At 40.2% G+C, this 72,089-nt stretch overlaps 1 long non-coding RNA gene across 1 annotated transcript; it reads right to left on the reverse strand.

The window, feature by feature from the left end:
• Nucleotides 1-32,024: 32,024 nt before the first annotated feature.
• LOC308340405 lies at nucleotides 32,025-36,134 on the reverse strand. Its single transcript, XR_013966591.1, has 3 exons — nucleotides 35,807-36,134; nucleotides 33,717-33,822; nucleotides 32,025-32,797 (listed from the first exon to the last, which is right to left on the reverse strand). It is a non-coding gene; the product is annotated as an uncharacterized lncRNA (long non-coding RNA).
• Nucleotides 36,135-72,089: the final 35,955 nt, after the last annotated feature.

Consider the following 72,089-nt stretch of genomic DNA (forward strand, 5'->3'; position numbering starts at 1 on the left):
GGAGAGAGATCAGAAAGAGATCCCCAGGAAGTAGAGGAAGGGCTTCAAGGAGAGAGTGATCATGCCATCCCACGTTGCTGGTGAGTGAAGGAAGATGATTTTAACATTATCACTTCTTTGAGAGACTCCAAGGTGGACACTACTCTAGGATTCCTGCAAACTGTCAGGTTTCCCAGACCACACTGCAGGGACCTTGTGACTGGAATAATTTTCCAGTATCCAAAAACATATATTCTGCAGCATGCTGGTAGCTTCAGCTGGACAATAAGCACCCATTGGTGAGTTAGAGCGGCTTATCTGACTCCAGCCCTACATCAAACACAGTAAAAGCAGGGGTAGATTGGCTGTTAATCTTTCCACTGCAATTTGGCTCACTGCCACAATACCTACCAAATGAAAAATAAATGGTGTGGTATTAAGGATTGTCAACTAATATATAATCCCAAAGGGTTAATTCTGCACTAAGCCTACTTGAATTTTTTCTTTTTTTCTTTTTTCTTTTTTTCCAGAATGTAACTAAACCATAAAGAACAAAGAGGCATGTTCATGGAGAACTCTTGCTGACCCCAAAGGAAAAAATGCCCCGACCATTCTGCCTTCCCACAGGCAGGGGAAGGGAGGAAGACTGCCCATGAGATGGAGAACAGCTCTCTTCAGTGTCCTGGACTAACACTCAGTGACTGACACTGGTGGTGGTTAAACTGAATGAATCAAGGCAGGTGGAGAAGTTCCCACTAGCCATTGTTCTGTGCCTTTATGAGACCACTGACTGATAGAGCGGGGCTAGGCTGGGGTGTGGTAAATGGGCTGCATTCTGCCGATGTGTTGTGAGGCATCCGTCGATAGGCCCCAGGCAGCTTAGGGTCACTGTTCTGGGCAAATGGCCAAAACTGAAAGACATTCAACTGATGCAGAGGGCCACAGACAGAGTCGGCAGGCGGCCTGAGGGCAAATACAGACGTCACGGCATCGGGTCAGAGAGAGTGTAGAGACAAGGAGGCCATAGGGCACACACGCTATGCGGTCCGGCCCTCCAAGGGTCACCAAGGGGATGGACGGGCAGGCCGGAGGGCAGGCGGCAACAGCAGGAAGTCAGCTCAACAGACCCAGGTGTGGAGGTCAAGCACAAGGCCCTCAGGAAATTTCAGAGCATACTAAGGGACTGGGATTCTACAAGAACAAGACTGTATGTAGTAAACGGAAACACATGCCCTTGTCAAGGAGGTGACCGCTGTAGCAGTTTCCTGACCCCGCTTTCTGGTCTTTTCTATGCTGCGAGTGGTGTCAAATGCTAGTTCCAGATGGCCTCCTCTGAAGCCTGCAGGTGGGAACCAGCAAGTGGCAGCCAGCCGAGGTGGGGTGTGCAACAGCTGAGCAGAGGCAGCACGTCTCCCGACCTAGCATATCTATGCAGGAGGTAGAGCCCTGGTGAGGGATGCTTGGGTGCTGCCAGCCCAACCCCTGATTCCTGCCTCTCCTTTCTTGCCTGTACTATGATTATTGATGCCATTCTATGACCATTAAGTTATTGGAATGCCTACTGAACCGTACAATGTACTTTGTTCTTTGTATTCATTGTCTCACTTAATATTCTAAAAATGAGGTAGATGCTCTTATTATTACTTTACACACAGAGAAACCTGAGTCAAAGACTGTGAGATCCTTGCCCAAAGTGACACAATTGGTAAAAGACAGGGCCAGGATTAGAACTCCATTTGCATAGTCCAGACCAGGACTAGCTTCATGAAGGCATACATGGCTTCATATTCTACTGTCACCGTCTCAAAAATTTGAATACCTTTTTTACAAAAAGCCTCCATCTTCAATTTGGCATGCAGGGGACAGGCTGGTGCTGGCTCTATGTTGTTTAACACACTGCCCTCCCACCACCACCTACTCCCATTTATTTATGCAATTGTGGAGACTTGATTTTCCAAGGCAATTCAAAACCATTTCATATAGTGTTGAATTTTTCCTGAAGTAAAATGGGAGAAGATATTGGCTGGAGCCAGGAGGGGGTGACTGCAGTTTCCCATAAGCAGTCTGGAAAGTTAAAGGTGCTGCATAAGTGGAAAAAATTATGAATATAATCTTCACCAAAGGTTTTTGCACTTCACAATGTGTTTACCTGACATCTCTACCAATGTTTAAAAATTAAAGGCATTCAGCCAATCCCAGATGCTTTGCTTACATGACTGGGAAAGAATTTTGGCTTAAACAAGAAAGCTAATGCATCTAAGATTCCTATCAAAATGGCTATGGTTTCCTCTCTTTTTTTCTCCATGTTGGACCACCTCCTCATCCCCCCAGTGTAAAACCCTCAAGGTCAGAGCTAATCCTTCTCCCGGCTAGCCCTGGCCCCAAGAAGGAACATTAATTTGCTGACCCGGGCCACCCTGTCATGCAGACATCCTCTGCCTTTCTCCCACACCACTGTTTATCAGAACTCAGATGAAGCAAGGACACAGAACCGTGTATATGAAATTAAGTATGACTCTAGGAGCAGGGTCACTTGAGAGCTGCAAGCTAACTTTTCATCTTCTTTATCAAGTTGGTTAAGAGTGTTAACTTCAGCAATTCTTGCTCAAACCAAAATATTTATTGTCTAGGAAGTAAGTCAGTGGCCACAGGCATGGCAACACAGCAGAACACAGCTTCTTAACATGGAATGCTATGGCTTCTTAGCACTGGCATCTGTATCTGTTCCATGTTGACAAGAGTCCAACAAAACACCTCTCCCTGCCTAAACTCCCTAAAAGCAGGTTGGTGCTCAGCCTTCCTTCACTTACCTTACTGTCTCCCAAAATATTCAGGGGGACATCCTAATTCATTCAACACTTCAGACCAGGAACATTTGTTAACTGCTGAGTCAGCTCTTACAGAAAATCGGGATATTCCTCTCTCATGACCAAGACACCAGTATGGACTAAGCAAGGACTAGAGGAAATGGGTATTAAGTCATGAAGCTACTGATTTAAACAAAAACAAAAACAAAAACAAAATCGCCTCTGACTGCTGTTGTAACATAGTATTCTTATTGTAGGAAGGATTCCATATGAAGTATCCGCATTCTACTCCTGTCCACATACACAATGAAGCAGAAGTTAGAGGCAATTATTGATCTAATTAGTGACATAAATTTATTCACCTAAATGACCCCGAGGCAGGGAAAGGGACATCGTGTTAAGAAAGAAGTAGTATCTCTTCTATATTAGTCAGCTAATCCTGAGTTTATTCCTCTCATTTGCTTTGTTCATTTTTTTTTATTTAGCCATTTTTAATAGACTTAATTTTTTAGAGCAGTTTTAGATTTACAGAAAAATTAAGATGGTTCAGGAAGTTCTCATCTAATCACCACACATAGTTGCCCCTATTTTTCACATCTCACATGGGCGTGATGCACTCATTACAATTAATGAACCAATACTGATATATATTATAACTGACTAAAGTCCATGCTTTATTCAGACTGCCTTAGTTTTACCAAACGTCCTTTCTCTATTCCAGGAACTCAGCCAGGAAACCACATTACATTTAATCTTGGGCTCCTCTGGGCTATGAACGCTTCTCAGACTTCCCTTGCTTTTGATGACCTTAACAGTTTTGGGGAGTACTGGTCAGGTATTTTGTAGGATGTCTTGCTATTGGAATTTGTCTAATTTTTTTTTTCATGATCAGACTAGAGTTATGGGTTTCAGGGAGGAAGATTACAGAGATAAAGTGCCGTTTTCATCATACCACATGAAAGGTGCACACTGTCAACATGGTTTATCACAGTTAACATTGACCTTGATGACCTGGCTAAAGTAGTGTTTGGCAGGTTTTTCTACTGTAAAGTTACTCTGCTGTCCCCCTCCCTTTCCATACCATACTCCGGAAGGAAGTCTATGAAAAGCCCATGGTTAAAGAGTGGTGAGTTATGCCCCCTACTCCTTCACGACAGAGTATCGACATAAATTCTTACACTCAGGAGAGTTGTTGCTTTTCCCCCATTAGGTATTTAATTTATTTATTTATATCAAGTTCTTGGATATTTATCATAACTTTGAGGTGCAATCTAACACTACCTTAATGATTTTTTTGGTCAAATTATTCCAGCTTCTGGCCTCTGGGAGCTCTTTCAGTTGCTTCTGGCACCCCTCTGACATACTCCAACTCTGTGTGTGTGTGTGTGTGTGTGTGTGTGTGTGTGTGTGTGTTAGCCCTTCCTTATTTTCAGGCTCCATAAGAGGCTTCAGGATCATCTTGTGTGTGTCCTGCCCCAGTCATAGAATCAGTCATCTTTCCAAGGAGCTGTGGTTCCTTTTATTAGAGAATAATATTAGAAATCAACATCTGGGTGCTAGGAGTACCTGTTGTTACGGGGCTATTTTTTCTTTATGCCTTCTTAGTTTACAGAGCAAATAAATGTGTATATATTAATCTGTGTATACACACATATTTATAAATATTTCTTTTTGGAACCCTCTGTAACTATATTAGCCATTTTCTATCCAGTAACTATATTAGCCATTTGCTATCCAGTTTCCTGGGTACTGAAGCATCCAGACCTAATGCAAGGGAGACAGAAAGGCTAAAAGTCATGAAGCTGCCTTCCTAGTATAGTATTGGTGCTCATGCTGTAGGGATGAAAAGGATGATGCTGGGACATGGTGGTAATTATTTCTTTAGCACTTCCTATGTGACAAGTGTTATCTCATTTAACTCTAGGAGAAAGGCATTATAATTAATGCCATTCAGCCAATGATAAGTGAGTTTCAGAAGCTGAATAATGTGCGTGGAGCCCTACAATGGAAACGTGGCTGGTGTAACTTTAGACTACATCTGCCTGATCCCTCACCATTACTCACCTTAACTGTTATTTGGTATTGAGAAAGGCAGAGCTTCCAATATCCAAGTTACTCCTGAAGAAGGCAGGGCTATGAATAAGTCATGGGGATGAAAGGTACAGAGCAGGGAATCTAGTCAATGATATTCTAATAGCATCATATGGTGACAGCTGGTAGCTACGCTTGTGGTAGGCACAGCATAACATATAGACTTGTCAAACCACTAGGTTGTACACCTGAAATTAATGTAGCATTGTGTGTCAAGTATACTTCCAAAGAAAAAAAAGTGGCATAAGAAAAGAAGGAAAGGTTTTATTTTTTTTATTTCTAAGAAAAATAACAATCATTTAAGGGAGGCCTGTTGGCTACAGTTAGGTTAAAAAACAATTGTTCTTGGAGAACAAGAAACAGGATAAAGACAGGAGTCTCTTCCCCACAAAACTGGTTCACCCTGATCAAATGCCTCTATAAAATGTTTGAGCTAAACCATATCCATCTTTCATAATGAGGGGAAATGGGCAAATAAATCAGTTGGGAGTCTGCAGCCCAGGCCTCAGAGGTGATGTGTCAGCCCGGTCTCTCCCTCCTCTGCTTGCTGGGATTTATGATCCCATCACTCATCATGTGTCCCTTCAGTGGAATTCTGGGTAGGATCAAGTAAAGCCACTGAGGGTAAGAACTACAGTCCTGCTACTTCCTCTCCACTTTATTAGAACAAAACAAGGAAACATCAGCAGAGGAATGAAAAATCCAATCAACCTCGTCAGTGCTTAGTGGTATAAGGGGATAAAGCCTTCAAAAAATATTTGCTATTTTGGATTTTGCTTTTACCTGGAAGTGTGTGGCTTCCCACAGACCCCTTCAGAAAGACTAGCATTACTCTCTTCTTCAACTAAATGTGTTAGTTGGTGAATTCACAAGGATTGGGTTTGAGCTCAGTCACTCTGAACAGCCATAAGTAGAAGGAAGAATATAAAACACTTTTAGAATGCAGACTATAAACCTAGGTGCAAGGAATGTATATTCACTAATAAAACCAGTTTCGGCTGGCTAAGCATGTGCCTCCTTTGTGATTAATAAAAGCAGAAATGCAATCTCTCTGCCTGTATAGTATAGAGCTCCCTATGTAGAAGGAAGGCTTGCAGGTTTCAAACTTGCTTCACATTTATTTATATGGATTTTAAGCCCTAACACATTCCCCACCCCTTAGAAAAGAATTTAAGATGGATATAACTCTCATAATTCCTGTCTGAGGCCACCATGATAAAGCAGGCCTGCTTACCTCGACAAGTGAATTCTTACCACACAGGGCAGCTATAAGAAATATATGTGTAGAGCTTTGTGTATTAATCATATACAAATGTTTAGTAATTTAAATTACCACTTATTTTAAGTTAGCATGTTCTTAACCTCAGTGTAATATAAGAAAAGGATTCTAAGAATTATGGGAAAGTGATGTTCTCTTGATAAGGGAAGCAACTGAATGACTGGAGAAAGTAGACAAATTAAATGCTTCACCATTTGAACACAAACCAAACCAGGGACACCCAATAAAGTTCCCAAACACTATTTGGGTCAAATAGTTTAGATTTGTTTCCCTTCCTCCCTCTGTCCTTCCCTTTCTTCCCTATCTGATTCCTTCCTTCCTTCCTTCCTTCCTTCCTTCCTTCCTTCCTTCTTTTAATTTTCATGCAGTCGTAATTAATGCAACAGACCATAAAGCAAGTTCAGGGTCAGGAATTTAGCTAAGCATGTTCAAGGGCAGAAATGTAGACATAAGTTATGCCACACCTTCTAACTTGACTGACCCTAATTTAATAAGGCCCCATAGTCACATCCTCCCATGCACTCAACTTGCAGTTGCCTACTTTAAGAGACAAGGCAATTAGTGATAGGGAAGAGTGAGGGAATTATTGCATTCCAAACACATACGGGGAAGAGGAGAGGTCTTCCACCCCAGAATGTGGCCAGACAGAGGGGTGCCCACCAGGGTGAAAAAATGAAAACTGGTCATGATTTATAGGCTCACAGTAAACTAATTTGAAAAGTTAAGGCATGTCATCCCCCCCCCCCCCAAAAAAGCCTTGTATTGCCTCATCTTTTAAGGTAAGATGGGAATCTTAGGAGAGACGTTTCTGGCAGTTTCCACTGAACTAAATCATAAGGTGTTTCATAATTCTGTGTCAGTCAGTTGTGCAACTGAGCAGGTTTTATTTTCCTTGAACACATAAAGCATCTAACTCTGCCCTCTGATACCTCTGATGTCTGCTTTGCAGCTAGCATCAGAAACTAAGGGTACAGTTGGACCCTAGAATCCTAAAATGGCTGGTAGTTGGACTTCTCAAGAAGAACTCGGGTCAAGTGTCTTCTTCAGATTACAGATTTCAATATTCTGGTCTGAGATGTCTTTTTCCAGATTCTTTCATTCATGTCAACATATTCTGAAATATCAATGCTCTAAGGGAATGCCAATTGCATCGCTAAAATGGCATAGGGCTTTACTTGGCTCTCTTACAGTTACATATTTGTTAACAATGTTCAGGGCCATATGGATCGACTGACTGGATGATGTTGGTTCATTTCCCAGGTATGAGAGAAAGAAGTTACCTGTTGCTATTTCTATTATATTATAACCTACATGTAGTTTCTCATCCCTCCCCTTCTGTGCACTGCTGAAAGGAAGGCTTTGCATTGGAGTCCGTCCTTTGGCTTTGCATCAGAACTGGCTCAGGATCTTCATGTTCCCTTCCCACCCCTGGATGAAGCCATAGACCCCTCCTTCCCGCACAGGAAACTCTCTCCTAGTGTCTGCTTCTTGATTAGCCAAACCTGATGACCATTATAGACCTTTTGGTTCAGGTCAGGTAATTTGTTTTTGGTTTGCCTCTTTGGAGCTTAAGCACAGTCACCAGTTGTCATTTGCTCCACATTCCAAGGCTCTAAGCCAGTCTTTCTCCACTCATATGTCTAGCACCGGCTTCCTGTCTCCCAGGATGAGTCAGAGATTTTACAGAAGCATGGTCACAAATGACAGATATCTCTGCAACATGTTCAAGCAGAACAGGGAATATATTACTAGTATAATCCACAGTTAGAACCCCAACTAGTGGAAAGACAAAGTGTTGCGGGGCCCGGGATCAACTGTGACCTGGAATTGCAAGTTCAACCTCTTTCCATCTCTTGTTTCTGATTGCTCAAGATGTCAACTTCATTTTCTTTTATACTGTTCCTCTATTTTATAGGGAATATGGCAGCACATAGCATGTGAGTTTTATATCTTATGGCTTCTGCCACTAAATGGGACTTTTTTCAACCCTATAGACCCCAAATTCAGAAATCCTTGTGAAATGATTCATTGGTATAACCAAATTTTGCACCACGCATGCAGCTTAGTCACAGAGGAGGAAAGAGAGCCCAAGGTAGAAGAGAAATTCATATTAATGATCATAATGTAGACATATTTTTGCCCCACAGCAGAGCTAATATATTAAAACTAGTTCTTTATTCCTAGGGGGAAAAAAATCCAGAAGCATCTGATGAAATCAGCCAAACTCAGAAAGGTATAGTCATTTAAGAAGCCTTCCTATTTTCCAGGCGGAAAGTCTTCACCTCCTAATACTTGTTTCATAAAATAATAATCTTTACCCTATAGCTAGGACATACAGAGTTTTTGAAGTCTGCACAGAAGTTGGAAATTATTACTAGAGGTAAAATTTCAATTTGGGTTCTTAAAATGGTACATAAAATATCTCTGGGTAACCATATATAAGAAAACAAGTTGTGATGAATTGTACTTATCCCAAGTGTTTGGATAGAAAAAGACCAAAATGCAACTGAAAGAAGGTTAAACAAAAAAAGGGGGGAAATTTATTATTATTTTTTTAAATAATGGAGTGCTTTGTGAAACTCAAGACCAGGAATGTGTGTGTGTCTCCTTGGTATATGGTGGCTTCCATCATAGCCATGTGGATGGGAAAGAGGGGAAATACAGTGTGGACAATATCACGGGTGACCACTATACCAGCTAACTAGTCTTTATGAAGCACCTTTTTTATGTGCAGGGCATTTTACCTCTCAACTTTTCAGGCTTGTCAATCTACATGTTCTATCACAACACTTAAATGGATTAACTCTTTTAAAATTAAATTTGGTGTACCACTAAAAAATATACTGATACATATTAAGTTTGATTTGCAGCTCACTCTGCTATCATGAAACAAAATGGTAAGTAATAAAAATGTTGAATGAGCACATCTATTCCCACAAATTTTAGTAATTATCAATTATATTCAGTAAAAGGAGAGGTCTAGAGTTCACAAAAATATGTAGTATTCAATAATGGAGTTGTACCCACATAATATGGAGAAAATGGTTGCATCATTTTAAGTCAACTTAGGCTATGTTGAGGAGAAAATCTCTGGGGATCTCCCCAGTCATAAGACTTAAGTAAGTTCATGTTCATGTTCTCCAATGAGAACAGTCAGGACACCATTTCCTGAGTAGAGCCCTGCCCTCACTGCCTCCAGATCTTGGCTCAAATTGTTGCCTCAGTCTAAAATATCCTTTTTTCCCCCCACCTGCTTACGTCTTTAGCTTGCCTTCAAAGTTCAATCTACATTCTATCTCCTCTGAGAAGCCCACAACCCTCAAATTCTCCAGAGTAAAGTATTCTTTTGCTTATACTTGTTTAACAAGATTATTGTACATGTCTTGAGATTCTGTTTTTTAGTCTTTTCAGAGTCAACCTTGTATCATTGTGTGTGTGTGTGTGTGTGAGAGAGAGAGAGAGAGATTATACATAGATGATAGATAGATAGGCAGACAGATGGATGATAATCTCTGCTAGATTTTGAGCTCTTGGATATAACTGTCATAACTTTTTTTTTTCCTATCTATTTCTTCAGTCATTAACTAAGTATTTCTGAGTGTCCATATGCACTGTTAGCCATTATGGAAATGGTAAGACAAATTAAACTGTATTTTATTCTCTAAGAATTTACAAAATTTACAATGTAGGGAATAAAAGGTAGAAAATAAATCTAGTACAAAGTAAACATAAGTGAAATAAAGAGGTAAAAATGAAAAGCATGAGAGTTCTGAAAAGACAAGAGATGATTTCCACATTGAGAGAGAGAGAGTGAGCAGAGAAGGAGAGAAGGGAAGAACTAGGAAAGACTTTGTGGAACAAGACAGGTTTTGAAATTTTCTACTGATGATGGGCAGGATGTGGATGTGTAGATGTGTACACTTCCACCTAAAGGAAGCAGCATTAGTAAAGCATAAGTAAAGACATAACCAGGGGGGATGAGGGACTCAGAAGGACCATATGATGCTACAAAGAAACAGTAAGAAACTGTTGGAACAGTAGCTTAGAAACCAGTGTCATTCTGAACAGTATCTTCTCATTAATCTGGACCCACCAAAGAGGTGGGCAAAAGTAGAAAAGGCTCTGTGTGTGTGTTGGAGGAGCTCCATCAGCATGCATCAAGAGTATAAGCAAGGAATGATGAGGTCCAAGCCTATGGCAGAGATAATGGCCCTGTAGGTCTTACACAGAAACTTGTCAAGGCTTGGCTGGTAGTTGCACACAGAAGACCAGGGAGAAGAGGGAAATGGTCCTCAAAAGCAAGGGGGATGGTGGTGTCATTGACTAAAGCAAGGAACATATGAGAATTAAACAGATTGAATGGGGGTAAAACATTATTCCCAGGGGAATTGCCAAGTAAATGTTTTTCTCTTTACATCTGCTTCCCAATTCAGCATCTGACAATGTCATACAAAAAAAAAAAGTTAATAAGTGTTTACTGAATTGATATTAATTTTATAATAAACATTAAAACTCTCTGGTGACAGTGGTTGGAAATAAAATATTCCAGAGACATCCTTGAAACTTAAGCTTGTCATTAAGGTAGACAACCAGGCCATTTTGTAGACTATCTCCTGGTCCCACGTCCAGTTACCATCACGGAATATTCTCATCACTTGGAAAGTGACTATCATTCACTAGGTGGTTACTACAGGTAAAGCATTTAGGCATTTTATAAACTATATCTCACAACATCGCCCCAACTCTATTTCACTGAAGAGGTGACAGGGTTTGGTTACCTAAAAGCTTTCAAAGAGTAGGTAACAGCAATCCTGCCCCAAGCAATGTTTTAAGCCCTTCATAAATATTGAAACTTTTACTCATCACTCCCGGGGCAAGTATTACTATCATCGCCATTCGAGGAATTAGAAAACATGGACACAGGAAGTTAAGCAGTTAGAGCAAGGTCACACGCAAGCAAAAGTCAGATCCAGGACTTGAACCCAAGCTGGTGGGTGCTGGAATCCATGAGCTTACTCAGCCTCTGCAGACTTCAGTGGCATAGTGTGGATGGGAATCAAGTCTCTCTGGTGCCAGTGCTCATGTTTTCCCTTTCAGATTTTGCTCAGAGAAAACGTTGCTGAAGCTTCCCTCTAAGAATGAAAGAAAAATGACTATTGGATAACTGGCCCAGGATCAAACAGAAATTAATAGTGATGTCTATAATTCATGATTCCTAACACTCAGTTTAGGTTCATGTTGCCCTGCTACCAAAGAGTTAATGGTGAACAAGCTAAAATCATTATGTATTTTAGGAATGTCTTTCAAAAAATATAGGTGTGTGTTTTAGTTATTTATAATGAAGGAAACATTGCACTTAAAAATCTTTGGGGCAGAGGTGAATACTTGATAAATATTATTAGTGATTTTCTGTGGTTTTTACAAATCAAACTTTTATGAAAAATTTCTTTTAAAAAAAGGTAATTTTACTTACCCACATTTAGATTTCTAGGTGTAGTATATTATCGTGAATCCCCCAATCATCCCTTAGAATCACTACAATATAGGGTTTTATTGTAGCTGTCTTTTGAGGTTGCAAATTGTTAACATCTGTCTCTTAGTATTTTTTTATAATACTCTAAATACTTTAATCTCTGGTTATCCTGCTAATAACTATAATTTTCTAGTCAGCTGCTATCTCTCAAGGTAGTTTAAAGGTCATTTTTTTTTTGCAATACATAAAGAATCTTGTGAAGAAAGTGGACATGATTTATTTTTTAGTAAGTTGAAGTCATGTTTGGATTTGGTTTTGTATCCAAGAAGGGAAAGTCTCTGTCTAACAATTTTGCTTCAATCTCTTATTTAGTCCCAGCATGATTAATCTGGTCTATTTCATTACAATTTACTTCTGTTACCTGGTGTTACTCTGAATAGATAAGGAAAACAGATATTATTTTCAGAAACATAATTAAAAGATACATTTATATTGTACTTTTCATGTTCAAAGTTTTGGTTAATCCATATGTTATCCCTATGAGATAAAAGCATGCTGCATTTTCCCCTAGGGAGACATGCTCCTGAAAACTCTCTTAATCAAGATTTGGAGAATTACATCCACTTCATTTTCTGCAGCACCACAGTGGCTGCAGAAATTATAAAACGTGAATAGATTTGTGTAAAATGCACACATTCTCATTTACTGAAGGTGCTGATCAAAATATAAGAGAAGCATACACATAAGCTATAGTGAACATATGGTGGGTTAGTTGGATTTTGTTTGTTTGTTTTGCCTTGTCTTCATCCATTACTTTCTTGTGGCAAGGGAAAAAGCCTGGGTTTCCTTTGTCTAAAATTTATCTTCACTCAAGAGTTTACCTGCATGACCATTAGATAGCTATAGTGATCCCTCCAGGGACAAACATGGGACCCACTCTTGGCCAATGAGATGCAAAATTGGGAGCCTGCAAGAGTTCTTTGGAAAGGGCTATGCATCTTATTTCCAGTTTATTGCTCATCAGATACAATATCAATATGGACCTGGCCATATCAAATTGGCTACCATGAGGAAAAATTCCATCTGTAGTATAGTCAAAGCAGGCAGAAATCGACTCAAGAAACAGGGAGGGACAGTACCTTGATGCCATACCTGAATTTAGCCCCACCTATGATTATAATGAAACGGGTTCTTTTCACTTAAAAATGAATGACACCCAATTAGCACATAAGCACAATTGATGTCTCTAGGTATTAATAAAAATCCAATTTTATTCTAGCAGATAGTAAGTATGAAGAGAATTTTAATGGAATATTCTAAATGAAAATAACTGGGCAGGATTAAGTAAGAAAGGCTTCAGGCAAAGCGTTACAAATGATGTTTTGACTAGATCAAATAATTATAAAGTAGTAGCTCATATCCCAGCAGATAAGAATTTATATAAGGGTTTGTTATGGATTGACTTGTGTCCCCTCAGAATTCATTCATATATATATATATATATATGATATATATATCATATATATATATGATATATATAATCTTCACCACTAGTACCTAAGAAGGTAACCTTGCTTGGAAATACGGTTGTTACAGATCTAACCACTTAAAATGGGCTCGTACTAGAGTAGGGTGGACCCCTAGTCTGACTATTGTCCTCGTAAGAAAGAGGATATTTGAACACAGAAACATACAAGGACAACATCATGGGAAGGTGAAGGCAGAGATGGGGTGATGCTTCCACAACACAGGGATGCCAAGGATTATCAGCAAAGCACTTGAAGCATGAAACAAATTGTCCCTCAGAGCCCTCAGGGGGAACCAGCCTTGCTGATCCCTTGATCTTGAGGTTCTAGTGCCTTGAACTGTGGGACAATAAATTTCCGTTTCTTGAGCCACCCAGTTGGTAGTACTTTGTTATAGCAGCCCTAGCAAATTAATACGGGGACCATGGAGAATTACAAATGAAGACAAAAAAATATACCATGGGATAGAAAATAGTAAAAGTGAAATAGGAAAGCATCAATCAAAGTTAGCAACATCTGCTCTGAATGTTCATAGGACAGAATTTTACGACTAAATTAAGATGATGGCTTCATAATGGAGATAAAGGAATATATCTGAGAAATAATAAAAAGGGAAAAACTTGAAAATGGACAAGAGAAGGGATTATTGGTATGTAGGATGGAGACAAAAAAAAAAGATTTTGTTTTTGTTTGCCTTTTGAGGTCTTCAAAACTATGTGATTGGAGAATTAGAAACCAATAATGACATTGTCTATGAGAGAGTTTGGAAAGAACTGTGGTACGGGGCATGAAATTCGAAGACACTATGAGTCATACGACATTTTTAGCTAGACATCTGGTCAACTTCTCAACCAAGAGAAAAAGTGTAATACCACCAATAGAGGGACAACTGCCATTCTGTGTCTCCTGATATGATACTCAGAAAAACAAAAGGTCACCTGTTCGTATTTTTCTAAAATGATCTAGCCTGCATCAAGGTGTGAGGAAACATCCAGACAAATACACACTCAAATATTTTACAAAGCCTGAGCTATTCAAAAAGTATTAATTTCATAAAAGTAAAACTAATCTGGGCTAGAAGAGTATAGAACAGAAATATGACTATTAAAGGGAGTATGCAATCCTTGAGTAGATCCTGAATCAGAAATATCAAACAACAATAAAAACACCACAGTGTTAAGAGACATTATTAGGATCATTTGAATATGGACCTTATATTAAATTAATGTTAGATCAGTGTTACATTTCTTGTATGTGGTCACAATATCATGGTAAGTTTATTTTACTCTTTCAATTTTTCTGTAGGTTTGGTATTGAGGAGGAAGGTCTTAAAGCAGCTGGCCTGTAATCGAATTCTTCCATTGAGAGGTGTGATCCCAAGAAAAGAGAAAATGTGAGTGACCTGATTTTATCTCCATATATACATGCTGATAACCAGAACTCCTGATAAATATGCTACTGACATTTCCAAGGGAGAGTCCAAATCTATGGAATCTTCTTTAGCAGAATGCCCTTGGTTTGGGGTTGTTTAAGGTAAACACACCTTGGATCTATGGATTTATGGGGTTTTGCTCCCTAGAAAATATTACATCAGGTAAATGATCATCTGGGGTACAAAACTGAGATGTTTCATAGTGCTGGGTGAGGTAATCTGTGTACCTCATTTAGAGACCTCATCTAGTCAGGGTCAAAATATATGTGTGTGAGGGAACAAAGGAACCAGGGAATCACCCTCAGGGTTCCACATCTGTTCTGTGCTTCAACTGAACCTTTTTTATTTTTAAAGATTTTCCTTCCTTCTTCCTTCCTTCCTTTCTTTCTTTTCCTCTTTCTTTCTTTTGGGAGCTGGGGTGAGGGGAAGAAGGAGAGAGAATCCCAAGCAGAGTTCATACTGAGCGTGGAATGGAGCCCAACATGTGGCTCAATATCACGACCTGAGCTGAAATCAAGTCAGATACTTAACTGACTGAGCCACCCAGGCGTCCCTCACCTATGCTTTTCGGTTGTTTGTCTCTGAAATTGTTAGTATAGGTTGGCTCTAGGAAAGATCCTTAGTTGTGAAAATACGATTTGATAGTGTGATCCTTTGTATGAGCTCAGCTGTTTTTCAAGCTAAAAAGTTCTTCAGACAGCACTGAACATCAGTTTTTAAATTTTTCACATACAGGATTTGGACTAGATCTATACAAATGATGACAGATGTCGGCCTTTAAAAAAAAATAGACGAGTTTTAGAGCAGTTGTAGGTTCACAACAAAATTAAGCAGAAGATATAGAGATTCCCTGTATCTTTCCTGTCCCCATACATCCATTATCAATATCACTCACAGGAATGGTCCATTTGCAACAAGTGATGAACCTGCATTTACATATCATTGTCACCCAGATTCCATATTTTACATTACCATTAATTCTTGGTGTTGTACGCTCTGTGGGTATGGAACAAATGTACATTGATGGGTACCACCAATAAGTTATCACCCAGAGTCACTTCATTGACCTAAATTCCTCTATGCTCCTCCTATTTACCCCACCCTTTCCTCTCTAACTCTTGGAAACCACTGATCTTTTGACTGTCTCCAGAATTCTGCCTTTTCCAGAATGTCATATAGTTGGAATCATACAGTATGTAGGATTTTCAGATTGGCTTCTTTTACTTGGTAATTTACATTTAAGTTTCCTCCATATTTTTTCATGATAGTTCATTTCTTTTTAGCGCTGAATAATATTCCGTTGTCTAGATGGATCACAGTTTATTTATCCATTTACCTACTGAAGGACATCTCGGTTAACTTTCAATATGTGTATCATGTTGATTCTATAGCTACGTCTCACTATTGTTACCATTTTTCCTGGTAAGAGAGGTCATGGAGATGTGAATGACAAGGGACATATCCCAGGGTTCGGTCACCAGCTCCTAGGGATCAGGAGTCAGTGGTGCAGCTGCAAGACAATCTTTGTCCCTAAAGTGTGTCCTCTGGGGTCTCAGTGGAGTCTTCTCCAGGTTTCCCAAAAATATCCTAAGATCTTAATTTCCTACATGAAATCCTTTTCTGCTCAAAATGTCTAAAGTGGTTTCTGTTTCCTGCACTGAACTCTGAATGATGTCATTAATTACTAAATCAAATAATTGTTCATTTTAGTTTGGAGATATATTTTTCTCAGGTTCCTGATTTGTATAATACATCAACATTTTGTCTACCTTTAAGATTTTTAAAAGTTTAAAATAAAAATAAAATATAATAATAGACATATCATTTGACCAAGCCAAAAAACAAAAAACAAAACAGGATAACCTGTCATGTTTCACAACCTATAGGCTTTATTTAATGTATACATCTCTTTAGCCAACTGTGCAATTGCTGAGTTTTTTCCCCTCTGCATGCAAGTTTAAGTATCTGAATTCTTATTAAGGAAAATAACAAATGCACTGAGATCTTTTCTGTATGCAGAGATGGTTTGAAGATTATTTGAATCTATTTTTTTTTTTGATCAGCAGATATCACAGCAAACTAATCCAGAATCTAAAATTGTTAATGCCATATGTGTCATTGATTTCCATCTTGCCAATTAAATAAAGGTTACCGCCTGGGCGCTTCAAAGATTGCCTCTCTCCCTAGGCACCATCACAGTGATTCAGCTCAGCCAGGACACTCTTGCTGGCAGTCCCCAAATTCCCTCTGCAGGAATGAACAGCAGAATGCCTTCTGGGAAAGACTCCACTTAGGGAATGGCAAAACTGCTGATAACCAGAACTCCAATTTGCTGACCTTTCATTGCTCATTAAAAAGGCTTCTCTTCTCTGTTTTCCCAAAGAGACCAAAATTAATTCAACAAGCATTTATTAAGCACCTACAAAGTGCCACGCACTGGCCCAGGCACTAGGGATCCTAAAAAAAAAAAAAAAAAAAAGATGTAAATCTATGTTCCTGTCCTCCATGAGGTCTGATGTTGAGTAGTTGGTTACATATCCAGCCTTTCACACCATGTAATAAGTTCTATGACTTGAGTGCTCTTGGGTAGTGTGGAGGCAGGAAGCATCCAAACTCACTGTATGAAGGGAAAGAACTGATTTGCCAAGAAGAGAAAGAGGTGACATCTGAACCCTGTTGTGAATGAAGGGTTTGTCCCAGCCCGAGTGAAGGTAGGATGAAAGAATTCCAAGGAAAATAAATCCAGAATGAGCCAAGGCAAGAAGACAAAAGAGGACCTGACTTGGATAGGAAACCACCAAGAGGGTTTCTAGAAAAGTGTGAGGGTGAACTTTATGTGTCAACTGGACCACGCCATGGGAACCAGAGATTTGGGAAAACTTTATTGTGTGTGTTTCTGTGAGGAGCTTTTTGGATGAGACTAAAACTTAATTTGGTAGACTGAATAAAGCAGATTCTCTTTCTTAACGTGGGTGGGCCTCCGTTGAAGACCTGACTAAAACATAAAGACTGACCTGCCCCTAAATAAGAGAGAAATCCTGCCTAACTACCTTTGAGCTAGGACATCACTTGGGGTTGTATTTGTTTTTGTTTTCCTGCCTTTGGACTCAAGCTGAAACATCAGCTCTTCCTAGGTCTCAAAGCATCCAGACTAGAACTATACCATTGGGTCTTCAGAACTGTCAACTGCACATCTTAGGACTTGTTAGCCTCCTTAGTCTGATGAAACAGTTCTACACACTCATGTACGCACATACACACTGTATTCCTTCTGTTCTCTAGATCCCTCTGGCTAATACAGAAAGGGTGGCATGAGATGAGGTTGGGACAGTAAACAGAATGTAAAGAATCTGGCAGGTTGTTCTACGTATATGAGAAACAGCTAATATTTCTTTTCAGTATTATAGCTGTTATTGTTGGCAATGCTGCCATTTATTTCTTGGGTGGACAAAACACTCTTTTGAGTGCTCTGTAGGGACCAGCTCATGTATTTCTGGCAGCCCATATATGAGAGAGGCACTATCATGGCCCCCGTCTACAGAGACAAACATGAGGCACAGGGAGATAACAAGCCCTAAGTCTCACAGCTCCTGAGTGGCAAAGCCAGGTCCCAAGCCAGACACTCACATCTCTGGAATCTGCATTCTGTTACTGCCTTGGCGATGCTCTGATATTGAACTTAATTCTTTTTTTTTTTTTAAGATTTTATTTTTTTATTTGACAGAGAGAGAGAAAACACAAGCAGGCAGAGAGGAAGGCAGGGGCGAATGGGGGGGAAGCGGGCCCCTTGCTGAGCAGAGAGCTCCATGTGGGGCTCAATCCCAGGACCCTGAGATCATGACTTGAGCCAAAGGCAGAGGCTTAACCCACTGAGTCACCCAGACACCCCTATTGAGCTTAATTCTATAGGTTGTTTTGATCACAGGGATATAGATGAAGTTTTCCATTTGAGGAAGATGATGGTGTTAGTAAAATAGAGAATGAGTCAGAGAATGGAAAGGACAGAGTATTGCAGATATCTGAGTTGAGACGTGGTGATGTGATTAGGGTCTGGCCTGAACCAGGAAGGCTGGGAATGGGGAAGGTGATGATCCAAGAAACCTGTTCTCAAAACAGCATCACCATGATTTGGTAACTTCTCAGATATTGACAATGAGGAAGAAAAGGTAAAACTCAGTGTGATTAGGAATTACCGAATGACTACCTGAGCTGGCAAGCATTTTGCAGGACGGGAGAAGACAGCTAGAGGTGATTTAGAAATGGAAATTGGGACATCCACAGAGAGAAATTTGAATCTCAATTCGGAAGAGAGGTCAGGATTAGAGAGATAAATCTGAGAGCTGTATTAGTTTCCTAAGGCTGCCCTGCCAGAGTACCACAGACTCTGTGTCTTAAAGCAAAACAGTTCTGTAAGCCAGAAGTCCAAAATCAAGGTGTGGACAGAGCCACCCTCCCCCTGCAGGCTCTTGGGGAGAATTACTCACTCCTTGCCTGGTTCCAGGGATGGCGGGGGTTTCTGGGGGGTTCCTTGACTTGTGGCCACTTCCTGGCAATTACTGCCTCCCTCCTCATGCTTCATCCCGTTGACGCACCCCCCCATCTCTTCTTTTTTTTTTTTATATATTTTATTTATTTATTTGACAGAGAGAGATCACAGTAGACAGAGAGGCAGAGAGAGAGGGAGAGAGAGAAGCAGGCTCTCTGCTGAGCAGAGAGCCCGATGCGGGACTCGATCCCAGGACTCTGAGATCATGACCTGAGCCGAAGGCAGCGGCTTAACCCACTGAGCCACCCAGGCGCCCCCTCCCCATCTCTTCTTAAAAGAACATCTGTGCTGGCATTCCGGGGCCAATTGAATAACTGAGGATTATCACCATATCTCAATATTCTTAACTTAATCACACCTGCAAAGACCCATTTTCCTGTCGGTCCCAGGCATTAGGACCTGATCATTTTGGGAGGCTCCTATTCAGCCTCCTGCCAGTCATCTGGAGGTGGAAGATTAGAGATGAGATGAATCACCAAGGAGGAGAGATGGAAGGAAGCCCCCGGTGGTGGAGAGGAAGCAGCCCCTTGACTTCAAATCCCATTTTGCCCCTGCTAGCGTGCACCCGACCAAGGGGCACGGGAGTTTTGGACTTCATTTTCTCCCTTGTCAAATGATGTAGCTCTACTACATGGTTTTTCTCCCAAGAATGAAATGTTAAGTGCCCCTTTCATCTAAATAAGTGCACAGAGTCATTCAGAGCTGCGGCTGTTTCAAAATAATATCACTTTACCCAAATAACAATATTAAAATGAGAGGATAAATCCAAAATGGTCCATAATCCTTTCATTTAACCAAATCAGTGTTTTCATTTGTATGACATTTTCTAGTCCTTGAACAAGCACACATTCGATTTTTACATATTGGCCACACTTTTATAGGTAGAATTTTATAATCTGTTTCGTTATTTAAAATGTCACCGTGATTATGTTTCCCATTCTGCTACCGTCGTTTCTTCTACAAGCTCCCATGTTCCCCTCCCTGCCCAAGCTGGCTGCCATGTTGTGCAGTTAAAAGGAGACATTATCTGAGCAGGGCTGGGGGTGGGGGGAAGGAGGGGTGCCTGCTGGGGCTGCAGAGCAACAGCCTTAGGGACCACAATCAGCAATGAGCATCCACCTCCTGGAATGAGGCATGCTTACATCCCCACAGGCCCGTCTCCAACAACCCCAATGCTACCTGGTTCCAGTGCAGGTTCTTTTCCATCCCAAACTAAGATCCTCATTCCTACCCAGGTGAGAATACATCGGTATGCAAATACTTGATGTAACTTCTCATAAAGCTTTCATTTTGGATCAAGCGGGAAACAACACTTTAGAGAGTTAAGATACATCCTATGTTGAATTTGGTTAGCTTTCCCCTTATGTGATACCTCAACGATGGCTTCTCAAAAAATTAAATCCCATTCAAGCATACCTGCTACCAGCTATATTGACACGATTTTACAGGACAGGAAAGAACTGCTCTGATAAAGTCCCAGTGTCAGTGATATCTACCCTGCATGGGAGTGCTGAGCATAATGTGAGACTGCCCCACTTTTCTGCAATAAATAGCAATCTGAATATAGCCGCAAAACTTCTGAGCCATTCTTGGAAATGTATTTATTCTATTTGGTCTTTGCCTTTTTTTTTTTTTTCCTTCCAGGAGGACTCTTTCCTTAAATAACCTCACAGTCCATAGGCACATGCTTACACACACACATACTCTCTCTCTCTCTCTCTCTGCTCCCCCCCCCCCATACCACAGGGAAAATTTTTTTCTAGAACTATCACATTCTGTTATAATCAATTTTCATTCAGTATGTATTAAATTTTGAAATGGTACCAAAAAGCATGAGACTAAAAGAATCAATCATCTTTTAGCATGTCCTTTCAGGATGAAATTAACTTGAAATGGTCATTCTTGTTTCTTCCCTGTGGAAGACAAAAAGGATAGTTTATAGGTGAGAGTTAAAATCTAGGACATTGGACACCTGTTGTAGGGGAGTAGGTTCTTGGTGTGGGAATTCAATGATCTTAAAGGTGTTAGAGTTCACACAGATATGCAGAGAGTGGTGAAAATACTGAGTGTAACTCAGCACCCCGTAACACCGGGCACAGATACCTTGGCTCATGTCTACAGTGAGTTGCTCTTCTGTCTCTTTGTTCACTCTGGAGGAAGCTGCCTGGATGTGTGTGGCTTGGGCAGGTTATTTAACCTCTCTGTGCCTCAGTTCCCGCATCTCTGGGGAGGATGGGGCTAATAGCATCTTCATTAAACAGATGTTGATAGGTTTGAACCAAACATGCACGTGAAATAGAAGGCCATGACTGCTATACAGTAAGTGCTCAGTAAATCTTAGCTGCATTGTCCAGCTTCTTTATAGAATGCTTTCGTCATCCATCCTAATCATGCCGTTTCACCAGGGATTCCCTAAGGACAATTTGTGTGAATCCCCATCAGTCTTCATATCTCCCTGCTCTGCCTTCCAGCTTCACCATGCAGTAGCCATGTGAAAATTCCAGTCACCCCAGTGGGACCATGTTGAAACACGCAAGCCTTTAGGACCAGAAGTCTAGGTACAGCCCAGTATCAGTTGGTGAAGCTGGCTTACCGCTTGAATGTTAAACATGAAACCCTGGATGACACAGAGTAGAATAGAAAACAGTGGTAGGTACCCGCCTCCCAATGAGTTAAATGAAACCAACACATTTGAACCTCCAGATTGGCCTGTAATTGAAAAAAAGGTTGGCACCATGCAGTTTGCCAGCTTTCCAAATGACATTCTGACCTTTTTGTTTTCATTTTCTATTTATCTGTTATTGAATATCTTTGGATACTGTGATGCCAACACAACAGAACTCAGTGGCAGATTTTCATTTCATTGCAAAAAGGATCAAATGATAGGAATCAAAGCTGTGAAAATGTCTCACTTTGAAATGATTTAAACAATAACTTAAAAAAATAATCTCTGTCATCATAGAACTCATTGCCGGAAAAGTCCTTAAATCCTCAAACACAATGATTTATTTTCTCAAATGGAGAAACTGAGATCTAGAAAAGTAAATATATTTCATCCAGAAAAACTCTTAAAATTACCCAACTGTGGATAATTCTTTGAGGATTTTATTATATGACTCATTATCTACATTGATTCACTTAGCTACATAACTGATCAAGTTAACTATATAATCTATGCAACTGACCAATCCTTAACAAATTATAATCAGGCCTTACATTACATAATTCTCTATATTTTGATATATCATCTAAATCACTCTTCACACCAATCCTCTGATAAAGGTTTTATAATACACCTCCACTAAGATAACTATGTGTGGTGACAGGTGTTAAATAGAACTATTGTGGGGATCATTTCACAACATATACAAATATCCAATCATTCCATTTACACTTGAAACTAATACAGTGTTTCATGTCAGCTATACCTCAATTAAAATAATAAATTTCCACCTTTTTAGGGGAAAAATGAGGAATTTGGATCTGGAAACTAGTTTATCTACCATATCTTGCCAGCTCTATGGCTGGTAAATGGCAGAGTTGAAATTTGAACCCAGGCTCTTTGATTCCCTATTCCATACTCCTCCTAAGGAAATTTCCCTAAGGATAAAAAATAGCTTGTCAGAGGGAATTATTGTAATTACCTAAGAACTAGACCAACTGGAAATGGAGCACATATTAGAAACACAAGGTAGAAGCAGGGACACCAGGAATAAAGAAACGGTTTAGGTAGATTTAATCTTAAAATAAAAGCTTTAACTACTTACCAATATGATTGTACCCTAGGCCGTGAATATGCAGAAGTTTGGTAGAAAAAGGGTATTTGACTTGTTTTCTGGGATTCAACCATATTTTCCCAAACTAGCCCATGTGTATAAAGAAACATCTGAAGTTTAAATCAATCACAAAAGCTCCACCCCCCAAATATTTTAAATGGGTCCAAGAATTCCATCCTTTTTGGCCCTGAAGCATCATTATTTTTACAGAAACCAAAGCTGCAAGTACAGAGGAGGAAGACCTTTTTATGAGAATACCTAAACACTCAAATGATGCTTACCTTTAAGTAACAGTGCCATAAGAAGTAGATTTAATGCAGGTGTTTTGGGGGGAATACTAATTTCCAGCACAGAATTAAATTCACCGTGCCTAGAAAACTGGCAGGGCTCCTCCCTCTTTGGTACTAACACATCTTTTCAGACACAGCATTGAAAAGATGCATAATTGTGCCTAGCTGCACCCTGCAATCTACATAATATTCTTCCTATATCACAGCCTTTTTTTAAAACCTAGAGAAATGTTCACTCTTTTATATTTTAATTAAGTTGGTTGGTTTAACTGGCTGTGCATTAAAAAGGCAACAAGGATTTTGCACTGACACCAGCTCTGTTGGATAGCAGCAGACTATAAAGGAGACGGTATGATTGGGGTATAACTAGCCACACGAGAACAGGTAAGAAACCGAGGTTAGCTAAGTGCCCTCTCCCTTCCCCAACACCCCCAGAACACCTGTATTAGAATCGTTTCAAGTTCACATCCATAGGGTGATGCCAGGAGGAGGCCTGTTCTTCTCCCTGGATGATGCACTTAATCCTTAGAAAATACTCTTGGAGTATTACCTGATTCCCAGGAGGCAAGGAAATGTGGTAAAGGATAGAAGGAAGGGAAGATGAGGACAAAATTTCCTTTCTTATACAGCTGCCCTAGTGGTGAGGGTAGATGATGGAATATGATGGAAGCAGCTAGGTAGCACTGTGGGTATCTGTGAGTATTTGTGAGCATGTATGTCTTAAGTCTATGTTTGTGTCTGTGCATTTACTAATCATATATAGTTTTAAAGAAAGAGTCCAGTACAAACTACCTCTTTATTTATAGATTCATTGATCTTTAGTAAGTGTGTATGTGGGGCTCCTGGGTGGCTCAGTTGGCTAAATGTCTGACTCTTGGTTTCAGCTCAGGTCATGATTTCAGGGTCATAGGATTGAGCCCCACATGGGGCTCTGCACTTGGCAGGAAGTGCCCACTCAGGCACATGCACGTGCTCTTTCTCTCTCTCTTTCTCTTTCTCTCCAAAATAAATAAGCCTTAAAAAAGTGTGTGTGTGTGTGTGTGTGTGTGTGTGTGTGTGAGAGAGAGAGAGAGAGAGAGAGAGAGAGAGAGAGAGAGAAATGGGTCTATTCCTCTCCAAATACGATGTAATCCACTAGAGCAGATATGTACCATATCCTTAACCCAGGGATGGAAATTCAAAATCCTAAACTACCTCTTTAACTGTTTCAGGACTGGCCCCCCTTTTTGTCACACTGAGCTCCTTTTTCAAGGTGTTATTGTGTGACTAGCACCCATGACAATACCAGTTTCCTTATAGACAGGTTTCCAGTCTGAGTACTTGGAGATGAATCTTAAAAAGAATGTCAAAAAGTTCATATTTGCTTTCACACTTTAAAGGGATAGTTTGCCTTTTAAGTAACAAAAAATAACAATTTACTAGCATGTGCTTGTAGCATGTTAAGACATTTACACACATTATCTCTAATCCTAAAAACAGTTCTGCAACTAACCTTATTTGATGGATGAAAATAAGAACACATTGAGGTTAAGTGCTTTATCCACCATCACACAGAAAGGACCAGGACTCCAACTCCGGTCCCTCTAGATCCAAGCCCACGCATTTCCCTTAGGCAGGGTCTCCAGCTCTTAGCAACACTCCAGGGAGGCTAATTTAGTGTCATTTGTTCTAGTTTAATATTCCATACAGGAAAGTATTTTTTAATGTTATTTTTTTTAAAGATTTTATTTATTTATCTGACAGACAGAGACCACAAGTAGGCAGAGAGGCAGGCAGAGAGAGAGGAGGAAGCAGGCTCCCTGTTGAGCAGAGAGCCCTATGTGGGGCTCCATCCCAGGACCCTGAGATCATGACCTGAGCCGAAGGTAGAGACTTAACCCACTGAGCCACCCAGGTTCCCCAGGAAAGTATTTTTAAACAAAAATTGGAAAGATATTATAAATACTACTTCATGGATTTTTTGTTCTTGTTCTTTTGCACTTAAATTCTAAACAGATTGTATTCTTTTGGTAGCTAGATATCACCTTTGTTACAGTAATTTGGTAAATAAGTATTGGTTTGCATCAGGTCCATGTGTTGTAATATACAAGGTCCCATCTATCAGGCACCATATGAACAATTATCAAGGATGCACAGGGTAACCTAGTATAGATGCAATATAATGTACTTTACCAGTTTCCTGTTATTGGGTATTTAAGCAGCTCCCAATTTTTTATCATCATTAATGTTGTGATAAGTATCTCTATATATGTGTGTGTTTGTGTGTGATAATAAGCACATGACGGTAATTTGTTACTTATTGTTACTGTCATTGGGAGACTATCCTTTTTAGGTGTGAAAGTGAATGTGAACTTTTATATGTATATAATGTATATATATGTATATACAATTATGTATACTTATATATACATATATTATACAAATTATATATATATATTATTCGTTATATAAATGTATATACATTATACATTATACATTATACAAATGTATTTATATCTGTATATAGAGACAATTTTGTGCATTTATAAAATTATTTAAGACACTTCTAGAATAAAATTTTAGAGGAGTAATTACCTGACCACATATTCTTAAATACATCTGAAAGTTTGGGTAACATATAATTGAATTGGATTATAATTTCAATCCAATAATATTTTATCACTTTAATCCTTTACAGATCATTGTGAATGAAATGTTTTTAGACTAGAGATAGTGGCCAGTTAAATAACTGGGTTGTGAAGCTGCATACACACCCTGTTCATAACAGTGCAAGGAACATGAATTGCTTTAGTTTCGAAGTCCAAAGAAACAACAAAAAGGTATGCTGGTATAACATCAACCAGCATCCCTTGAGTGCTTACCAGGACTGATATTCACATCAGTATGTTGGTTAAAGTCTGATTGGTTGCTGTCCATGCAGACCTGTTACATATTTTAAATATCACCTGGTACTTACCATATGCTAGGTTCCATCCTGACACTGAAATATAGCAGTGCACAAAATCCCAGATCTCTGAATTCATGATACTTACATTGGGGCTACAAATACTTGCATAAAATATATAGTACCTGGGGTGAGTATACCAAAAGTAAAATAAGGCTTAATATCTTTCCAACTCACTTAGAGACACAGCACTTAAACACGTGCAATGATTAAAAGCAAAGACTATACTGAGTTTCAGGACATAGTAATTTTATGATAAGAATATAGATAGATTGACTGATCTAGGCAGAGTCCGGCCCCTGGTCTGCTACACCTCCCATGTCTCCCATTTGTTACCTGTGGCATGAAATGCCACATTTTCTTTCCTTGGATGCAAACCTTTCCTGATGAGTTTTTGGGCAACATATTATGCCACCCCCAGTCCTGCTGGCTGTGGAGGAGGACATGGCATCTCCAATCTGCTCATTTCTTTCAGGCGTCCTAATTGGAAGTCCTGCCTAGAACACATGGCCAGAGCAAAGAGCCAAGAGAAGAACAAAGGACAACTGCTCACATGTGTTCCTTCCCAATCTGGTCCAAGCTTCCTGGCTCAGCAAAGAGAGTCGGCAGTGCAAACTGCTAAATGGTGAAGGGTCAGAGGCAATGAGTGGTCACATCCCTGGTGGGCCGTGGGCCTGCTAGAAGAGACACCAGCTAGATTAATTTTTTAAAAGGAACTAAGATGGAGATTGGGAAATAAGATCAAATGGAAAAGGGAAAATTATAAAAGAGGAAAATCCACATTTCTGGACCTAATGCCTTTCTAGAATTAAAAATGCGAAAAGAGGCTAAGGCTTTCTTTTTCTTAGAATTTAAAAATTAATCTACTGAGGACACATTATGCCAATATTATGGAGAGAACCTTGAGGTAGAAATGGCCAGCCTTGGATTTTTAAGCCAAGTGCTAACATAAACTTCTTCTGTGGTTTCAACTCATAAACTCATTTATGTGGTACAAATTCTACTCAACATCTTAGATGTGTCACTTATTGACTCCTCCAAGACCAGAGCAATAGGAGTTGGTGAGACATAGTGTATGGTTTGGGGGTAGGAATATTTTCACCTAATTGTTGAAGAATAAAATTGGTCCAACATCTTTCCTAGATAATCCACATGTAAAAGAGTGATAGGGTAGGGGTACAAATAGAAGTCTACTTGCAAATGTCTTTATGAAGAGGCATGCTTTTTCCAAAGCAATCTGGAAAGTTTTATTCCATACTGGTTTTTAGTTTGGATTCAAAATCTTCATGGTCCTCACTCAAGACCCACCACCTTTATTCAAAGCACGTGTGCATGGACATCCACACACAAGTCACATGTCATTTTTTTTTTAATAAAAAGAAAAAAACAACTCCAAAAAGCCAGAGGAAATATCTGAAATTCTTGGAGCCATATTTTTGGGGAATGCAGGATTTTGCAGATTTCGGAAAGATGAGGGAATACAAATTGCCTATAGTATGTAACATCTTCACAAACACCTCACAATCAAACACATTCAGATCTTTGCAGTAAAACATATGAATATCCACTCTAATTGAGATAAACAAAGATCACACGAATCTCACATCAGCGCAGGTCAAGTTTTACAAATAAGGTTCAGTGACCAAGTTACAAAAAATGACTTTGTTAGAGCTTTTTAGATTTCTGAATTGTGAATGAACTGGCTATTGAACTCTGTATTCTGGATGTTTTCCCTTTATTCAATTCTACTAGTGATTGGGATCCTAACCAAATTATGACATAATTATCATCACCTATAAATATTTATTGATTACCAATTGAAGAAGATGGGGCATTTAGTTAAGATGACAGGACTTTTCTCATTAGCTGCTTATACTCTATGGGAAGTGCAGAAACTTGAAATGCTGTATGACTAGAACATGATAAAAATCTTAGTCATACATTATATAAAATTATACTGGTTCTGTTTTACTGTGAGCTTGTGTTTTTTGTTTTGTTTCATTCTTTGAGGAAAGGTTAGTTTGTTGCCTAATTTCCATTCTTCCATCTTAACACTTCTCCTTCCCTCTTCTTCTCCCACCTTGGCTCTGTCACCATTTCCTAAGGGCAGGTAAACTTGCCCTGTTAAAAGTTTTTATGCATTCGGGGTGCCTGTGTGGCTCAGTTGATTAAGGACTGAACTCTTGATTTTTAGCTCAGGTCATGATCTTAGGGTATTGCGATAAAGCCCCACAATGGGCTCTGCACTCAGGGCTCTGATCTCAGCACCATCTGCTGGATATTCTCTCTCTCCCTCTTCCTCTGCCCCTCCCCCCATCAAACAAACAAACAAACAAACAAATAAATAAATAAATATTTTTAAAAAGTTTTCATGCATCATGTACCTCTCTTCCATTGACAATTTCAATTATTTTGTGGATTTCAAAAATTAGTGTCTTACTTCCCCTAAACCATACGTTCCCCAAGGCAGAGATTATGTGTGAGGTCATTTTCTCCACCATTATTTCTTCAATGTCTAGCAAAATCTTAAGCACAGAGTAGGTACCAAGTAACATATATTGAATGGGTAGATGAATTGATGAATGGATGGGTGGAAGGATGGGTGGATAGATGGATGCATGGATGGTTGATCTAGTAGAGGGAGATCATGAGAGTCAAGTTGAGGTTAAAGTGAAAATGAAGCTTTGTCTCCTTTTGCATAAAGTAGAAATAGGAGAGTAAATATGTATTAGAGGGGAAATTCCAAGACACTGTTTACAACACTATTTATATCCAGCAGGTCAGGTCTCCAGATGTGTTTGTATTATGAAGAATAATTTGGAAATCTTGACCTCTAGCTTGAGACAAAGTAGTTTAGAAGCTCTGAAAAAGAAAATAATCTAAAATTCAAACCTTAAAAAAAAATTGGATTAATACAGAAAGACCTTCTTTAATTTTGGATACATTTTTATTTCAATGAAAACTGTAGGAAAATTGAGCTTGGGAAGAAATTATTCTCAAGTGATGATGGTGAAGATGTAGCTCAAACGAATACATTCAAGAGTTCTAAAAGGTGGCCATAATTTCCTAAAAGAACAAAAATGTTCTCTGCAAAAAGATTTCCTTTTCTTTCTCTCCTGGCCAATATCTTAAAAATAATTAAATGCATGCAAATAAGAAAAAGAAACCGATGAGGTAATAGGAGTCATCCTGAGGGTATGAATAAAAAGAAACAGAGAAGAGGAGGGGATGGAATCCATTAAACTCTCCAAGTATCCAAAACCTTCCAGCAATAGCAAAAATGAAAATGAAACCTTACCTTTTTGAAGTTCTTCCATTACTAATTGAAAGGTAAGAAGACTGGTTCCCTGTGCCTTAGGAAATACAGACTTAACAGATGTCTTTATTGAAGACTCTGCTGTTCTAAAGGAAAGAAGATGGATAACATTTCCCAAGCCCTTTTGTCAAGTCATATCCAAGTTCTGTCACCTAAACCTGATACACAATTAAACAATTGGCTAGGGTGTTGTCTTGACAGATTATTTGCCATGCTGGAAATGAAGAGATATTTGCTGCACCATTCACTTCTCTTGCTGGAAATGTTCCTAATGAGCAACATTACCAGCAGGAATTATTCTTATGTTTGGGAACCTCTCTCTAAATGGGAAAGAAAAAGTCAAGTTTAAAGCTAAACTATACAAATTAAAGGGATAAAAAAGGATGCTACAGTGAAAGGATGGCACTAAAAGGAGGTTAAGTGACTTTGTCCTTCATCTGAAGATTATTTCAAATTAATCAGATTACTCTAAAGCCCATTAGTGAGCAATATTTCTTGTGAATAATATTTGAACTTCTTTGTTCATTTAGATATTTTAAGGGATTTTACTTTGTATATAGTTTGAAACTTTTATTCAAAGCAATCATCTCTAAAAGATGGTACTTCTTTGACGTGATAAAGAACTTCATCAACACATATTAATGAGGGTTTAAAGCCTGGAAGATATTTGCTTCCCCTACCTACAACTTCAGCAGAGGTGATAGTGTCATATGATGATTTCTACTTCATTCTATGTCAAAACATGTGTGTGGTATGGAAGCAGTTATTATCTCAAGTGATCATTTGGATTTTCATCACTGTTGTAAAGAGCTGCCAAAGAAGATTTTGCAGATGTACTAGCGCATGGGTATGCAATGGTGTAACCATATCTATACACATACAGGGCTGTGTGTACACATACCAATATGCCCATGCATTTGACCACCTAGATGGATATTATGCAAACATGAATGTGTAGATATATGTCCAAATGTGCTTATGCATGTAGTTTTGGCTCATCCTTTATAATCGAGACAATGTCTGCTATTCAACTTTTCTCACAAACAAAAGGGGAGGAATGTGAGAAAGGACTACCTAATTTTATCACATAGTTTTAATACTTTATTGTACTCACAACTGATCTGGAGTACTGGTGAAATATACTGACTTCTAAAACCCGGAGTTCTGCATTGGAACAATTCCTCTGTGGTCTGAATGTCTTGTTACCCACTATAAATATCCTGGCCTAGTGGCCAAGCCAATTTTAGGCCAACGTACAGTGAGGGATGTTTGCCTCTAGAGTTGGCAAACTTCAATCCACTCCCTGCTTTGGTTTAATCTGAGAGCCAAGAATGGTTTTTACATTTTTAAATGATTGAAAAAAATTAATAGGAGAATAATATTTTGTGGCACATGAAAATGATAAGAAATTCAAGGTTCAGTGTCCATAATAATGTTTTACTGGGACACAGTCATTTAGGCATCCTCTGTAGCTGTTTACATGTTACAACACCAGAGTTCAATAGTTGCAAGAGAGACTATATGACCCACAAAGCAGAAAATATTTATTCTCTGGCCCTTTACCAAAAAAATAAAGGGGAGGGGGAGTGCCCTGCCCTAGAGTCCTATCTTTATTCAGTGGCTTTTTAATCTATCCATGACATACTATTTTATCCCTTCTTTCCTCTTCTTGTTCTTGAAGGAGGACGTGACAGCATATACCTCTTCATCCTCACCAGTTTTCTCATTGTAAGTCTTGGATTATCTCATGAAATTCAAAAATTATTCCCACTATTAAAAAAAAAAAAAAGCGGGACTCCTGGGTGGCTCAGTGGGTTAAAGCCTCTGCCTTCGGCTCAGGTCATGATCCCAGGGTCCTGAGATCGAGCCCCACATCGAGTCCCACATTGGGATCTCCGCTCAGCAGGGAGCCTGCTTCCTCCTCTCTCTCTCTCTCTGCCTGCCTCTCTGCCTACTTGTGATCTCTGTCTGTCAAATAAATAAAATCTTTAAAAAAAAAAAAAGAAAAGAAAAGCTTAATGAAGACATGAGAGAAAATAGAGAGTCTCTACTGGTTTCCTTGAAATAATACTATCAGGATACTATAATATTATAGGAATAAAATAATACTATAGGAATAATATACTATAGAAATAAAGAGTATAAGAATAAAATAATACTATAAGAATGGATGGCTCTATGGTATAGAGACCTGCTCATCCCCAGAATTATTTAAGGAAAGTTAGGGACTTCCAGACTATTAGGAAGGTCACAGAGAAGAAGTCATAATTCTTTGACATAGTCATTTCAGAATTTATTCAAAACTCAAAATCAATGATGATTTGTTTATTCTAAATAATCCTCTAGTCTGTTACCTAGCAGACTCTAGGTAACAGATAGATACCTAGAGGTATCTTCTCCCATGGCTTCTGTCCATAAGATATGTCTAAAGATGTCTTCCAAGTCTGATCCAAAAACAACATTCCTAGAAAGCAGGAAGGAAATCTATGTGTTCTGGATCCTTCTTTCACAGCAACCACCACTATGGCAATTAGAGTGATAATTGTGTGATCATCTTTTTTTTTTAATACTTATTTGTTTATTCCAGAGAGAGAGAGAGAGAGAGAGCACACAAGTGCAGGGGGTTGGGGGAGGGGGCAGAGGGAGAAGGAGAAAGAAACTCAAGCAGACTCCTTGCTGAGCATGGAGCCACCAAGGGGCTCGATCTCATCACCCTGAGATCAGGACCTGAGCTGAAATCGAGAGTCCAACATTTAACCAACTGTGCCACCCAGGTGTCCCATGTGTGATCATCTCTTTAATGTCTACTTCTTTCCAGGCTTTCTCACCTAGCTTCCTCATCTCAATCGCAGAAACCAGAAATTGTATTACAAATAATTTTCTCAATTATTCCCAAGAAATTTGATCTTAGAAAATTGTGGGACCTGGCTATCTAGTTTATATGAGGTTGTTATTTGTATAACTGAAGTCTGTGGGCAGGCAATCAGTCAAGAGAAATGGACATGAACTGGGAAAAGCAAGGTCAAACTAGAATATTCTAAGACTGACCTGGAACTTACACTGGTCATTCACCATTTCCAAGCCTCAGACTTTGAGGAGGGGATGTCCTGAAGGCAGAACTGGCCTCAGGTGAATGTGGCCTATGTAGCCACTCAGAGTCTCCTGCTTAGAAATATCTCACACTTGGTTTAATGCTCTGCTGCTACCATCTTGAAATTCTTAATGATATTTGAGCCAGTGGTCCCATGTTTTCATTTTACACTGGCCCTTAGAAATTATGTATTCAGTTGTGCTTGCTGGAAAGGTTGATTCTCCTCATCACACACCTGGTTCAGGAGCTGGAGAAACAGAAGCAGAATATCCAGCAGCTGGAGAAACAGAAGCAGAATATCCATCAGAAGACACTGAGGGCCAGCTCTTGTCCCATGTCAACCAGATGAACCAGCAGGTGAATGGAAACATGTGTCATATGCTACGGTGTCTCATACCTAGCACTGACATCCTCAGTGAATAGGAATATGGCCATTCCTTCATTTATACCATCCAAATCTCCCTCCCGAAAAAATATCTCCAGTGAGCCAAGACTAACTCAGAGCTACGCAGGGAAAGGAATTGTTGAAAATGTAATATGAGCTTAGTTAAGTTGGCACACTAAACACTCACCATACAATCAAAATCATTTCAATCAAATCCATTGGGATGCAGTAAAGCAGAATGGAAAGAGCCACGAGACCTGATTTCAAAGCCCAGATCCATCACTCACTGATGGAAACCTTACACAAGTTACCTATGGTTTGAGGTTCAATTTCCTCACCTACAAAATCAACAGAGCAAAACTAACTTGCAGAATCACTGTGAGAATTTGATAAAATATCGTTAATATACTTCCACCATTTTTAAATAAGTAAATAAATAAATAATCTGAAACTTTCTGCATTCTTAAGTAAAACATGTAAATAAATGAGTGATTTAAGAGAATGATCTCCGATACTTGGTTGAGAGGACCGGGACTCTTTTTTTGCTAGTGTTTTAGCCAGTAGCAGCACCTTCCCAAATCTCCCCCTGGAAAACCCCAAGTGGTAAATGAAAGTAAACATATTCCTTCAGGGGTTTCTTGCTCGCTAGCAGTACAAAATTCTGTGGTCTTATTTTATCTTGAACAATCCATGGGACCTGTATCTTCTGTGCTGTCATAGGGCTGTATTTGTTTTAATGTAAAATCAATACTTTGTATGACTTATGAGTGAAATCACTTACCTCTGTCCCTCAAATCCTCAAGCACAGTCGATGTTACAGAAAGATGCAACCTTCCACTTGGCACCTCCACAATGGTGATGATGATGATGATGAAGAGTAGCCAACTCTACTGAATACATACTCTGTATTAGGTGCTACAGGAATCCTCTTAAATAAATTATCTAATTTCATCTTCATAACATCTTCATTTTGTTAAATGGAAATCAAGAAACTAAGGCTCAGAGCTGTTAGGTAGCTCTTCTAAGATCAAAAGACTGGGCTCACAAGTGGTACAACTGATCACAATCCTGGGATCTCAAGTCTACATTTATAATCACTATTCGGTATCATCTCCCTGAAAGGACTCAGTGCTCCGTGTGAGAAGCCCAGTCAAGGGATCTAACTAAAACGCAATCTGCAATATTTATGTAAAGGGAAGCTGATCTACAAATAATTACTTTTAAAACATACATGTGGCAGATTTGAGAGTTTGAAGTTTATTGATTGGTATTTTCCAAAGCATTAGGAAAATGGTAGATGGGCAAGTGAGAAAGAAAAGGGAATCAATGGGGGTTGAGATGAAAGAAAGGAGAAAGAGAGAGATGAGAGAAATTCACTACGAATTTAGAATGAGCACGTTCAATTCGATTTCTTCATTTGCAAAGTACAGGTCTGGCTGACAAGGAAATGTGTCAAAATCCAGATATTTTGAGTATGTATTGGTGAAAAAAAGAGGCAACCACTCCCAACGTCCCAAGGAATGAGAAGTAAAGACACTCTGGGTCAGGATTTCTGGAGCCTTGATTCTAGCTCCCCATAGAGTCCAAACCAACAAGGCTAACGTGGGACTGCAGAGAACCCACTTGGGCATAATACCCTCAACAAGTAAATGTGCCTCCTCCTAGAAGCCCTAGAAAATCCCAGGGGCCAAAACCAATGACTTCTGACTTATTCTCGTAGCAGGAATTATAGCAGCTTCCTTCAACGGCATTGAGGTACTTACATGGCTTTTCCGGTGCACAGATCCTAGAGCCTGACAAGGCTAGGACAGTATTTTAAAAGTCAAATAAACTGCTATAATCCTCATAACATCCAGCACACCGCTTTGCTCATAAAAAGCATGTTCGATAAGTATATATTAATCAGCAGATGATGACACTTCTTGTACAGACAATTGAGGGAAGCAAAAACTACTCCAAACCAAAACTATGCTTGAAAAACATTTCAAATTTAATAAGTGAAAAAGTGGCTAAAAGCTGTTGCATTATGAGAAAACATGTTTTTTAGTGTAAAAGATAGTTTGCCGAGCATTCCAGGTTTATTTTAATTCAAAAACGGGATCAGACATTTAAAAAAAACATGATTTTTTTTTTCTTTGCCATTCTGAACATCCCCGGGGGGTAGAAGCCGTTCTGGTGTCATCTTCCTATCTCTATTCAGTGTGTTTTATCAGTGTGACTCAGACAGAGAATGTCCTTTTAGAGATGGGATTACTTTGGTCTAAAAAGAGAAAATCTGCAAAGCTGTGACGTTTTGGGCTGACTTGGGAGGATTTTTTCTTCTTCCTTTTCTTTTCTTAAATTAACAGTCAGTGACTCTCTGTGTGTTTTTTTAGGGTACTTTTTTCTCACTCGGTTATGGTGAACCCAACAACCCTTCACGACTTTGTTGTTTGTACTGACCCCCTTTGGTCCATCATTTTTGGTATAGTCACCAACCATTTTTCTTCCTTCTGGGATATTCAGCAGTGATACTGTTTGTAAGATGGAGTCCCACAGTGGAAAGTTAATATGAATCCATACATAGGTGCCCTGATAGGCTTCACGGTACTAGTGTTTTTCCTAAATAAAAGAACATTCTTGGGGTGGCTGGGTGGCTCAGTGGGTTAAAGCTTCTGCCTTCAGATCAGGTCGTGATCCCAGGGCCTGGAATCGAGTTGGCTGGGGTCATAATCTCAGGGTCCTGGGATCAAGGCCCACATCGGGCTCCCTGTTCGGCGGCAAGCCTGCTTCCCCCTCTCTCTCTGCCTGCCTCTCTGCCTACTTGTGGTCTCTGTCTGTCAAAAAAATAAATAAAATCTTAAAAAAAAGAAAAGAAAAGAACATTCTTACCACGTTGGTCAATGGCAGTCACAGAAGGTGGCTTTGGGTGGCTTCCGTCCTTTGCAATGTGAATACCCCGCAGAAGCACTTCTGTAGGTGCTATTCATTCTGTCTTGAATGCTCTTGCTCTGTTTCCCAGTGTTCCAATCTTGCTGTCCTTCACCTCACAGCTGACAAGCCGCCAGTCCCAGGAAGCCTTCCCAGATACCTCCTTCACCAGATTTGCGCAGTATGGGGAAGCTGGCATTATTAATACTGTATTACCGAGGTGTATGTCTGCTTTGGTTGCCCTGAAGCAGAATTCTGAAACATTAGCCTAGGTTCCTGGGCCCATCCCACTTCCTCCCCCTTCGTGTCCCCCTTACACCATCTCCTGTCACCCACATTTGGGCCCCATTCTGACTTTGCCTTCCAGGGAAGGCAAACCACGAGACGTCCCCGGTGCCTCTGACAGCAGTGTGTTGCCCCTTTTAACCTCCACATGAATTTATCACCCAGACTAGAGGTTTGAGCAATGAGTAATGCTTCTTCAATTTTTCTCTCTTTCGAGAGTCAGTATTTTCAGTCCCCGGCCAGCCCCCAGGACTGATTTTTGCTAAGTGATCAAACGGACTCTGAGGAGAAAATCCACAGATAAGACTTGGATGTCAGGTTAATAAACCTGCAGAAGATTATTTTTAAATTCCATCAAGATGATGCAAGCTTGCTAACTAGAGCCCATTTATAATTACAGTCATTATCAAATATGTTTTTCATAACTGAAATTCCATTGTCATTAAACCATTGCCTGAAATATTAACCCCTGATCATTTCAGATTAAAAATACTGAATGAAAATATAAGGAGACATTTCAGTTTCTTTCATTAAAAATATCAGGTTATATCATGAACTCTTCTCTTTTTTTTTAGTATTTTATTTTATTTTATTTTATTTTATTTTATTTTATTTTATTTATTTGACAGAGAGAGAGACACAGTGAGAGAGGGAACACAAGCAGGGAGAATGGGAGAGGGAGAAGCAGGCTTCCCACTGAGCAGGGAGCCTGATGCAGAGCTGGATCCCAGGACCCTGGGATCATGACCCAAGCCAAAGGCAGATGAATAACGACTGGGCCAGCCAAGCACCCCATGAATTGTTCTTAATGGTAAGGTTAAACAATGACAAAATTAAATTTTATGGAACACCTATTTAAGAAACCAGATTGCAGGGGCACCTGGGTGGCTCAGTGGGTTAAGCCTCTGCCGTCATCTCAGGTCGTGATCCCAGGGTCCTTGGATCGAGCCCCGCATCAGGCTTTCTGCTCAGTAGGGAGCCTTCTTCCTCCTCTCTCTTTGCTTGCGGCTCTATTTGTGATCTCTGTGATCTCTCTCTCTCTATCAAATAAATAAATAAAACCTTAAAAAAATTTTCACTTAAAAAAAACAGAAACCAGATTGCTTTCTACAAGACTTATTTGTTTGAATAACATCTTTCTATAATGGCAAACGTTTAAAAGAAAAAAGCACAATTATATGATGCACCCATGTCTGGGGCCAAGGGCAGATAGAAAGCAAAGGAAAGACAGGGAAAAGGAAAAAAATAACCACAAAGGAGCATTAGCTCTAAAATCCTAGCACACAGATCTCCAGTATTTTATCTTGGCTTCATTCTCCACCTTCTGTGGCCCTCAACATAATGCAACCACAGAATTCACTTTTGGGCACGACTCAGAACTAGTTGGTTCAAAAGTATTTCTCATCGATATAAATTTCAGTTAACTTTTGAACATTTTTTTTTGTTTTTACTTAAGAACCTTTGAAAAAATATATCAGTATAATTTATTATGCTGTGCATATAAAACATATTTAAACTTTGATTTCAGTGATTCTCTGCGGTCTGCTAGATTTTAAGTTCCTTTTTCTTTTAAGATTTTATTTATTTGACAGAGATCACAAGTAGGCAGAGATAGAGAGGGAAGCAGGCTCCCCACTAAGCAGAGAGATGTGGGGCTCAAGCCCAGGACTCTTGAGATCACCACCTGAGCCGAAAGCAGAGGCTTAACCCACTGAGCCACCCAGGCGCCCTGATTTTAAACTCCTTGATAATGAGGGCATTTCATGCATCTTTCCACCCCTAAGAAATCATATGGCAAGTAGTCATGTTTCAAATCATTGATCTACCCCCTGGCTTATTTTGAGAAGCCTTGGGTTGTACTCTTAAACTGGTTAGTATACAACACAAACATCTTTAGATCCTTAGTCATCGATAAACTAAGTAGTTTTATCAGCATCACTAATATTAATGTAACTCCCAAAAGTATAACTGAAAATTATTTTTAAATCCGCCCTGAAGAGTAGACTTCTTATTTTCCCCTTTCTGTTAACATCATCCCCATTCTGTTAACATAACACATATATATATATATAAAATATACATACACACACACACATATATATGTGTATGTGTGTGTGTGTGTGTGTGTGTGTGTGTGTGTGTATCGGAACATATATATCGGAATCCAAATATATATATATATATTTATTTATTTATTTATTTGGATTCCGATTATGGCCATGACCTTTCAGACTGATCATGACCATGCTTGATGTCCTCAATGCCTAGGCCACTTGTTCAGCCAAGAAAAGGTATCAATAAATTTTCTTAGTTAAAAATAAACATTGGGGGCGCCTGGGTGGCTCAGCGGGTTGAGCCTCCGCCTTCGGCTTGGGTCATGATCTCAGGGTCCTGGGATTGAGCCCCACATCAGGCTCTCTGCTCGGCAGGGAGCCTGCTTCCTCCTCTCTCTGCCTGCCTCTCTGCCTACTTGTGATCTCGCTCTGTCAAATAAATAAATAAAATCTTTTTTTAAAAAAATAAATAAATAAAGACTGGCTGTATGTTATATTAGGTATATGTTAGTTAAGATAAAAGTAATGATACATGTTTTCAAATTTATATTCTTTCTGAAACAACGTGGTGCTCTCATTTTCATCTTCAGCAAAGACCTGTGTGCATTAGCAGCAAAAGGGTGTTTTTGCTTGCGGTGCAATCAAGAATCGAGGCTCACTGGAAAGTGGATAAAGTATGGTGGGACTATGTCCATTGGAAATCAATGCCCCTTAAGAAAATAATGCAGTGATGTATAAATCCAGATATTTTGGCAGCCGACTCAAATTCCCTTAAACTTCACACTCAGACAAGAAAAGTCTGATAGAACAGTCTGCAGGAGGCCGTGAATTCTGTCCCCTGGCCCCAAGTTGTAAAGGCATCCATGATACGTATTTTCAGATGGTCACCTTCGGTGGGAGAAAGAGAGAGAGAAGGATAACATGTCTTGCTTTGGCAAGAAAAATTCCTTGCTGCAAACACTGGAGGTAGAAAATTCTCCCTGTGTAAGAAGCAAGGTTACATAACATTCCCGAAAGAAACGAATCACGAATTCCAACGAGAGCTTCATTCTTTCAGAATGCCATAAGTACAAGAAGTTAATTTATGGACTCGCTTGAAGTACAGATGCTCAGTCTGAGTCCTCTGACAGCCTCGCTATTTTAAAAGCAAGTTAGATCCCAAGGCTCTTGAAGATGGAGAGGCAGCAGAGAACCACCTTCCTGGATTGCCTGATCAAGATTCCACACGAGTGGAGACACCACTTTACTGGTTATTGTGTCTAATGAGTAAATTTGCAAACCACCTACTTTGAATGAGTTGTGTGCGTTTGTTTTCTACAAATGAAGTGATCTGGTAAAAGGTTTTCTAATTTAGCCTCATTTTTTTTTTTTACACATTTTCAGACAAAGCAAGGAAAAACAGTCTTTAAAAACTGACTAATGGATTCTATTTTTTTTTTCTTCTGTTTTTGGCAGGAAGGTAAGCAAAATAGTGCAGGGGGTTCTTTGTGAGGTTTCTCTGCCGATTGACAATTATTTCACAAAGATACCCCAATCTGCATTTCATATCTTTAGGTTACTGACATCCATAGGAGCTGTCTAGCAGTTGAGACTGGCTTTTATCTTTTCTTAGCATTCGGAGTCTACACTGGACAATGACAGCAGTCCCAGCCTCACTGAAGCTCATCAAACTGTCTCATTCACAGTGATGACTGAGTTGGATTAAACCCAAGGACTCGGCTGCTGGTATTAACCCATCAGATGTTGCAGGCCCTCAGCCACTTTAATCATTAGGGTGGGATTAATAGGTTTCCTCTGCCACAACCTCCATGCCTAGGAAATCACGCCAGGAGAATGTGGACGCTTCAACGGGCCGAGCTTTAATCACACCAGGCAAAACATGACAGTTTGGAAATTAACTCAGGAGGATAAACTTGGAAAGGAGATTAAAATAGCCTGGGTGTTTATCAACAGATTGTACACTATTAGCCAAGCAGATTTCCCAAACTCCTAGTGAGAACCCCTGTGGCTGGTGCCTTCCATGTTCTTTCTTTAGAAATAAACAATGAAGAGTTTACACAGACACATCAAAAGTCAGGAAGGTAAGTACCTCATAGGGTTATAGGTAACAATCCTACACATTTCAGGGAGAACAAACACCCAGATCGAGACAGCATTGGCAGGTTCTCCAACAGAATTTAATATACTTTCTGCTCCAAGTCTGCACATGTCCAAATAAATCAGGATGCACTTGAGCTCCACTGGACTCCTTTTACTTTTTTTTTTTTTTTTTTTAGTTTTCCCCTTCCTGGCTGTAATAAGCATGCTTGATTGTCAGGCCCTGCTGTTCATAGGGCCAAATCAAAAATACAATATTAACTTCTTTCAAAGATGCAGCCACCAAAGCAATAGAAGAATGCAAATAAATCAATTCTGCATGCTTAAGCCCATCTCCCTTTCATGCAAGCCTGGTGATAGAGAGGGCTTCTTTTCTCTCGACTCTGCCTTATCATTTTGAGGTATGAAAAATAGATTGTGTCACAGTAATGAAGCACAGGAAAAGGGAGCTTGTTATAAGCTGATTACAGTTTAGATTGAAGGACTGGTTCTCATTAGCTATTTTAGATTGGACAGCATCCTTGAGCTGTAGTAATTACTGAAAGTAATTTTTGAAAGGGAGGGTGGGGCAGCCAGTGCAAGGAGAGACTCAAACAGTTGCACGGGGATTGGAGCGAGGGGTGCGGGGAGAGACCTGCAGCCTGCCAGGTCGTTATTACCCCAACGCTAGGGCAAAATGAAGCAGCTGTGCCTGGCGACTTTCTTGTTAGGCTCTCCGGCAATGAGAGAGCGCTTTGCATGGAGGAATGAATACAGCCTAAGCGGTAAGAGGCCCCATTGAAAGTTCAAGTGGGCAGGGTGACTCCCCGGAGCTATGCCATCAACACACAGAAGCTCAGTTTTCATCCCATAATAAACGTGTTGAAGGCAGGTTTCACTGCTGGTTACAGAAGCAGACTTAAAAAGCAGACGCTAAGGGATGGTCACTTTCTGGCTTCATGAAGTGGATACGAGAGCTTGACCGTTTCCCTGATCCAAGTAGGATGACATATGCAACTTCACCAGTCCTGAAGGTATGCTGGGGAAAATCTCAGCATGCGTTGCTCCAAATGCGTGTTATTGATCAAGGATTTTCCTGGGTACAAGACAGGATTTTCAGGAGAGAAAATGTGCCATTTGTTTGTTTGCGTTGTTTGTTTCTTCACTTGGGGAGACCTGGAATTTGGAGGTTTGATTTCCAGCTCTAGACCTTCCCCTAACTAGACCTCTTGTCACCCTAAGTTAACCATTTAACCTCTCACTGTGTCTGGGAAATAAAAGGAGCAAATTCAATGTTTCCCACCGTCCCTTAAAACTATTGACTTCTAGGATTCCAGTTATTGTGTCTTTGACCTAATTTATTGAGAACAAGGTAAAGAGTACAGAAAGAAAAAAAAGAAGTATTTTCTTCCAAATCAGGGAATAAATTCTGTGTAAGACCGAGATGAAACTTTCTTACGCTGGAGCACAAGAGATCCGGCCTGCACTTCGAAAGGAAAATAAGGAGTATTTACCGAGATGATATGTGGGAGACTTCTTATGTACCGATTCTCCAATAATGCTGCAATGGGCAGGTGGAGACTGAGCTCTAAAAACGCCATGCCCCATGCCGATGTGACATAGCTCAGAAGTCGAGAGCCACAAAGCGATAGATAAGGCTGCCTCCCCGCATGCGCAAACTGGCCAGGACACAGGGGAATCTGGTCACCGCCAACTGCAGGAGGAGCGGATGTTCACTTTCCTGGACTTATTTGAGCAGCATCCAAAGGCTTCTCTTCTCTAAACACCTCTTAAACTCTCTGAATGTTGCCTGAATTCCCTCCACTAAAGCCCTTCCTTTGGGTTAACAAATGTACCCTCTCTAGAAAGCCCTGATTAAAATACAAATGTGTTACCCGGGAGGGATAAATTCATTAAGCCATTAGTAAAAATTAACAGCCTTTATAAAATTAACAGCCTGATGTATCTGATTAGCCAGCTGTCATTCAGCAGAAAGCAGATATTAAGGGGAGTATATGAAGCTGAAGTTTCTCCTTTGGAGTGGAGATCCAGAAAAGTCTGGGACTCAGGGCACTGCTGTAAGGGGCAGGTCCCGGTACATGCTCCTGTTAGGGTTCCTGAGCAGCTAGACAGCAGCGGAGGCAAGAGGGACCTCGGGTTGACTTTTGGGGTTGGCAAGGAAAGAGTGGGGAATGAAAGATGAAAAACAGAGAAGGATTTCTGTGGTGGGGGAGGAGGGTTGTGGTTGGGGGGGGGATTCACATTCTATCACTCGACTCTTGCTACAGACTGAAAGTAGCTCTCGGGATTCAAGGCCTTTATACACATCATTATTATTAGAGAATTAAAAAAAAATTAGTCTAGCGACTTTCAAATTAAAGTAACTGAAAACTACCCCCACATCCAAACCTTTGAAATTGAGAAGGCCCACTTCTATTTGTGTTCTGTACTGGATTCCTCTGCAATATATTGTTTGAAGAATGGATTCAGATGTTAAGAAAGAAAGAAAAAAGGAAAAGAGGGAGAGAGGGAGGGAGAGATGGAGGCAGTATAGAGGAGGGAGAGAGGGAAAGACAAGGGGAAGGAGGAAAAGAGAATGGAAATCAATGATCTAATTCAGCAGTTGGCAAACTTTCTCAGCGAAGAGCCAGATAGTAAATATTTTAGCATTCACAGTCCACTAGTCTCTGTGGCAACTACATAATTCTGGATAAACAAATGAATATGGCTGTGTTCCAATAAAACTTTATTTGCAAACCAGGCAGTGGTTGGACACTGATTCACGCTGAAGTTCCCTATGGCTTTATAGCTAAAGAAAATGAGGTCAAAAATAGTTAAGAAATTACCCAAAGCTACACAGGCCTTCTTCTCCGAAATCAGTGTTTTTATCTCAAGATAGACTTACTTGTATTTAAAGTATTAGTTACACATTGGAAGGTGCTCACAGACCCCTGAAAATGCAGGTCTGAGTTCAGGCTATCATTCCAGAGTAAGGTCAATTTGTGGTTAAACAGTGGAGTCACCGCACAAGGGCGAGGAGAGGAGTTGAGCCCTCGAGGAAACCACGGAGGCAGAGCAAGGAGGGAGGTCCGCCCTGAGACACACTTGGGGGAATACCTAGTTCTCCTTGCCCTGGGAGAAAGGGGAGCCAGTTTGCACGTGCACACACATAGTCATTCATCTCTCGCAGAACATGGGTAGAAAGTGAGGGTCAGCGGTCTCCAAAGCTGCTCAGATTCACGTGGTTGGGAAGTAAAAGCCACGATTTGGACCAGTTACATTTCATCTTTTGTTGTTGTTCTTGTAAGGAGGGACGCTTGGGTGGCTTAGTCTGTTCACCGTCCAATACTTGATGTCGGCTCAAGTCACAGTCTCAGTGTCCTGAGATGAAACTCCCCGTGGGGTTCTGTGCTCAGTGGGGGTCTGCGTAAGATTCCCTCTCCCTCTTCCTCTGTTCCTCCCCACCTCTTGTAGCCCTCTGTCAAAAAAAAAAAAAAAAAAAAAAGGTAGAAAGCTCTAAAAACCATTTTACCTGAGGTTTATTATCGTATTTCCCTTTGTATATCATTATATTAACCACCCGATATTTACAGGGAAGAACATCTTTTAAATTAAATTTTTAATTACGTAAGAATTGTATATTAGCCCTAACTTTAAAACTTCAAGTGTTCAGCTCCATTCTCGCTCTCTTTTTTACACACACACACAGCGTTTTTTCTGCTCTGTGTGACTTTTACTTTCATTCTGTCTTTCTCCTTGCATGCATGAGTGTGCAGTGCGTCCTATAAAATGATCCTCACCTAGACAAAGGCAACAGCCTGCCGACTGGTCTCCCCCGACTCTTGCAGCTCCTTGTTTACCCTGCAAGCGCAATGATCTTGTGTAAATGCTTCACTGGCTTTCCTTTGCCGTGAGCATAACTTAGGCACAGCCTCCAAGCCCTACCGCCGAAGGCTCTCCTTGCACCCCTGGCCTCCTCTTCCCAGCTGTCCTTTCTCTCTGCCCTCCGGTGACTCAGGCTGTCAGTACCCCCAACTGAGGCTTGCTCCCTTTCTCCCCAAGGCTGTTAAACCCTGTCCCTTGTGGTAAAGCTCTTCACACCTACTGGCTTGCCCACCTCCTCTGGCTCATCTAAATCCTATTCATTCTTCAGATCTCAAAACAAAGGAGGTGTCCCAGGGCCACTCTCCCTGATTCCCCAGGCTAGGCCACTCCTCATTGTGATATATCACATAGCAAGCAATAGCACAGCCAAGATTTTAAATTACATATGCATTAGCATGATTATTTATTTTGGGGCCTCCCATGAGACTGAAAGTTCCAGAAAGGCAAAGACCATGTTTGTTTTTCCTAATCCTGAATTCAATACAGGGTCTGACATAAAGGAGGCAAACAAAAACCATTTGTTAATTAAATAAATAAAAACCCCTGTGAACTTAACCTCTAAACGCTCACCACTGCTGTTAAAAATCTCTTCACCAAATTCTGAGCCAATTATAAAATACATTTTAAAATGCATCCTCCCTTCTTAATATCAGGGTGGTTAGAATATAAAAGGAAATCGAAGTATGATGACAAGCTTCAGGTAAAATTTCCTTAAAGGCTTCTCTATTATTTTTCATATAGTAACAACAAAAACAAAAAGGAAAAATTTAGCTTCTTGATATATTCCCAAGCTACTACAAAAAATTATATTGCCTGAGAGAGTTAACATTTTTTTTTTCCTTACATGTCACAAGATGTTTCCTGGGAGAATTCAGGCTCCTATGCACAAAAGCACTTTTTCATGGTGTACAGTCTCTCGAGGTGTACAAGAATGCACAAAGCCAGAGTCCGAGATTGATCAGAGAACCTCCAGTGACAGCTTTCTCCACCAACAGCCCCTAGAGCTGTGGGCCCAATCAGCCCCACTCTACCTTTTGCCCTCTAGTTAAGGTAGGTCCTGGAACTGTGCCTTAAATATCTGTGCCTGTTGGAACTTTCTACAGAGATCCCTCGATGGAATTATATTGTTCAGCGTTACCCCACCATATAGCTTGAATTTATGAGTTTATGTAGCGTCGTGTCTCAATATGGTTAATTTTAGTAACTGCTTTTTCTAAACACCTACACCTGAAACTAAAATACTAAAGACAGGGCATCCTCAAGTCACTCCCCAATGAGCAGATGAGCCCCATCGTGCACAGCGATAGACTATATGAAGCAACAGATTGTGCATCTTTGCACAAATCCTCAAATTAGAAATTCCATAGCATCATGAATTTCAAAATGAAGTCTGTTTTCCCGAGGAGATTTTGTGCTGACTCGATGCCAGCCTCCAAGCCTCCATCTCCAATGGGACACTTGACAAATAAAAAGTGTTTTACAATCTATTTAATTAGCTACTGCTCAGAACCATGCTAGCAATTCAGATGACTGTTACTTGTATTTTATGATTGCATTAACTTGCTCAAAACATGCCCTGGACAATTTCTTAGTGTCTGATTTCACACTAGTTCAATGGGGCTCAAGACAGTGAGCCAGGGGAGGGACCCGTCTGTAACAATACATCCCACTTCCTCCTAGGACCACAGGGCCCTACCACAGCATTTGCAGTGGGCCAGCCACCTGCATGCCCCTTAGCATTTGCAAGAGATGGATGCATAAGATCTCTACTCTGACCACCTGCTAATCCTACCAATGAACAAGCAGATGGCAGACTGAGGGCACCTGTCCAGGTGACTCTGCTCTGGCAAAGAAGGAGACGCACCTAGTCCAGTGGAGAATGAGGAACTTGCTGAAAGGGCTAGAAACCTCAGTTTCAGGGAGTGGCCTCTCCTAGGGCATGACTCAGATGTCCTTGTGTAGGTTTCTCAAGCCGAGAGACAACTGGAGCATCTAGAATGCTTGCCAATACATCAAACGTGGCGTTTTTATTCACTGGAATGCTATTCAGAAGTTCAAAGCAATCAATTAAGTTAACATGAGTCATCATGGAAAAATCTTGAAAACAAATTGTTGACTAGAAACACAACTTACAGAACAACATCTATAGCTTGATGCTGTTTGTGTAAAAGATACACATAGACACACACATGAAAAGCGTGATATTTTCTACATATGTAAATATGCATGTGTGAACTATGAGAAAGTGATTTTGGTGCATATCAACTTGAATTCTTTCAGGAAGCCTTTAGGACTATTCTAAGGGAAAAGTGGGTAAATATCTTAGGGAACCTATTTTTTTCCTAGTAATTTGAGAATAAGTCAACTGGCTAAGTTTACCTGTTGTTTGGAACATATATATCCCAATAGATATAAAAACATAACATAATACATATTTCTATATATTTATGAAATACCATATTTATATACTACCATATAATACATATATATAGTATGTATTTATATACCATACCTATATATTTTAAGAGCTAGAAGAATATAGACTAAATTCATCAGAGTTACTAATCTGTGGAAAGAGTTCAAACTGATTGTCAAAGAGGTCACCTGTGGGTGCCTGGGTGGCTCAGTCAGTTAAGCTTCTGCCTTTAGCTCAAGTCATGATCCCTTGAGCCCTAGAATCGAGGCCCACGTTGGACTCTGCTTAGTGGGGAGTCTGCTTCTCCCTCTCCTGCCCGCCGCTCCCCCTGCTTGTGCTCTCTTTCTTTCTGCAAACAAATAAATAAAATCTTTTTTTTTAAAAAAAGGTTATCTATATAATTTGTGACCAATGAAATTATAAAAACAAATAGAATAAAATAAAATAGAATAGTAATAGTAGCTAATGGAATAATATTAAGAAGAGGAAGAGTAGTATTGATTCTTTATTACAAGCCGGGCACTCTTCCAATTGTTCTGCATGTTTAAATTCCTTTAATCATCACACAACTCCATGAGATAAACACTATCATCATACCCATTTTGTAGAAGAGGTGATCAAGCTCCAGGGGGTAAGTTTCCTTCCCAAGAGCAGACAAATAGTAAGTGGGAGAGCTACAACTGAGACTCAGGCAGACTGCTTCCAGCCCTGTGTTTAACCACTGTGACCTGAGTGGCCCCTGAAACTCTGATCTGACTCTCCAGATGCCCTACCAGCAAACCTGGGGGAGAGACTATCCATCATCTGAATGAAAGTTGTTGGAATATGTGCATCTTGACTCTACTTCAGATGACAGATCAGAAGCCATTCATAGAATATTGCTCTCAACTTACTTCCCTGCACGTAGGAAGTCAGAATCAAACCAAAACCCTGCTAATAAGGCAGAGCAATCCCAGCCTCCTAACATTCAGGGGGACTAGCCTCTCTTTAAATAACTGATCAAGTCATGAATTATTGAATGTTTTCCAGATTTAAATATATATATATATATATATATACAGAGAGAGAGAGAGAGATGTGTGTATATATATATATACACACACATAACTATCACTTTCTTTTTTCTTTCAATTCATTTCAAAATTGTCTCTGACAATACTGACCTGACTTATGTGTTTTTTTTTCTTTCTCAAGGCAAAGGTTGAAATTTGTAAGACTCAGAGGCATAAATTTAATTGGTAACTCAAAATGCGGTTATCTGACTCAAAGATGTAAACAACATAGGATTTCTTTTTTCCTCCTTTCTTGGCTAGGTTTTTCAAAGTCACTGAGCTGCCAGCCGTGGCAAGCATGCATCTATTTTTCTGACCCTCCCCAAACTGCAAAAAACTAACATAACTGAACTCTTAAAAAACAAAAAACAATCAAATAAAAAAGAGAGAGAGATAGAGAGAGAACAGGACAAAGGTCACAGTAAAGAAGAGATTGTATTAAAGATTTGGAAGAACAAATCAGATATAGGAAAAGAACGCATGGCTTGGAAATCAGATATAGGAAAAGAACCCATGCCAGAGTGCTTGCCCGGCTCAGGACGGGAGTCTTCAACCAGAGGCTTACAACAGGGAGGCCTGGTTGAAAGTCTGCGTTGGTCTGGAACTCAGGGACTCTTCTCCTGCTTCTCAATGTCAGCCTCCCCTCCCCCGTCCTGGAGATCCCAGCGATCTAATTATGGAAGAAAGAGAATCTCAGAGGCTCAAGACTCAGGTGCATCAGGCACAGTCAGGGGTTGGGGGGAGGTCGGGTGGAGGGTAGTATACATATCCAAATGGGAGACAAAAATCAAAGTCTCCGCCAAATGGCGGGAAGCCGGCCCCATCCCCCAGTTCAATATCTCCAGGCAGTTTCCTCTGGAAAAATGGAAGCGCCCCCGGACAAAGTTCAAGAACTGGCAAGTGTGGGATATAGGCTGGCTTCTGGGTGCAAAGTCAGTCTGCTGCCCATTGAGCCCGCAGGGGTGCACAAGCTCCACCTAGGCATAGAGAGCTCTCTGTAACCCTTTAGCCTCACGCTCTGATATGAACAGAAACCAAGGGTCACCAGACATTTGTGAAAAGCCTCTGATCTGACACAGGGAGGCTAAATCAAATAAACAAGTGTATGCACAAAACACAGGGCACTATTGAAGAGCCAGAATGGTGTGGAAAGCCAAAGAAAACTGAAAACATACACAAACATCCCCCGAGAGAGAAAAGAAAGTGCTGCACCCATAAAACATGAACTGCTGAAAAAAGCCAACCTGAGAAGAAGCAACAGTTCTTGGAAGTTAAAAATAAAATAGCCAAGGGGTGCCTGGGTGGTTCAGTCCGCAGAGCATCCGACTCTTGATTTTGGCTCAGGTCAGGATCTCAGAGTTGTGGGGTAGAGCCCCTGCTTGGGATTCTCTCTCTCCCTCTCCTTCTGACCCCACCCCGCCCCACTCACACACATGCTTTCTCACTCTCTTAAAAAAAAAAAATAGCTAAAAGAAAACATTTGATAAAAAAGTTAGAAGAAATTTTGCAGAAATTTGAGTGAAAGAAATAAAATAAAAATGATGAGAAAATTATATCAACCAGACGAGCCTTAAAACTGGTGTTCCAGGGGCGCCTGGGTGGCTCAGTGGGTTAAAGCCTCTGCTTTCGGCTCAGGTCATGGTCCCAGGGTCCTGGGATTGAGCCCCACATCGGGCTCTCTGCTCGGCAGGGAGCCTGCTTCCCTCTCTCTCTCCCTGCCTCTCTGCCTCTTGTGCTCTCTGTCTGTCAAATAAATAAAATCTTAAAAAAAAAAAAAAAACTGGTGTTCCAGAAGGAAAGAAATAAAAATGAACAAATTTGGAAGAAGAAATTGTCAAAGAATTAATACAAAATTTTCCAGAACTGGAAGACATAGGTCTCCAAACACAATGACTGAAAAAGCCCCACACTAAGGCACAGCTCAAGAAATTTTGGGAAATTTGAACCAAAAGTTAAACAAAAAAAAAAAAAAAAAGGAGACCACATACTACATACCACATACCAAAAATAAAGAATGAAAAAGGGTTCTCAATAGTAACATGATGACAAAGTGAGTTAATATTTATATACTACTACCCAAAATGTTCATTGTATTTGTTAAATATTTAAATAAATGGAGTGAACTCTTGTAGAAAACGGAAGTGATGTGTGTGTGTGTGTGTGTGTGTGTGTGTGTGTGTTTTAAAGATTTTATTTATTTATTTGAGAGAAAGAGAGAGCATGAGAGAAAGCACAACTGGGGCGGGGGTGGGGGGCAGTGGAGAGAAGCAGGCCCCCGCTGAGCAGAGAGCCCGATGGAGGGCTCCATCCCAGGACCCTGGGATCAGGACCTGAGCCGAAACAGACACTTAAATGACTAAGGCACCCAGGCGCCCAGAAGAAATGTGTTGAAGTGGTTTAAACTTATTTTGATGCACAAATGATAGAGATGTTGAAGAATCTGAAGGTATGTAGCCCGCACAGCCTCTCCCCACGTCCCACACTCTCCTGCTTCCCAGACTGTCCTACCATAAGGCCACCATAAGGTCTCAGCCAAACAGGGGCACTATTGAGAGAACAAGGAAGCTGCTGATAATTATGTCATGACAACAGGATAAATTAAGACTATCCTGGGGCGCCTGGGTGGCTCAGTGGGTTAAAGCCTCTGTGTTCGGCTCAGGTTATGGTTCCAGGGTCCTGGGATCCAGCCCTGCATCGTGTTCCCTGCTCAGCAGGGAGCCTGCTTCCCTTCCTCCCTCTCTGCCTGCCTCTCTGCCTGCTTGTGAGCTCTGTCTGTCAAATAAATAAATAAAATCTTAAGAAAGAAAAAAAAAAAAGACTATCCTGAGCAACTAACAGACTGGTCCATCTTAAATTTGTTTTTTCTAAAATCTTGCTCGCCTTTGTCAATGGAAAGCCCACCCTTTAGTTCCTCGGGCCCTAAAGCTTGGAATCATCTCTGAACAGCCACCCCCCCACTGCCGCCCACTTCTAACACACCCCACATCCAATTGGCCAGTTAATCCTACAGCACTACCTTCAAAATAGACCCCAAGTCCCACCATCCCTCACCCTGAGCGGCACCTCACTGCTTCCCTCTGCCCGGCCCTCTCCCATCTCTTCTCATTCCAGCCACAGAGACGCTCCTTCCAAACTTAAGTCTCATCTTGGATCAAAGCCGTCCAAGGCTCCCACCTCCCAGGGCAAAAGCTGAAGGCCACGCACCGTCTGTGGCCACGCACACCCGTGTCCTCCCCTCCCGCACGGTCAGCCGCTCACCCCTGCTCGCTCTGCTTCTGGCGATTCTTGTTTCTAGAATACACCGAAAGCACGCCCATCTCAGGGGTTTGTGTGTGGTGTTTTCTCAACCTGAGCGCCTCACCCTCAGCGATCCTTCTGAGTCACTCCCTTGCCCAGCTGCAGTTTGTGTCTGTGTTTTGATTCCAGCACCGCGTTCTTGCCCTGAATGTTTTTCCCTGGAACGCGATCGCATCTTAGAGCGTTCGTCTATTTATTTCGCTCGTTGTGTTCCTTCCCCAGCGAAATGTCGGCTCTATGGGGACAGAGAATTTTGACGATTTTGCTCACTGCTGGGTACCTGCAACTAGACTGCACCTCATTAAATATTCATTGAATGAATAAAATAAGAATATAAACAATATTATTTAAAATATGAAGTTAATAGTAGAGGACACAGCCAGAAGAGTTGAAGGTGGTTGCTAATGGTAAGGAGGAGGAGGGGAGGGCAGGGGATGACTGTTTTTATCATAAGCCACCCAGCATTAGCTGACTCTTAAAAACCCTTTGTTAGTTTGCTTTTTTAAAGTAAATTAACCTCATGAACAAAGGTGGATTAAGTCCTGGCAGCCTAAACTTCTGGCCTTTGCGTCAGCCATGCCAGGGTGTTGTCTTCAGTTTCTCACAGCCCCCCCCCCCCCCCCCCCCCGCCCCGCAGTCTCCCTGCCCCTCCCCCTACCTATAGCCACCACAGGATGCGCACCTTCCCCAGGACCTTCGTGTTTCCACCACCAACGAAGCTCTCTGGACCCAAGGGACAAGTTTCCTGGTGCTGTCATAGCAAACCATCACAGCCTGGGTGGCTTTAAAAACAGAAATTTATTTTCTTCAGTGCTCAGGGCTGGAAGCCCGACATGAAAGTTTAAGCAGGGTTGTTTGCTCCTGAGGCTTCTCTCCTTGGCTGGTCGGCAGCCATCTTCTTTGGTGCCTTCACCTGGTCTGGCCTCTGGGTCCAGGTCCCCATCTCCTCTTCTTATAGAGACTCCAGTCATATTGGATGAGGGCCCACCCACTCGGCCCTTCCTTTAATCTTAATAACCTCTTCCAAAGTCCTGTCTCCAAATACTGTCACATCTGGAGGTGCTGGGCGTTAGAACTTTAGCATATGAAATGCCATCTCCATAACACACAGCAATTCATTGAACGCCTCCAAGGTTCCCACTGAAGAGGGATAAAGAAGAGAAAAAGTGGGGCATAAAGATTTCCTAGGGATTTCCTTTTTTTTTTTTTTCTTTAAATCAAAAATGCCCTGAACATACCAGAACCCCTTAAGGAGACAGAGAAAGAATTCACTGCTGCGATTTAGGAAATGCTCCTCCAGTGACCTGGAAACACTCTTTTGTTGAGAACTTGTGATCTAAAGGAGAATAAAGGAAATGTTATCTCTGCAGGATTTCTGACAATGTGAAAAAAGAATTTGCATTTACCATGATCACTTTCTTGGTGATTAGGCAGGAATTGGGCTGCAGAGGAGATAAATCTATAATCAATGAAATGTTTCCATCTGGATGACACCTCACTGTGCAGCTTTTTTTATTTTTAATTTTTGCAACTAACCGCTGGCCTAGTGAACAGCAGGTCTTCAAAATAAAATTTTGCAAGGGCCTAGGCATTTAATTTTCTCCCCACCGTTTTGTTAAGGCTGAATCTTCCCCTCAGGCCATTTGGTTAAGTGTAGAACCAGGGAAAGCCAGGGAGGAGGCATCCCTATGCAGAACAGAGAACACGGACAGACCTAGGGGTAGAAAATAATGAAAATCAAACTTGGCCCCAAAAAAATGGCTTTTCAGTATATTGAAAAGAGGATTGAATCCACCATGGACCAAGAAATCCCCTCATCAAATCCAATCTTGATTTTTACCTATGAACTGATTAGTCCCACCTGTCACTCAGCCGCTTTATCTCACAGGTTCAGCATAAGAGCAATTTTGCTGTGGTTTGTCAATTTGGTGTCAGTCCACCGAGACCAGAATAGTGTTCAAGGTGGTAAGAATGAAAAAGAGAGCCACTTAAATGCATTTGATATTGCTATTAGGAGATATTTAAATCACATTTTAAAAGCCTCAACATTTTCAAGAAATTCTAGGTTACTTTACAGCAACAATGCAGAGATCATTATGAAGTCCCAGCACTGACACCTGATAACACTTTTAGTTTTAGACAACTCAAATATGGTAAAGCTTGATTCAAAAATATAGGTAACTTAAAGAGTCTAGAGCCAAAATAGTAATATATCTTTGTAGTCCTTAAGTATCCTGAGAGTGAAGCAGATTTAGAAAGATGCTGGCTGAGCAAATAAGTCACTTAGGAAAAAAAATAAAATATTGGTTTTATGTTTTTCATTAGTATTGTACTTCTGAAAATACTCTTTCACCGCTCACTCACATTTTATCATAATATTTTTCTCTTATTTATTCTGCTGATACTTATTATCTTGATTTATGAACACAGCTAGAGAAGTTGGACAAGCCAAATACCTTTCCATATTAAAGACACTAAAAGTGTAAAACCACTGGGTGAGGAAAACAGATTTTCTCAACCAAAGCACTGATTATAGTTTTGGTTTCATGAAACAGTAAGGAATATATGACCTCCCAGTTATCCTCTGTTGATGAGATATAATCAACATTGTTTTTGTTTTGTTTTGTTTGTTTCCAGCAGAGCATTTATAAATGACCACCCTATTTAAAATAAGTTATTATAAAATGAGAAATATTTATAGAACATTCCATTAGGAGGAAAAGTTATACCCATAACATTAAAGTTTGTTTTTCCTTACATTGCATCGGCCTATCTCAAGCCCAATCTCTTCCTTATGTTTTTCAGATATGGTGTGCACGTCACACATGGGTCTCCACATAATGCTCCCACTAATTCCATTTGACAATGAAATAGAAAGTAGTCATCCAAAAATACTATCACTTGCTATTCACTACTTTAACTGAATATTCAGGCTCAAATTTAGAAAAGTCTATTTTATTTATATGAGTGCTCCTCCTTGGAAATTTCATTCCGAGGAAGAGATGCATCTTATTTTTAATTTGAAGATGTGTAAAATGATTCAATATTAATCACTAACATTGAAGCGATCACTATATGCCAAACACGCTGCATTTGTTGTACCTACGAGACTTTATTGTAGCCCCATTTTACAGCTGAGAATCTGAGTGTAAACATTAAGAATGCTTTGGCTAAAAATACACGAAAACTTGACTAATCTGGCTGACCAAATATATTTGATTTTTCTTCACAAAAATAGCAGTGAGACTATAACATAGTCTAGAGCTGGGGCGCTGGCTCGATAGTGTCCTACGGAAACTGGTATCTTTCCATCGCAACATCCTCAGCGTGTTGGAATTTCGCTGCAGACTTGTTTACGTGATGGCAGTTGCAGGATTTGGCATCACGGTTTCTGTTTGTATCAGTCAAGGCTGTTCAGGAAAACAGAAGACTGTAGGTATCTTAAACTGCGAAGCGGTTTCAGTGAAGGGAATTAAGCATTTACGGAGTCATCGGGAAGACGTCAGGAGGCATGGAGGTCTGCGTGGTTCACTGCTGGGTCTGAGTTTGCAGCCAGCTGAGGGGTTAGGAAGCTGTAGGAACCCAGGGAGTAACTGATCATGATTGCAAGGCTCAGCATCAAAGCAGGTGATTTGAGTGAAAACAACCAAAAGTCTGTGTTCTGCCAGAGTCCGTGTATCTGCTTGCTGCTGTCAAAGGACCAATAAAATGGCTTCTGCTTCTCTTCTGCTTTCCAAATCTCCTATGAGTACTGACTCCACACAGCAATTCTGATGTCAGGAATTCTGAGAGGTAGATGCCAGGCCTCCAGGCGCTGCAGTGTAGGAAGGGCATGGAAGGAAGAAAGGGTATTGAGGGGCCCATCCAGCCCAAGGCTCTGAGGAGCATGAAGGGCAAAGAGAAACCACCAAGACCTCTATCCCTTTTATCAGCAAAGCAAAAGCTTCTGCTTATATTCCATGGTCCAGGACTGGGTCACCTTATGCCCTTTAGCTGCAAGGGAAGACGGGAGAAAATGCGTTTAGCTTTTCTCACTCTGTGGTAGAAGCAAGAAAGAACCTCATGAACAACATTGCAAGATGGACGGTAGATTGATATGATATACATATGATTTTTCAATCAGAAAAGGAAGCAAAAAATATATATATATACATATGTATATATATATAAATGTCAGGAGAGGAGGTCCACTATGGACACAGCAACATGTGAAGGAAATCCTCGATATCATAAATAATCAGAAAATTGTGAATATAAACTCAGATATGTTGTAATGAGTATATAAACTGGCATAGATATTTTAGGTGACAATCTCACAGGACTTAGTTAAATTAAGCATAGATTTCCCTTTTGACCCAGAAATTCTGCTCCCAGGTGTATATTCCAAGGAAATTATCAAGGAGGTTCACAAGTGAACAGGTATAAATATGGTCATTACAACTCTATTAATAATAGAGGACACTCAGGGCACATGGGTGGCTCAGTCAGTTAAACCTCTGCCTTCAGCTCAGGTAAGGAACCCAAGGTCCTGGGATCAAGCCCCATGTCAAGCTCTCTGCTTATCAAGGTGTCTGCTTCTCCCTCTGCCTCTCACCCCTCAGCCTGTGCACATTCTCTCTCTCTCTCTCTCTCAAATAGATAAATAAAATCTTTTAAAAATATTAATAATAGAGGACAGTGGAGGCCTCCAATACAGTGGAGGGACAAAAGAGCAGACTAGGAAGCCGTTAGCAGTAACATGAATCAGTCCATGAAATACAGCATAGAGTGAAAAAGCAGTGAGAAACAGAACAAGATCCATAATCCAATGCCACTTGTAAAAATTAAAATAACACAATACATATTTGATGATAACACATTAAGATGAGTATCTACGGTGAGAAAAATAAGAAAGGAAGTGGAGATGATAAATGAATGAATTAATTAATTAATTAAAGGAAAAGTTCTTGCTTAGACCAAAGATAATAATGTGCCATGAACTGAGGGCAATATGACTGATTTAACCCTAGGAAAATAAGACTAATGAAAAAGTGAACTCATTTAGAAAAATACAGTTTGTGTGTATATGTGTGTGTGTATATGGGTGTGTATGTGTATGTGTGTATGTGTTACAAATTCTCTCATAGCAATGTGTCACCAAAGGGTTCTAATGCTGCATAGGTTCTGAAGGCTTATCTGTAAACAAACGTACCTTGGTTAATAGAACTCCTTTCAAAGATGAGCCCCATTCCCAATGGTATTCCAGTAAACAGTAAACAGGGAAATCAGTTGTAATCCACCATGGAGTAGCCCCAACATCTGTTGGAGATAGATTAACACAATGAAAGGCCAATGGACCAGGAGCCGGAAGACACAAACACTCTGTGGACAGCATCCTCCTTTTTATTGGAAATAATTAAATGGTACTTCTTCTCTCTCTCTCTCTCTCTCTCTCTCTCTTTAAGTGGTTCTTCTTATGAGGTTACAAGTGGAGTATTCAAAACTCTAAGGAGCAGACATCAATCATAAGGAATTTTTTTACAAAGCTTTTTTTTTTAATTTTATTTCTTTTTAGTGCTCCAGAATTAATTGTTTATACACCACACCCAGTGTTCCATATAATACGTGCTCTCCATAATACCCACCACCAGCTTTTTTAATATTTTGAGAGTTCAGGGCACCTGGGTGGCTCAGTTGGTTAAGTGTCTGACTCTTGATTTTGGTTCAGGTTATGATCTCTCAGAATTGTGAGATCAAGCCCGGCATAGGGTTCTGCACTGCTTAAGATTTTCTCTCTCCCTTTGCCCTTCCCTTTCTAAAAAGAAAAAAAAAATTCTGAGGTGTATTTAGAAATAATGAGATATTATCTACATAGGTTTCCCAGCTCTCTGTCTGTGATGATTCTTTTTGTTTCAAAAGACTAGACAGCGAAGTCCTCCCTTGCCTTCAATTAGCAGGGGAAGAAAGAGAAACTTGTCCAGTTCTGTGGACCAGCCTGTTCACCATTTTTCCTGGGGGTCAGTGGAAATGGACCCCCTCTTTTATTCCAGAGGTGATTAGCACTGATGACATTCAAGAACATTTTTTTTTCTCAGTTTGTATCTTGAAAGGTGGGTGTCCTGTCTTCTCAAACAGAAATATTCAATGAAACCAGCATGCATAATTTATCATGACATAGGACAAGATAGAAACATTCTGCTGAACATCCCCTGCCTTTATCTCCCCTGACTTCTTGATACTTCCAGGGTATCTCTGGAGAATCAGAGGCCAATCCCAGTGATGCATTTTCCTGGTTGCAATTTATCAACCTCATCTCTTTCCCAGATGACGGAATGATTGCCATGTGACAAAGAGACAGCAGGAGCAAGATTTCCAAGGATTTCCTAACAAATCGTTAAAACCCAGGCCTTGTGCAGGTTTGGACAAGCCACTTAACATCCTTAAATGTCTGTTCACTCTAAAAAAAGGTTTAAATATTTCTAAGCCCAAAGAACCACAGTGAGACTTAACCAAGGCACTTAGGAGGGATAGCCCAGCAGACGACAGCATTTGTGACTCCTGGAGCACTCGTTTCTGAGCCACATCCAGCCTTCGCTTTCCCAAGTCAGACTAGTGGTCAGACTAGTGTGGAAAATCTATTTCCTTGGAAAAAGAGAACATAAATCCACCCACGTGCAATGATTATAACATATGTATTTTCCAGCTTCCTTTTGAACAGAGAAACCCACAACCGGTCTCATCTTCATATCACACTGAAGCCATGTTATAGGTCAATATCATATACAGAAATGAAGCCACATATGCCTTCTCATCTTCTGTACCTTAAAATTAATCTAAAATTGCACCTCACTCTTATGTTCTTTTCTTTATTAAATATTCCTGTCAGTATGACTGAGAAGTTGTATACACACACAGAAATCAAAAGATATGTTGTATTTTGGGACTACTGGGTGGCTCAGTCAGTAAAGCATCTGCTTTCAGCTCAGGTCATGATCTGAGGGTCCCGGGATCGAGTCCCATGTTGGGCTCCCTGCTCAGCAGGGAGTCTGCTTCTGCCTCTCCCTCTACCCCTCATCCCCACTCATGCTCTCTCTCTCTCTCTCTCTCTCAAATAAGCAAATAAAATTTTAAAAAAGATATGCTGTATTTTATGACCAGTTTCAAAGTAATTGAGAGTAATTTTGACTCTTTATGGTATTTGCCCTGCGTACTGCAATCAGAACCTAACTCTTAAAAGAAGTTAACTTCACTAGACCTTCAGTAGTGGACTCTGAGTCTGATGGCCTGGGTTAGGATCGTCATTCCACACACACTGTGGACTCTAAGGCAAATTATTTAATCCCTTGGAGCCTCAGCCCATCATATGAACACAGTGCCTGGCAACTTACAAACACTCAGTAAATAGTAGTTGCTGCCGTTACTACTGCTACTACTACTATCATGACTGTCCTTTTGTTAACTGCCCGCTAATACCTGGCAATACTGAAATCACTCCAAACATACTCTCAGAATCTCTAATCGTGTCTCCCCAGAAGTGTGTTGCTTTTCCATTCCAGTTTGTCATCAGTAGCTCTTTTTCCCAAGTTCGATCAGTATGAGAAATTTTAAAATCAAAAGAATCGTTCTCTAAATACTCTGGCCTGTGCATTGAATTGGAAGACATTGCTGTCACTTCAGAAGGGAATAACAAAGAGGAAGAGCCTCCCATGTCCTCATTTTCACTTTGATGTGCCACAAATAAAAAATGAGCTGACGCTCTTAAAATACGAAGACACCATATTGTTGTCACTCTGCATCCTGGCACATCTGATCCCCCTCATGCTGCTCGGGCCGTGGAAGCCTTTGAAGTTAGAAAATATCGTTGCCTGATCTCCCAGCACTGATAATTAAGACATAGTGTGGCAAATCAAAAGAGACATGCCACCTAGTATCTACATTCCCTTCCCAAGGGGGAGAGGAAAGGGAAAAGAAGAAGAAGGAGGAGGAGGAACGCTGGCTTAGAGTTGTGATTCATAAATCAATTGGTTCTGCCTTTCGGTAGGAAACGACCAGCAACTTCCATACTACAACTCAATCCCATCTTGCATCCCCAAATCAATTTTTCTTTCCTTTTTTTCCTATGGTTTATGATCTTTGAGTTTCTTTTTCTTAAGACCAATTTTTCTTCGAAGAAGGGAGAGGAATGCCATCTCTTAAAAAAAAAAAAAAAAAAGTCTTATCATTTGTCTTCCCATGGGGGAAAATGGATGCATTTTTATGTCGTTCTTCTTTGTCATAAGCAATTGCTGTTGTGTCATAAATTTAAAACAGGTTGTGCTTCTGAAGCCCCGTTCAAATCTGAGCAGGGGACATGTGGGATATAAAGGTTTATTAGTATAAATGGATAAATAATGAATGTTGAGTCCCGGGAACCTTGTGTTCCAGCTAGTTGGCTCCAATAACATGTCATAATATATTAAAAAAAATTCAACTAGGCAATATCTTCACAAAGATAAATTGATCTAAACTCTAATTGGAAAGGCATAGAAAGCATATTGCCATGTTCATTTCTTTACAATAAATAATTTGGGTCTACAAATTCAACTGTGATTTATTTGTAAGTATATCATAATCATCAAAATGGGTGACAGACTTTTTTGAAAACTCACTGTTGAATATATTCAGAATTAAAACCTGTTAACTCCATGGAAGATCTGCCTGAACATTATCTTAAGTGATATTTCCCTGTTGTTCTCCTTCTGGTCTCTGACCTTTCTCTTTCTACCGCAATGTCATTTAAATGGAAAGATTCACCACAAATTGCACAGTGCTACAAAAAAGACTCAGAGTGATCTTTAAAGTCAAAGGAAAATCTAACTTGACAAATAAAATTAAATCCTGCCTCCCATTTTCCAAAGAAATTTTTCGAGAATGTCAAAGTAACTGTTTTCAAATCTCAGATTATTCAGATCATGAAACTATTGACTCATTGTTAAAATCATAAAAAGAAGTAAATGTAAGGGTGCCTGGGTGGCTCAGTGGGTTAAAGCCTCTGCCTTCGGCTCGGGTCATGACCCAGGGATCCTGGGATCAAGCCCCTCATCGGGCTCTCTGCTCAGCGGGAGGCCTGCTTCCCCCTGCCCTGTGATTTGCCTCTCTGCCTACTGGAGATTTCTGTCTGTCAAATAAATAAATAAATAAATAAATAAAATCTTAAAAAAAAAAAAAAAGAAAGAAATTTTAAAAATAAGTATTAGGTATTCACGGGGTAAGAATAAAAAATGATCTAATCATTTTCCTAATTTCTTTGTTCAAGGTCTAGGATTACCAAAAGGGAAAGAACTCCTACAACACAAAATGTGAAATCCTTTAGAGTCCCAAGATGCTATTTTGAGCAAGGAGAAGGAAGAATGGGTGGATAGGACCAGAGGGAGAAAAGGGAAACGATGTAGGAATTAATAAACTCCCAGGGGTCAGCATGTATGCAGACAAAAGCAATGAGGGAACATGTGGTCTGACCAGTTTGTGTGTCATGTAATACTTGACTGTGTTTAATCATGAAAGGGAGATGATTGAAGAACCCCAGACTTTAAATGGATTCCAGACCTTCATTCATGTTAGTAAAGGTGGGAATGTCAGAGACATTCTAGGCTCTAGGGACACTTTAACCTGGAGAGGTCAGACGTTCACAGTGGGCATGGATCTCCTACAACATGGAGGTTGCTAGAGTGACTTAAAGACCAGGCCATGTGTGGAAGCTACATTTATCATCACTGCTGCCACTGTTTTTCACTTAAGGTTGGTACAGTCTCTTACAGCTTATCGTTTATAAGTACACGTGGGTGTGTGATTATAATCTCCTTAGATCTTCCTAGAAGTCTCCAAGGATGGTATCGTTAATTATCAACCCCGTTAGAAGTGATGTGAGGACCTGAGTTTTTAAGGATGTGCCAGAGATGACACAAGCCCCAGGGGCAGACCTTGGAATGGATCCCAGTCCTCTGGTGTCCATTTCCATCTTGTCAGATCAATTGCATGCTCTTTGAAAAAACACCACTCATGAGAGAAGCCATGAGAGAAGAAACACTGGTGGACAGAAGGAAGCTGGAGAAATTAGGAAGGGGAAATGGTGTAACTTCTTCAACAATCTTAGAGCCTTCGGGCTGGGACAGGCAGTTTTCAGCTTATTATAAACTCTGACGCACTGGTGCTCATAACAACCACGTAAGGTAGGTGGTACTAATAATTGCATTTTAAAGATGTAAAAACTGAGGCTCAAACAGATTAAATAACCTGCCTCAGGAAAGGATTAAATGAAGTAATACAAGTATTTTTGGTATAGCCCTCGGGAAAATGGTGTTTAAAAGAACGTAAGAACACAGTCAACTGCGTGGAGAAGATAGTTGTCATATTTCTCTGACTTAACCAAAGAACACATATTATGGTGCCGCACGATAGGCTGGAAGTTGAACACAGTACAATGAGGGATGCTAAAAAGCACCCGTCACCTGAGAGGTTTCCTAGATGGGTTAGCCTCCCCCTGTGTTTTTTTCTACACAGACTTTGGCCTTCTGTTGAGCTTGGCACTGTCCGTACCAAAATCAGATGGGCTCCGCACACTTTTTCCTTTTAATTCCCAGCTCCTCCTTACTTTAATCCAAATCGAGAACTAGTTTTCCCAGTGCTTTGAAATAATTTCACAGTTCAAACTTTAACGAAGTCACCGGCCTCTGAAAACACGAAGATGAAGAGACTACAGCCTCTGGCCTTAAGGAGCAGAACCCCTAGAAAATGATGACAGACTTATAAACCAGTTATCACCATGGACACAAGGGCAAAATTGAAAGTCTGCCCAAGGAGCAGAAGGAGCACATCAGAGGAATGTTACTTTTGTCTTGGGCAGATTTCCCCAAGGAGGTGAACAGAGAACTTGGAAGGGAAACGACATGGGTGTGGAGCTGAGTGTCTTGCAGAGTGTGGTGTGTTTAGGGAAACATACATGGCTTGTTATTGTTCGAAAATAAGTTTAAGTGGGAGGCATGAGAAAACAGGAAGACTGAGGAGGTGGGAGGAGGCTGAGCAGGTGTCTGTCATCAAGGCTGTGTGCACCTCGTGAAGCCTCAGAGGAAAAGAGAAATCATTAAGGAGATCAGATCTGTAGTTTAGAATATAACTCTCATAAAAGCATAATTTAAAAGTCCGAGGAGGAACACATGAGATGTAGGAGTCTGCTTCCAGGTGAGAAATATCCACAATCTGATCTGAGATAGTGTTAGTAGGCGATAGGGAAAATAGAAGATAGGTTTGCAACTGATACAGGAAGACAAATTAAAAGGCATAAGGGAGAAATGAAGATGCCCGGCATGAAGATTTTGTTAGTGGGGCCACTGAAGCAAATGGCAGATATAGGAGGGAGAGGAGGTTTGGGGATGAAGGGGACATGACGATAAGACTTTTGGCCAGGCTGTGTTTCCAGTGCCTGTGGGGCATCCAAGGAGAGATAGCTAATGGATGGTGGAAAATATAAGCACATAATAGGCATTCAAAATAAGTTTCTCTTCACACATTATGCCCCCTGAGATGACAGTTGTTTTGGATGTATTCATCCTACTGAAATACACCAGACTCTGGAGATCCTTTTCCATGTGTATCACTGCTCATTCCACCATATCCCTTCGGGATGAATTTAGCTTCTGAATGAATGCAGCCAATGGCAAGATTTTGGAAGATGGAAGCAAAGAGAAGTTGGATGAAGCATTTTCTTGCTCACTCCCTGCAGTGTTATTACAAGCTGGTATCCTTCAACCCAATGCCACAGCTCCTGGTAGGTGACTCTTCCCCAACCTCATGCCCTCTCTCTGTTCCTGTCTCTGTCTCTCTATCTCTCTCTCTATCTCTCTTGTTTCCTCAGACCTAGTTGTGGTAACCTCATTTCTACCCCTTGGGTAACATGACTACTTCCCTGGGCCTTCTCTACACCATGATCACACCATTATAAAAATACCCTTAATTAAACTCTTTTCAAAGACATCACTTGAAGGCACTACCCTTTTCTTGCCAAACTGACAGATAAACTTGGCTTTAAGGTATCATGCCCTCCTGGTTTCCCTCTGACATCACTATCCACTCCATCTTACTGTCCTTCATTGGTTTCATCCAACATTTGGGTTCACAACATTTAAATTTTAGAGAGCCCCAGGATTCACTTCTCAGGCTTGTTCTTTTTTCTGTGCATCCTCCATGCCAGGATGATCTCATTCAGATGTTAAATACCATCTATGTGGTAACCATCAAATATGTTTCCAGCCCTAACTTTTCCCATTAAATTCCAAACTCAACAATCCACTCGCAAATCTAATAGGCAAATCAAACTTAATTTCTCCAAATCATATCCTCCCTCTCCCACCCCCCGACCAAAACCCCTTCTACCATGGTCATTCTCATCTCCACAGTGGCACCACCACTGATACAATTACTTAAGACCAAATCCTAGGAGTCTCCTTAGACTCCTGTTTGCTGCCTACCTTGCAAACAATCCAACAGCAAGTACCATCAACTCTCCCTTCTTAGGCTATACCCTGAAACCAGCAGTTTCTCACTCCTGCAGCCCTAGTGTCCCAGCCGATGCCACCTTTGTCCCTCCCCTAACTACCTAATGATCTCCTGTCTGGCGTCTCTGCCTCCATTCTCACTCCTATGGAGGCCAGAGTGGATCTCCTTAATGAGGAAATCAGAGCACCATCACTCGTCCACATACTTTCAAAGACTTGCTTTTACAAATCGGATGAAACCCAGACATTTTTCTGTGACTCCAGAGCTCTCTGTCTTCCGACCTTTGTCTTGCTTTCCAAGGACCTATTCTTGGTCAGCCGCTCTGACCATCTTTCTACCTAATGCAATAGCCACTAGACAGGTACTGACTGAGCACCTGAAATGGGCTAGGGAGACTGAATCTGTTTTATTTATTTTCCCTTAGCTTAAATTTAAACTTAAAATTAAAAACAGGTACAAATGTAATTATCAGAAAAACACTTAGGTGTGTTTGGATAACATGGATATATGAACCTACTTTATCAATTATGCATTTTCTGAAATCGGAATGCAGATCCATTATTTCCAATAAAAATTTAGCCTCTGAGTTGAGACATGCTTTAAGTAGAATATACCCACCAGATTTTGAAAAAATTATATGAAAAGAAGAATGCAAACTGTTACACTCATAATTTTTCCATTAATTACATGTTTAGATATAAAATCTATAACTAAAACCAACTTTGTTTCCCTTTTACTTTTTAATTTTATGTTTATTTTTTATCGAGGTTATTAGAACATTTTGAATTACCTATGTGGCTCTCATTGTGTTTCTATGGGCAGCACTGGTCCAAGATACCAAACTCGGCTCTGCCTCCAGGGTCTTTATATTTGGTATCCCCTCTGTCTAGAAATGCTCTTCCCAACTCCCAACACTGCATGGCTCATCATCATTCATTTGCAATTTTTCTTCAGATCTCTGCTCAAATATCCACTGCTCAAACAGCCTTTTTTCTGATCACACTAGCTAAAATAGCCTTCATACCATCTCTTGTACCCGGCTTTACTTTGTCTGCAGAGCGCTCACACTACTTCTATCTGCTCATCCTGAGTCCCATACTAGAAAGTAAGCCTCATAAGGACAGATACTTCTTTCTTCTTTAGTGTTCTAGTCCCAGAACCTAGAAAAAGAAAGTATACATGGGCACTCGATTTTGATGAAGAATGGACGAATGAATGAATGAAGCCACTGACACAACTGTGGCATAGCATGAACAATTTCTTTGTGTTTACTCTATAATACTTACCTAAATTCAGTCTTGTAACATCTTCACTGTGCTGGAATTCAAGTGAGCATGAAATATTTATCTCATGAGAATTTAGGACCCCAAGATGCTGATATAAACAAGACAATTGCTCAGGGCCAGCAACAGAAGACCTCAGGTAATAGCAGAGCAGGTGTGAGTGACACAGGCCACTCTCTACATATCCCTTTTACAGATACGGCCAAGAGCCACAAACCTGTACCTACCACCAATGAATCATTCATATTTAAGAATGCTATTTTTTTATTTATTCTCTTTCAAGACAGAGATTTCAAAAGTGTATGAAAGTTTTCAAAAGGGAAAATAATATGTGAAAGATATGAACTTGAAGCCTTCTAAAATGTCTTTTCTTGAGATGCCTTAAAAGTATACTTGAACTGTTTTGCAAACAGCCATGATTCCAAGCACACATTACTGCTTCAGTTTTCAAGAGTCAGGAGCAGGTAATTCTGAGAAGGAAGGAAATTAGAGTAATGTAAATATACTCTAGGCTATCTCTGATATAAAATATATAGAAGGCTTATCATTTGCAGGCTGCACTGTGAATTTTTGACTTAGATTTTCAACATAAGTATCACTTCAGGTACTAAGACAATCCTCTTTCTCCAAATGTGAAGCCATATATATATTTAGCATGGAAGCCAGGAAATTTAAAATTTTACTCTCAAATAGCATCAATTTGCACAACGTAAACAATAAAGACTGAGCTAACAATAGTATTCTCATAAATGTCAAAAAACACGCTTTCACTCATAGTTTAGCAATTTCAGTTGAAGGTAAGGTAAATGCATCAATGTAGAGAAGTGGAAATAAGATGCATTTTTATCTGGCCTTCCAGAAGGTGCATAACTTTCTGTAATTGCAACATTATCATCATTGATAACTACTAAAGTTTTTTTTGAGATTTTATTTTTAAGTAATCTCTACACCCAATGTGGAGTGCAAACTTACAACGCCAAGATCAAGAGTTGCACATTCTACCAAATGAGCCAGCCAGGTGCCCCGATTATTAAAAATTTTAGGCACACCAGGTGGTGGGTATTAGGGAGGGCACAGATTGCATGGAGCACTGGGTGTGGTGAAAAAACAATGTATACTGTTACGCTGAAAATAAATTTTTAAAAAATGGAAAAAAAATCTATGATAAAATTAAAAAATAAAAATAAAAAAAAATTTTTAGGCAGACCCAGGCAATGAATTTTTAGTGATAGGAGGGAAAGGGACAGGGTGGGGGATGGGGTAGAAGGTATTTCTCTAGAAGGTCACAAAAGTGAGAATGTGCATGAGGACAGCTTCCAGCCTAGCTGAGGGCTGGAGTCTAAAACCATTTCTGAATGCCTATTGCCTTCCTCATTGTGGACATGTGGGTATTGAGCTTATGAGGGGGTGACAGGGGGAGGATCACCTCAACCATCTTTGCTTGTCCCCATTCTGCCAGGCATGGTGCTGCTGGCTTATTTTCCTCATCTGCTTCCTAATCAGCTATGAGTTAACAAAATGGATTAAACTTGTATGTGACTAAGGAGAAAATATATTTTATGTCAGGTTTGGGGGGATATTTTGTCTGTATATTTCTGAACATTAGAGCCTCCTATTTGTGATCTCTTTCTGAAGACCTTAATCACATTCAGCCTTCCTATTATATTAGGGATAGAAGTGGTGGGTTTGGTGAACTTTAGTGGGGGAGAGGTTAGAATTTTACCATGTATCCTGGTTTTCAGGCCTTTGGAGTTAGGAGAATCACAGAGGTACTTCTGGAAATCAGCTTGTTGAGGCTCTCTGTGGTGTTTGGCAATGATGACATGGATTCTCAATTCAGGCTATGTGGGGTACAGTCTACCAGGCCATTGGACATCCCTGAATTTTCTTATACACTCTTGAAAAAATGGATATTCTAGGGGTCTGCTCTCAGTTGGTACAAATGGTCAGAAACATGAAGTAAATTCGTCTCAAACCACTGGTACATGCATGAAATTGCAGGATTCTGGCATGCCTCAAATTACAATCCCTTTCAGATGGTCTTTCAAACCATTTATTTGGAAATGAAAAGGGGAGGTAGAAAAAGAAAAGAAAAAAATATTCAAAAGTGTTTTTTGATCCCTAAGTTTTATTTTTGTTTTTTTCATTCCTTTCTACCTAGAAATTGCTTTAACCCATTTTCCATGATTACTCTGCTCCTGTCCTATGAAATCTTAAGCCGGGATGTGCACCTTATCCAAGAACTGATATTACAGTGGGTAAATGTGACAACACTTTCCACAAAAGAATATGCATACCTGTTTCCTATGCCAGTGATTCATTTCAATTCTGATATCAAGTAGATTTTGCTTTACACCTCTCGCTGTCAAATGCATGTGCTGGTCTTCCTTTAAATTTAAAATCTAGTCAGGGAGATGAAGGAGATAACACCTCTTTTATTACAATTTGGGAAACAATAAAAATCATTTTGGATATTGAACTATCCCATGAAGCTCTTGGGTATATTTCACTCTGTGCTTAGAAAACTGCACACAATATATTCAAAGAAACAGATGCCAGCCAAATACTGCGAAAGCTATGATGCCTCCATAGTCACCAGCAAGTTTGCAGATACTCAATTGAATCAGCAAACTACAAACAGAAAAGCACAGAGAAAACTAATTGCCTGGAAAAGAATGTTCCACTTGCTTTGTCATTAGCTGCTTGAAATTCTCTACAAGAGCAGCTTATCTGAAATCTAAATTCTGGAATAGAGATCAGGCAGATACTGAAACCAAAGCCAAAGCTTATGTCTGTCTTCCTCTCCTACACTTCAGTCAGGACAGCCAGGACTCGGAGAAAACACAGATGCAAAGTAAACATATCAGTGGTTTGCCGTTCATTTCAGAGAGCTTGTCCATACATAGAGAAAGGTGCAGTTCAAGACAGCTCAAACTTTCATTTGCGTGAAAATCACCTGGTATCTTGAGAAAATGCAAGTGCTGATTCAGTAGGTCTGGGACAGAGCCTGAGAAACTGCATTTCGAGTCAGTTCCCAGGTGATCTCCAGGCTGCTGGTCTCAGGGTTACATACATATTAAATAGGGGGAGCTCACCCAGCTAGTAATTTCTCTTAGAAATCAGAACAACTGTTGCCATTTTCACTCCCAGTTATTCACTGTGGGTTCTTAGGCAAGTCGTTTGACCTCTCAGTGCCTCTGCTTCTCATCTGTCAAGAAGAGGTACTGAAGTTAAAGAGATCGCATTAATACAAAATCTTGAAGAGATTAGAGATGTTCCGTGAACAGACTGGCTGAGCAAACATGGTCGGATGAGATCCACCCATTGGACAAGGGAAGAAAGGAGTCTTAAAGGCTGAGAATCAAAACCAAATAAACAAACAAGCAGGTCCTATGGAAAGGCAGATCCGTAAAAAGAATGTATAAGTAAAATACATTTTACTTATAAAAATAAAAATATAATATATACATTATACAAATTTTATTGATTATTTATTATATAAACTATATTATATACCAATATAATATAAAGATATAATATAAAATATATACAAATATAATATAAAAATACAATATACAATTTTTTTTAGAAAGCGAAGTGCCACAAAAAGAATCAGTGGGAGGAAAGTCAGGCTGAGGACAGGCAGAGAGGATAATGAGGAAGTACTACATACTTCAATATCTGAAGACTGATGACCACAGTGATTTACAAAGGACAGATCCTTGGAGACACATGGGGGAAAAGATGATGCAATGCCTAGAGAAAAAAAGAAAAGATAAGGAAACCTTGGATGGAATACAACAAATGATTTATAGTAGGTAATAAAAGAAACAAATGAAATCACCTCTTTCCCCAAAATGTTGGATGAATTTTTTTGTATTTTTTTGTATTTTTTAATAATTTTTTTATTCTTTTATAAACATATAACGTATTATTAGCCCCAGGGGTGTTGGGTGAATTTTTAGCACAACTTTTTCCTCAGCCTTTCGATATTTTTTAAGTACCTGGGACACACACAAGTAACACACCTTCCAGTGTATTGTTCAGCCATCTCTTGCCTCCAAAATGAAATGCAGCATGTTGCCAAGAATTTCCAAATGCGCTAAAGGTTCACATCGAGGCTCTCTGTATCCAGCCCCTCCAAGAAAAGCAGTTTGCCTTTTGATCCACAAAGCCTCCTTGTGACAGGGAATGCCTCACAGAAAACTGGGGGACAGAAAGGAGGGAGGAAAAAAACAACACTTTTATTTTCTTTGTAAGTCACTAATTAATTGAACTACTGTATCAGCAAAGCTGGAAAATCCTGCCTGTCCAGATTGTCACTTATACCAGTAGCATTCTTGAACTTCTCCAAGGTTGGAACTACTGATGATTAACTTTGGGGAATACCCAGGGTAACTATTTCAGACCTGTGAACTATCACGCCTTCTCAATGTCAGCAGACACCCACATCAGGCAAATACCTTCTCAGAAGGTTGTAAGATTACATTTCACTTTTGGAGGTGACCGTTGTAGCCACCAAATGGTAATAACTCTCTCCAACCCTGCCCAGGGCCCTGACTGACTTTTTTCCTGATAAAGGCACTATCTGCCTAAGACTAACATTACCTGTGTATCAGCAGTTTCTGCACCAGAGACTGTATCTGAAATCTAACTGCGGATTTCCACACATCTACAGACAGAAACAAAGGGTCACATTTCAAAACGTCCCAACCCAGGGAGAGAGCCAGTTAGCGGATTTGCAACACAATCAGTTCCAGTTCGACAACAGGGCAGGGGAGATGTGGTATCACTCACAGATAAAGACAGCAGTCTGGGACCCTCTACATTTACCAAGACTCAACTCAAGATTCCTCAGCAGGACTCCCAGGCTTTTATCTCTCTGACAACCAAACCCAAGGGGTTCGCCAAAATAGAATTCCAGTGTAGGGGGAAAGAAGCTAAAGAATTATGCATTAATAACACCTTTACCCACAGGCGGAACATATTTTCATCTGCACACATCACGAACCGGAGATCTTAGGTTATTAAAGGTGAAAGAGGCTAATAGTCTTTGGGATGGCTCTCTTGGGATGCCTATTTGCATAATGAAGCTAATACAGGGCAACCTAACTCAGCAGTTCTTTGGGATCAGGTACTTGTAGTCACTCACACTATTTTAAATTCACTAACTAAATTACTTTGTGGAAGAACTGTTGGTAGCTAATCTGAAAACTATGTCTACAAATAATGCGTGACCATATTTACCAATGAAGAAGAAGCCTAATTGGTCAAGATGTATGGTTTAGTTAATCTGTCTTTTAGAAAATACCAAATTAATGCATACATAAAGATCACCATTGATAAAGATTTAAATGTTGCTGAGGTCATCTGCATAATCTGAACTCAGAATTGAAGGCCCCTGTCCTGCTCTGGATTCCCAAAGCCAGGACCCCTAGGTCTGGAAGCATTTCCTGCCTGGAGCTATGCCGTATCCGGCGAAAGAAAACCGAAACTTTTGGCCATGAACTTATTTTCATATTGAGTCATTGCACAGTCCTTTTACTTAAAATTATGGAACCCAAACTGGAAGAAAAAATTTAGCACAAAGGATAAGTAGAAGTCAACTGTTAACTAACTTGGTTTTAAAAGAGAGAAATGGGATTTATTTACCACAAAGGAATAATTTAATATTTTGCCATTAATTCATTGGTTCACTTTCCCTGGTGCTTTTACTGCAAATGGTCTTACTTTACTGTAAACGGTCACTCATGAGGAAGAGATAGAGCACAGAAGATCTTTAAGGCAGTGAAAATGTTCTATGTGATAGTATAATGATACATGTCATCATACCTCTGTCCAAACCTGTAGAATGTACAACACCAAGGGTGAACCTCAGGGTAAACTACAGACTTTGGGTGATAATGATGTGTCCCTGTAGGTTCCTCAGTAGTAACAAATGTCCCACTCCAGCGGGGGCTGCAGATAACGGGGGAGGTTGTGCATGTGTGGGGGCAGGGGGTATACAGGGAATCTCTGCATCTCCTTCTCAGTTTAGCTGGAAACCTAAAACTGCTGCTAGAGTCTACAAATAAACCCAAACCTTCATGAATAATAATAGTCATAATCATTAACATTGATTGACTATTTGTTACTTGTCAGACACTTTGCTAAGTGTTTTTTTTTTAAAGTTATTTATTTATTTTGACAGAGAGAGATTGAGGAGAGGCAAAGGGAAAAGGAGAGATAATTTTCTTTTTAAATGTTTTTTTTATTAACATATAATGTATTAGTTGTTTCAGAGGTACAGGTCTGTGAATCATCAGTCTTACACACTTCACAGCACTCACCATAGCACATACTCTCCCCAATGTCCATAACCCAGCCACCCTATCCCTCTCCCCTTCCTCCCCAGCAACCTCAGTTTGTTTCCTGAGATTAAGAGTCTCTTATGGTTTGTTTTCCTTCCCAGTCCCATCTTATTTCATTTTTCCTTCCCTTCCCCCTAAGACCCCCCACCCTGCCTCTCAAATTCCTTATATAAGAGAGGTCATGTGATAATTATCTTTCTCTGATTGACTTACTTCGCTCAGCATAGTACCCTCTAGTTCCATCCACGTCGTTGCAAATGGAAAAATTGCATTTCTTTTGATGGCTGCATAGTATTCCATTGCACATATATACCACATTTTCTTTATCCATTCAGCTCTTGATGGACATCTAGGTTCTTTCCATAGTTTGGCTATTGTGGACATTGCTGCTATAAACATTCAGGTGCACTTGCCCTTCCGGATCACTACATTTGTATCTTTAGGGTAAATATCCAGTAGTGTGATTGTTGGGTCATAGTGTAGCTGTATTTTCAACTTTTTGAGACACCTCCATACTATTTTCCAGAGTGGCTGCACTAGTTTGCATTCCCACCAACAGTGGAGGAGGGTTCCCCTTGAGAGAGAGAATTGTTAAGCAGGCTCTATGCTCAGCATGGAGTCTGCCCAAAGAGGGGCTCGATCTTACAACTCTGAGACCATGACCTAACCAAAATCAAGAGTCTGATGCTTACCAACAGAGCCACCCAGATGCCCCTCCGCTAAGTGTTTTACATGGATTAATTCACTTATTTCTAACAGTTACTCTGTATCATAGATGCTAATAATATGCCTATTTTATAGATCATCACAGAAAGGGTAATTAAGTTGCCTGTGATCACACAACTAGTAAGTGGCTGAGCTGGGGATTCACATCCAGACAGTGTTTGATTTTCCTACTGCATTGCTTTTTCTGTGTGTTTGCTATATAAAAATTGGTGTGTGTTTATGTCCACTTCGATATATCTCTTCTTTAAAAGCAAAAATGTATAGGGTGCCTACTTAGTGCCACTTAACATGTTAGGAGATACATGTAAGA

Source organism: Martes martes (assembly GCF_963455335.1).
Source record: "Martes martes genome assembly, chromosome: 3".
NCBI lineage: Eukaryota > Metazoa > Chordata > Mammalia > Carnivora > Mustelidae > Martes > Martes martes.